This window comes from Enhydra lutris, unplaced genomic scaffold, assembly GCF_002288905.1.
Source record: "Enhydra lutris kenyoni isolate GAN:26980312 unplaced genomic scaffold, ASM228890v2 scaffoldscaffold2, whole genome shotgun sequence".
NCBI classification, from domain to species: Eukaryota; Metazoa; Chordata; class Mammalia; order Carnivora; family Mustelidae; genus Enhydra; species Enhydra lutris.
The window spans coordinates 93,872,703-93,944,791 of record NW_019154086.1 but is presented as its reverse complement, the minus strand read 5'-3'; the positions used below and the strand labels follow the sequence as shown (position 1 = coordinate 93,944,791).

At 35.1% G+C, this 72,089-nt stretch overlaps 1 pseudogene; it reads left to right on the top strand.

Annotated features, from left to right (window-relative positions):
* Positions 1-26,099: 26,099 nt before the first annotated feature.
* LOC111146853 lies at positions 26,100-39,400 on the top strand (annotated as a pseudogene).
* Positions 39,401-72,089: the final 32,689 nt, after the last annotated feature.

The window sequence follows — 72,089 nt, the reverse complement described above, 5'->3', positions numbered from 1 at the left end:
TTCCCACCGAGAGTGTAGGAGGGCTCCCCATTCTCCACATCCTTGCCAACATCTGTCATTTCCTGACTTGTTAATTTTAGCAATCCTGACTGGTGTGAGGTAGTACCTCACTGAGGTTTGGATTTGTATTTCCCTGATGCCAAGTGATATTGAGCACTTTTTCATGTGTCTGTTGGCCATTTAGATGTCTTCTTTGCAGAAATGTCTGTTCATGTCCTCTTCCCATTTCTTGATTAGATTATTAGTTCTTTGGGTGTTGAGTTTGATAAGTTCTTTATAGATTTTGGATACTAGCCCTTTATCTGATATGTCATTTGCAAATATCTTCTCCCATTCTGTCAGTTGTCTTTTGGTTTTGTCTACTGTTTCCTTTGCTGTGCAAAAGTTTTTGATCTTGATGAAGTCCCAATAGCTCTTTTTTCCCCTTGCTTCCCTTGCCTTTGGTGATGTGTCTAGGAAGAAGTTGCTGTGGCTGAGATCGAAGAGGTTGCTGCCTATGTTCTCCCCAAGGATTTTGATGGATTCCTGTTTCACATTGAGGTCTTTCATCCATTTTGAGTCTATTTTTTTGTGTGGTATAAGGAAATGGTCCAGTTTCATTCTTCTGCATGTGGCTGTCCTATTTTCCCAACACTATTTGTTGAAGAGCCAGTCTTTTTTTCCATTGGACATTCTTTCCTGCTTTGTCAAAGATTAATTGACCAAAAAATTGAGGGTCCATTTCTGGGCTCTCTATTCTGTTCCTTTCATCTATATGTCTGTTCTTGTGCCAGTACCATACTGCCTTGATGATTGCAGCTTTGTAACACATCTTGAAGCCCAGAATTGTGATGCTGCCAGCTTTGCTTTTCTTTTTCAACATTCTTCTGGCTATTCAGTGTCTTTTCTGGTTCCATACAAATTTTAGGATTATTTGTTCCATTTCTGTGAAACAAGTTGATGGTATTTTCATAGGGATTGCATTAAATGTGTAGATTGCTCTAGACATTGCTCATGGATATTTTCACAATATTGTTCTTCCAATCTATGAGCATGAAATATTTTTCCATTTCTTGTGTCTTCCTCAGTTTCTTTGATGAGTATTCTATGGTTTTCTGAATACAGATTCTTTGCCTCTTTGGTTAGATTTGTTCCTAGGTATCATATGGTTTTGGGTGCAATTACAAATGGAATTGACTGCTTAATTTCTTTTTCTTCTGTCTTATTGTTTGTGTATAGAAATGTAACTGATTTATGTGCATTGATTTTATATCCTGACACTTTACTGAATTCCTGTATGAGTTCTAGAAGTTTTGGGGTGGAGTCTTTTGGGTTTTCCACATAAAGTATCATATAATCGTGAAGAGTGAGAGTTTGACTTCTTTGCCAATTCAGATGCCTTTATTTATTTTTGTTGTCTGATTGCTGAGACTAGGACTTCTAGTATAATGTTGAATAACAGTGGTGATAGTGGACATCCCCTGCTGTGTTCCTGACCTTAGGGGAAAAGCTCTCAGTATTTCCCCATTGAGAATGATATTTGCGGTGGGTTTTTTATAGATGGCTTTGATGATATTGAGGTATGTACCCTCTATCCCTACACTTTGCAGAGTTTCGATCAGGAAAGGATGCTGTACTTTGTCAAATGCTTTTTCAGCATCTATTGAGAGTATCATATCGTTCTTGTTCTTTCTTTTATTAATGCATTCTATCACATTAATTGATTTGCAGATGCTGAACCAACCTTGCACCACAGTAATAAATCCCACTTGGTCACGGTGAATAATTCTTTTAATGTACTGTTGGATCCTATTGGCTAGTATTTTGGTGAGAATTTTTGCATCCATGTTCATTAGGGATATTGGTCTATAATTCTTACTTTTGATAGGGTCTTTTTCTGGTTTCAGGATCCAGGTAATGCTGGCCTCATAAAATTGGTTTGGAAGTTTTCCTTCCATTTCTATTTTTTGGAGAAGTTTCAGAAGTTTAGGTACTAATCCTTCTTTAAATGTTTGATAAAATTTCCCTGGGAAGCAATCTGGCCCTGAGCTCTTGTTTGTTGGGAGAATTTTGATTACTTCTTCATTTTCTTTACTGGTTATGGGTCTGTTCATGTTTTCTATTTCTTCCTGGTTCAGTTTTGGTAGTTTATACATATCTAGGAATGCATCAGTTTCTTCCAATTTGTCTAATTTGCAGGAGAAAAATTGCTCATAATATGTTCTTATAATTGTTTGCATTTCTTTGGTGTTAGTTGTGATCTCTCCTCTTTCCCCTATGATTTTATTTATTTGGGTCCTTTCTCTTTTCTTTTTTATAAGTCTGGCCAGGGGTTTATCAATCATTAATTCTTTCAAAGTACTGGCTCCTAGTTTCATTGATCTGCCCTACTGTTCTTTTGGTTTCTATTTCATTGATTTCTGCTCTGATCTTTATTGTTTCTCTTCTCCTGCTGGGTTTAGGTTTTCTTCGTTGCTCTTTCTCCAGCTCCTTTAGCTGTAGGATTAGGTTGTATACTTGAGATCTTTCTTGTTTCTTGAGAAACGCTTGTATTGCTTTGTACTTTCCTCTCAGGACTGCCTTTGCTGCATCTCAAAGATTTTGAACAGTTGTGTTTACATTTTCATTTATTTCCATAATTTTTTTCAATTCTTCTTTAATTTCCTGGTTGACCCATTCATTCTTTAGTAGGATGCTTTTAACCTCCATGTATTTGGGTTCTTTCCAAATTTCCTCTTGTGATTGAGTTCTAGTTTCAAAACACTGTGGTCTGAAAATATGCAGGGAATGATCCCAATCTTTCAGTACCAGTTGAAAGCTGATTTGTGACCTAGGATGTAATCTATTCTGGAGAATGTTCCATGTGCACTAGAGAAGAATGTGTATTCTGTTGCTTTGGGATGGAATGTTCTGAATATATCTGTAATGCCCATTTGGTCCAGTGTGTTATTTAAAGCCTTTATTTCCTTGTTGACTTTTGCTTGGATGATTTCTCCATTTCAGCGAGAAGAAAGTTAAAGTCCCCTACTATTATTGCATTATTATCAATGTGTTTCTTTAACCTTGTTTTTGATTGGCTTATATAGTTGGCTGGTCCCATATTAGGAGCATAAGTATTTAAAATTGTTAGATCTTGTTGTTGGATAGACACTTTAAGTATGATATAGTGTCCTTCCTCCTGTCTTTGGTTTAAAATCTAATTTGTCTGATATAAGAATTGCCACCCCGGCTTTCTTTTAATGTTGATTAGCAGGGTAAGTAGATTTTGACCCCCCTCACTTTAAACCTAGAGGTTTCTAAAATCTGGAAGGGTCTGGAGACTAAAAAGAGTCTCTTGCTAACAGCATATGGATAGGACTTGTGTTTTTTTTTTTTTTTTTTAAACTAATCTGATACACTGTGTCTTTTGATTGTGGCATTTAGCCCATTTACATTCATGGTAACTATTGAAAGTTATAAATTTAGTGTCATTGTATTGCCTGTAAGGTGACTGTTATTGTGTATTGTTCTGTTCTCTTTCTGGTCTAGGTTACTTTTAGGCTCTCTCTTTACTTAGAGGACCTCTTTCAATATTTCTTGTGGGGCTGGTTTGGTGATCACAAATTCTTTTAGTTTTTATTTGTCCTGTAAGCTTTTTTTTAATCTCTCCTTCTATTTTCAATGACAGCCTAGCTGGATATAGTATTCTTAGCTATATATTTTTCTTATTTAGTGCTCTGAATATATCATGTCAGACCTGGCCTGCCAGATCTCTGTGGATTGGTCTGCTGCCAATCTAATGTTTCTACCATTGTAGGTTACAAACCTCTTGCTCCAAGCTCTTTCAGGATTTTTTCTTTGTCTCTGAGTTTTGTAAGTTTTACCATTAGCTGTCAGGGTATTGACCAAATTTAATTGATTTTGAGGGGGGGGTTCTCTGTGCCTTCTGGATTTTTATGGCTGTTTACTTCCCCAAATTAGGGAAGTTCTCAACTATAATTTTCTCCAACATACCTTCTGCCCCTCTCTCTTTCTTCTTCTTCTGGGATCCCAATTATTCTAATATTGTTTCACCTTATGGTATCACTTATCTCTCAAATTCTTCCCTCATGATCTAGTAGTTATCTATCTCTCTTTTTCTCAGCTTCTTTATTCTCCATCGTTTGGTCTTCTATATCACTAATTCTCTCTTCTGCCTCACTTATTCTAGCAGCTAGAGCCTCCATTTTTTATTGCACTTCATTAAAAGCCTTTTGACTTTGAGTTGGTTAGATTTTATTTCTCCAGAAAAGGATTCTTTAGTATCTTCTATGCTTTTTTCAAACCCAACTAGTATCTTTATAATTATCATTTTTTACTCTAGTTCTGACATCTTACTATTGTCCATATGGACTAGGTTCCTGGCAGCTGGCACTGCCATTTGCTTTTTTTTGAGGTGAGTTTTTCTGTCTTGTCATTTTTTTCTAGAGAACAATAGATGAATGAAAGGACAAAATGCTAAAAGTGTAACAACAACCCCAGAGTAATATACTGTAATCAGAAGGGACCTGAAACCAGTGGGAAAAGAAAAAAAAAAAAAAAAGAAGAAGAAAATGATCAGGCTGGTGAATAGAACAGAGCCACACACTAGATTTTGGGTGTATTTTGGTGTGTTAGAAGAAACTGCTTCCCCAAATTTTAGAGAAAGAAAAACATAAATATACCAAAATAAGGGTAAATATGATGAAAGGATGGAATGTGACTCTAAAAATGAAAATTAAAAAAAGATTTTCAAAAAAGAATTGATAAGAAGTTGGTTGAAAAAAGAAAGAAGAAAAATTAAAAGAGAGAGAGAGAGAATGTGATCAGATGGGAGAATAGAACAAAGCCATACACTGATATAAGAAACTGTATCTCAAAATTTTAAAGAAAGAAAGAAGGAAAGGTATATATGTGTGTGTGTGTGTGTGTGTGTGTGTGTGTGTGTGTGTGTATATATATATACAGATAGATAGATATAGGTAGATATAGGTATAGATGTAGATGATATAGATATAGATGTAGATAAAGTTAAATACAATGAAGGGATAGAATATGACTGTAAAGATGAAAATTAAAAAATATATTTTTAAAAAGGAATTGATAAGATGTTGGTTGAAAAAGGAAGGAAGAATGGATGTTCTTAGTGATCTTCTCGGGAAGGGGCCCATTGCAGTGATTCTCAAATGTCTTTGCCTGAGGAAGAATTGTACCACCCTTGCCAGGGTCCAGACTAAGCAATCTGCTTTGGTTTGCTCTCTGTAACTTTTGTTTCCTGAAGGCTTTCCATACAGCTTTAGAGGATGAGAATGAAAATGGTGGCCTCCTAATCTCTGGCCCTGGAAGATAAGAGACCTCAAGGCCCCACTCCCCTCATGTAAAGCAGTCAATCACTCCTGTCTCCCTGGTCTCTGGCTGCATTCTGTTCTCACTCGGCCTGTGAGATAGCATTTCTATCTCTGGCATAGGCCCTGTTTGGAGTTTCTAAATTCAGCAGATTCCTGCAGTGTGCTACCATGCCACTCCTCCCAAGGGAGGAAGAACAGTGTCCCCGTATCTGCCACTTGCTTGGTCTCTGCTTAAAGAGTAGTGGCCTGACTGTCCCTAGGATCATGGTTTATGGTAACCACAATCTGAGAGCCAACTCCTTGGTTCAGGTTTTGCAACCAGCTTCCCTGCTCCAAAACCTGGGAGCTCTGTCACACTCAGGAATCCCCGGTCTTTCTGTGACCCAGAGGATCCTGAGACCGCAGTGTTCCAGTGAAGGTTCCTTCCCCTGCTTAGCCACTGGAGCGACGTTTCTCAGCAGAGCGGATGTCTAAAATTTCTGATTTTGTGCTCCATGGCTCTATCACTTCCTCATAGCTGGCTGATGGAGGCTCTTGCCCCTGTGGTCTATGTTCCTAAATATCACCTTGGATTCACTTCTCTGCATGCCCCACCTTCCAGAAAGTATGTGCTTTTCTGTTCATAGATTTGCTGCTAATTTTTTTTAATTGCCTGTTGAGTTCATACGTGTTCAGAGTGGTTTGATAATTTTCCTCTGCTATCCCCTCTCCCTCTCAACCCCACTCACATGCATGTGGGGTCTCTCTGGATCTCAATATCTCTCTAAAAGAAAGAAGGAAGGAAGGAAGGAAGGAAGGAAGGAAGGAAGGAAAAAAAGGAGGAAAGAAGGAGAACATTGGTAACTGATGCTTGGGAAAAATTAAGAGCTCCATGGAAAACAAATGTAATTAAAATAGTACTACTTATTTATCATATAATAATATTTACATAGTCATGAGAGGTTTCTAATTGAAATATAATTTTATCACAGATGATAGCGACATATTAAAAGAACTTTGAGAGAAAATTGAGGGTGAATGAATGGAAATGTAAGTATAAATAGTAAGTATATTGCATAGAAAATTAATAGATAGTAACAGTAAGTAAAATAAAAAAAATACATGGAAAGCATGCTACAAAGAAAGTAGAGGGAAATACAACTAAAAATGTTGAAAAGTGGGCTCAACAGAGTAGTAAGTGCATAAAGAAATTATGTGCAGGAGATAGCAAATTTTTGTTTTAATTCTAGGGTTTGCAGACCTTATTATTTTATATCATGTGCAATTATCATTTTGATAAGGGAATTTTTAGAGAATCCAATCTTTTCAGTTAATAGATTACATGTAGTTTTCAACATTCTGAATTACTTGAATAAAGAATATCCTAACCAGCTGCAATTGGTGCAAAAAATAATAAAGATAATTAGCTACAAATAAATAAGAGACAGCTACATAGAAATTCTGAGAGTAAGGTAGGTTCATGATAAATTTTCTTCTTGTTAAGGGCAGAAATACTTAAGCCAGAGGAGGAGAAATGTTAAAAGTAGAGAAGAGAAGCAAAGTAGTTTCTTGAATAATCGTTATGGGATCTAGACTACACCTCAAAGTGAATATATGTAATCAAATTTTTATAGGCAGAAGATGACCATTAATGTCAAAAATTGTGTGATATTAACTTGAGTGATATTAACTTCATAGATCAGGCTGAAGATCAAGAGAAGGAAGAGGGAATGAAGACAGGCATTGTTTAGTGTCAGTGAGAAGAGGAAGGATGTTTTATATACCTACTATAGAATGGAAGACAATTTCTGCCACAGAACAAAGAACATTTATCTGGATATATTTAATAATCAGTAGATTTCAGAAAGTAAAATCAGTTCATCTTAAAATAGAACTTTCTTAGCAGTAAAGATCTTTCAGTGCCAAAAATCACTTATTCATTCAATCTTGGTCCAAGATCAGGTGCTCTAATATTATAGGTTTTTAAGATAAACCAGTGGTGGTAGTGGGAAGATAATTTGGAAGCTCAAGTAAACTAGAACACTTATTTATTTTTTTAATTTAATTTCTGCATGTTTATGCTCCTCCCTAGGCCCTCTCTCAAACATGGCAGCCCAGGGTACTATGTATAGAGCACAATAATGCCCAATCTTCTTGAATGATAGGTCCCTTGTCACCACTACTATGTTATATTGGCCAAAGCAGCACTGATTTAATGTCGTGGAGGGTTAGACTCCACCTCTTGGTAGGCAGTATGCCACTTTTAGAAAGAAGAGAAGAATTTATAGAGAATCATCTTTTTAGATAAATCAATGTTGCCTTGTTGGACTTTTTTTTTTTTAAGAGCTGTTTTAAATTACTAATAATCTTACAAATAATTGATTTAAGATTCATATTTTTTAATGAACTTTGAAAATTTCATGAGTGGTGATTGAGAATAGTCTGCAAACTATAATATGGTTCAAATTATAGAATTTTTTAATAAAATAATTTTAAAAAGGACATACAGAGAGGGATATTTGAACAGGGACATTACAAGTAGAAAAATGGCCAAAAGTAAAGTGAGACTATTTTTTATCAGTTCCTAAAATAGAAAGTGAGAAAATAACCCAAAGGTGAAAATGTAAATGTGTAAAAACTGGCTGCCTGGGGAAGAAAAATAGCATCTTGATTTGTAGAATTCACATATTTCTATGTATGTATCATAGTCCACCCATGATAGACTTCAAGCTAGTAACTTATTTATGAAATTTTGCAAAAATTGAGCTATGGGATTTCACAAGATATCATGAGCTAGCACTAGCGTACAGCTATAGTGACACCCACAGTCGGTATTAAGCTTGTGGTATAAATGGTTGATGTGTAATAAAATAACTTCTATTAATATCTATAAGCATGTAAATATGTTTCATCTTTCAGTACATTATATTTCAGTACATTTAATCATCAAAAATTATATCTACACCTTTCATGAGTACCTAGGAGAATATTCTAAGAAATTTTATATGGAGTGCTATGGACTGTGTAAATACAATAAAAATAATGCTCATCTGACCAGTGAGTTTACACTTAACATAGGGAGTTTTAAACATTTGCAATAATTCCCATGGATCAATTTGTTTTAAATATTAAGAGAAATGTGTTAAGTTGTTAGTTATTCAGAAATGTGTTAAGTTGTTAGTTATTCAATATGTTATTGCATTGATTTGTGGAACATTTCTTCCATGTAACTGAAAAAAATGCAAAATCCATGGAAAGCATTGACTAATTAATTGAAATTCAAATATATGCAATCATATGTATTTGAGTGACATAATATTTAATTGGTGAGAAAAGGCTAAATGCCAGTCCTGCAGTTTTCCAGAGTACAGAAAATTACTTTGATTAATCCAAAGTCCTACTTTTGAAGACCTTACAACAAGGGGAAATTTTCATTAACCCCTAGTGGCTAAAATAAATTAATATCTATTATATCATTGAAAGTATTTTTTTTTCCTAAGCACCTATAACATACATATTTATGTTAAGGAGCTGTATGTCCATCTTGAATACAACACAATTAACACTGACAAAATAATATATGTTCATATATCTCTCCATGTAATACCTTGCAAACATTTGGTAACTTCCTCAAATTACCTTTTGAATTTTAGTGGTACCTCTTTCAATTGACAAACTATGCCCTTTTTAATTGAGATTCTTTTAATCACATGTGTCCCTGATGTTCAGGTTATCCAGAGCAATTCTAATTTTTTTAAAGGTTTTATTTATTTGACACAGTGAAAGAGAGTACAAGCAGGGGGGAGCTGCAGGGAGAGGGAGAAGCAGACTCCAGCTGAGCAGAGAGCCCAATGGGGGGGGGTTCATCCCAGGACTCTGGGATCATGACTTGAACTGAAAACAGATGCTTAACCGACTGAGGCACCCAAGCACCCCCAGAGCAATTCTTCTTCTCCATTTTCTTCATCTTTATATATATATATACATATATATATATATATAATTTTTTTAAGTGGCAGTTTGTGGGGGAGAAATAGGAAGAGAGAACATCTTAAGCAAGCTTCATGTCCAGCACAGAGCCCAACATAGGGCTCAATTTTACAACCCTGAATGACCTGAGCTGAAATCAAGAGTCAGATGTTTAACCAATGGAGACACCCAGGCATCCTTATCCAGAGCAATTCTTAGATAAAAGTGAAGAAAAATGTCTTTATCCCAGGCTGAGGAAATGGACATAAATAAAATGTAATACAGTTTTGTTATAACTAAAGTAAAATAGTGTACTAAAAATTTTGTATTTAGTTGTTACAATAAGGCAAACTTGCATAAAACTACAATGGAATTGCTTGTGCAATTAAAAATTGTCAGAATTTCTTATTTACTCATTTCAAACTGAAAAGCCAGTATAAAAGGAATCACACTTGGTTTCCTCTTCTCTGTTATAATAAGCCTTTTGGAAAAATTAAGAAGTTCCCAGTTCTACTAAATGTTTTCAATGTGTGTGTGAATGTAAATCTTATAGTCTGCTTGTGTGTCCCAGGATATGAAAACAAAGTTACCATGTACAAGGAATAAGAAAGAGAAGTCATTTATGCATATGGTTATCATTCATTGACAGGTATAATGACATTGCTCTTTGTTCTTTCATCCTTCAAACCACTCTTTTATGAACATCCATTGATATAATACCCAGTAGAATTGCAGTAGTTTTCAAAAAATAGATGCCATTTTATTGGAAAAAGGATCATTGCATTTAGAGCCTTTGAAAGCTAAGCCTGCCTTAAGTATAGCTATTAACATACCTAGGGCAGAGCCTACAGATTATTAAATGTATGATTATGAAAGAAAGAGTCTTTTCATAGATCAAGTATGAATATTGCATTGCAATAAAAATGTAAATCAAGTACAAGGGAGAATTCAACATAGACTTATTTTAGACTTAATATTTCCATTCAGTGAACCAAGATTCTATTAATGAACTGTTTTGCTGACTACATCTCTCAGACAGTAAACAAAAACAGTTTAAAATATCCATCCCTCCACTAAATAATCCACCCACTCACCAACCTTTCATAAATATTATTAATGAATATTTATTTAGACCCAATAATTGCAAAGATATGTCATGAAGCCAGGGGATCACACAGATAAAAAATGCCAATTTTGAGAGATGGCAGGTAGTTATACAACAGGATTTTTTAATATAAGGATCCTACATCAGTGGGTTTGCATTCTAATAATAGTTCTTGACAAATTCAAAAATTGAATTCATTAGGTAGTTCTGAGGCACTCCAAAAGACATTCTATATTTTATTAATATAATAGTTGTTTTCCTAAGAATATATCTGATATCAATTTAAAGAGCCAGCCTCCTTCAGCTCATAGCATAAAACTTCGTTAATTCAGTGGTATAAGTATGATTAGACTGCATGTAAAATAAATCCCCCTATTAGCTTTAAAAAGTGAGCTTTGTGATTTCACAGAACGAAAGTCCAGGGAGGAAGCTGCTGATATTTGTTTCAAGACTCTGTAATACTAAGGCAAACAATTCTGTAATTCTGTCAGCTTTTTCTCTTCATGGTTCTTGTCTTATTGTGGCACCACGGCTCCCAAATATTCAAGCATTATGTTCAAGTTCCAGGTGTGAGGGATTTTACTCTGATGAGCCTTTATGTATTTATTCTGGTACAGAAGCTTCTACTGCAGAAATTCTTCATTGACATTCCTGAGTTTTCAGGAAGCCTGAGAAGTACATTTTCTCCCCAAGGTAAGTGAGAAGAAAGTGACTGAGAATAGATAATAAATGAAGCAACCAACAGACTCAGCCATGTTAGGCATTCATGTGTGTACAGTCACCTCCAGCTTAATGCCAGGAACATGTTGGTTGAAACTGGACATATTGTGGAGAAGCAATTTCACAATTTTTATAAATTCATTGTAATTCATTAACTATTTACTCATCCTCCTCCACTGTGTATGGATAGATGGATACATAGATAAGCATTTACTGTGTACTATGTACTATTTACTATTTTTAGTATCATGTTAGGATATAAAATGCTGGAAATATTGTGCACTCATATTTGCACAATATTCAGTAACATAATCTCACTTAGTACTAGTAATAACCCATATACACATCCCCTTTGTAGAAGATTAGCCCCTTAAAATGATTCTGATGTTCTTCCAATTGCATTAGAGTTTTTTCCTCTCTTATTTTTTAAGATTTCATTTATTTATTTGAGACAGAGAGAGAGAGAGAATGGGTGGTGGGGAGGGGCATAGGGAGAGAGAGAGAAGCAGAATCTCTGCTGAGCAGGAAGCCCCATGTGGGGCTCCATGCAGGGCTCAATCCCAGGACCCAGAGATCATGACCTGAGCTAAAGGCCCATGCTTAACCAACTGAGCCACCCAGGTGCCCCATATTTTTTTCTCTTATACATCATTTGATTAAAATGTTTAAAACTAAAAGGTTTAATATGTGAATATTTCTGCAATAAAAATTTAGCAAAAACTAAAGTTTTCAGCAACATATATAGATCTTATCTATATCCATATCTATACCTACTGTATAATTTATATTTAGTGTATATACTTAGATGTATATGATATATATTTATAAATAAAGAATTCTACTAAGAAAACATTCATCTGTGAGAGTTTGCTAGTATTCTTTAAAATATATTTATAAAAATATCTAATTGATATACCAATATGAACAATATAGCCTCAATTATTATAAAATAATTAAAAATAATTACTAATAATTATGTTAACTGGCTTGAGTTATTAAAATTGAGTAAGAAATTAACATAAAATTCCCAAAATATATAAAACTCAGAACATTTTTAAAATTAAAATATCCCAAGGAAGTAGAATATAGGAAATTATACTCATCTTAACACCCTATATCTTTCAGATAGTTAGTGTGTTATGGTTGTAGATGTTTTTCAGCATTCAGACTCAGAATGAAATCAGTTTGCAGTCTTCTGGAAAGGAAGGGCAAAGAAAGAGCAAAGACATACTTTAAAGAACATGTGTATTAAGCATTCAAGTAAAAATGATGTTTGCCACAATAAGAATAGAAGTAACCCTGATATTTATCAAAACTTATTACTCATGACACTGAGTCAAATTGAAATATTTATCAACATAGCAAATTAAGTTTGCCTAAATTTTCATATCCATTATTTAAAAATCAATGAAATAGAAATTAAATGGCATTTATGTTAAGATATAGTGCTCTTGAGAAAAAGAAATGATAATTTTCAACGTTTCCTACATTTCTATAGAATCAAACTTTAATTTTATTCCTATACTAGGCAGAAATACAATTTTCTTTGACATGAGACTTTTTCTTGTTATGATGATACTCCAAAATGAGATTTCTTTGCATAAACAAATTTTAATTCCTCAGAAGATTAACTGTGACATTATTGGCAAGTGGAAGACAGACATATGACCCACATAAATATAATCAGACATGTTTTATCACATTTTCTCTTCCTTAAAATTAATTGGTGTCATGATTATTCTATTTTTATGAAATATTTATAATAATTCTATAAAATATGTCTTAAATTGGGATATATAATATTAAATGAAAATGTAGGTGAGAAACCATTAAAGAAAAAGCTTCAGAAATCCACAAAATGCTAAAAATATTCACGTGGTGAATGAACTACTAAAACTCTTTCTATTTTTGTTCCAACACAACAAGAAGATAGAAGCTCTGGGAACCAGGAACTGCGGATATATTTATTAATATGTGTGAAGCCTCATCATTTGAAAAAAACAGATTTTCCATTATATATATATATACGTGTGTGTGTGTATATATATATATTCTCAAATCTTCTTTATCCATTCATCAGTCTTTCCACAATTTAGCTATTGTTGATAGTGCTGGTATAAACATTGGGGAGCATGTGCCCCTTTGAATCATATTTTTGTAGGCTTTGGATAAATACCTAGTAGAGCAGTATTACTCAGTCATCAAGAGGAATGAAATATTGCCATTTGCAATGATGTAGATGAAGTTAGAGTGTATTATGCTAAGCAAAATAAGTCAAAGACAAATACCATGTGATCTCACTCATATGTGGAATTTAAGAAAAAAAAAAAAAGTGAGTTGGGGGAAATTGGAGAGGGAGACAAACCATGAGAGACTGTGGACTCTGAGAAACAAACTGGGGATTTTGGAGGGGAGGGGAGTACGAGGTTGGGTGAGTCTGGTGGTGGGTATTATGGAGGACATGTATTGCATGGAGCACTGGGTGTAGTACATAAACAATAAATTCTGGAATACTGAAAAGAAATTAAAAGAAAAGAAAAAAGGAAAACAAATGAACGTGGGGGAAAGAAAGAGAGGGAAACAAGCCATAAGAGACTCTTAACTATAGAGAACAAACTGAGGGTTGCTGGAGAGGAGGTGTGTGGGGAGATGGGCTAAATGGGTAATGGTTGTTAAGGAAAGCACTTGTGATTAGCATTGGGTGTTGTATGTAAGTGATGAATCACTAAATTTTACACCTGAAACCAATATTACACTGTATATTAACTAACTGGAATTTAAATAAGAACAGAACAAAACAAATAAACAAGTAAATAAATAAACATTTATAATTGAAAGAAGATAGATTTAAAATAATGACAAATGTAAGAGAGCAGATGACCTCCTAAAACACTGGTAAAATCTACTACATTCTAAGGACTGTACATAGAATGGAGGATCTGATATAAAAATTCTGGGAACTTCTCTTTTGGATAAAATTCAGAGACCTTGATTCTCATCAACATTTTTAAAAATTGTCTTTGATTTGGGTCACTTCTCTATTTTTAAGCACTGCACTTTCTATCAGTTTATCGTGAAGTAAGTATCAACATTTGGAGCTGGGCAGTTGACATTAAGTATATCCTTGATGAGAAACGGGGTAAATATTTCTGACATTTTTATCTTTGGCATATTTTTTTCCTAAGATAATTTTCCAGCTCAAGGAATATTGACTTTTCTAAGGTTCATTTTTGAAATTTTATTCTCTGATTAAAAATCAATGCATATCAATTTTAGAAACTTTGGGAAATTCAGAAAAGTAGTATTACCTGTAAATTCAGCAAACACTAATCTCATGATTATCTGTGGTATTTTAATACTTCTGGTTGATTAAGCAATCTCTTACAATACAAAATCTAATAAAAATATAAATTTTACTCTTTTTTGACTAAGTAAAAAACCCATGAGAAATTTTGCGAGAGAAACATGACTTTAAAGATGAGGGTTGTTTCTGTTTCCACACCAAAATGAATAGAAAAGTCAAGTGTCCAGATGCCTAAAGAAGGTAGAAATTTCCAAAACAAGGGGAAAGAAAACAGAAAGAGAAATAAGACAGAAAGTATAATTGATGAACAAAAGTGAAAGATTTAGGCGGGTAGAAGAAATGTGAAGCTTCCTGGAACTATGGCATGTGAACAATAGGAACAGCAAGTTTTTTGAATAAGTCAGTGCATCTATTTTATTTGAAAATTGTTTATAATTTTTGAAAAATACAAACATTAACTTTCCAATGTGCTCTGTGCCTCATTAAATCAGATACTTTCTTGTCTCTCAATTGCATGGGGACACAGGACTGGAAAGAAGGTAGTGGTGATTTTAATGAGGGTTATTTTTAGTGGAGAGATTAGTGTTCTTTATTTTTAAACATTTCTAATTTCCAAATCTCTAAGTTATCTGTGGAGTTTTTAAAGTTTGCTTAAAAATATAAACATATTTGGAAATTCATAGATTCTGTGGGGAGTTTTATACCATAAAGGCACATTTGTAATAATCATGATTGTACTGAGGAGGCCTTTGATTTAGAAAAGATACATGCATGCCTAACATGCATACATCCCATCAGATCCTACAAAACTCCTCTAAGTCTGATCGTAAATATACTTATGGAATGAAAGAATTTGGCAAGCTTGTGATTTTGTGCATATCATTTTTTTTCTTTCTCTCTCACTGTTTCCCTCTCTCTCATCTATATTTCTTTTATATCTATATCTACCTATATTTATGTAGTGAAAAGTGGTGCACATTATTTCAAACAGGTTGGGTCTCATTTACCATTATCACTGTGATACTTAAAGGACATTACACATTAAAAGTAAACAAAGTAATTTTTGCTATGCTGAAAGCTTTTAGAGAAAATAAAGCATGAAAACAATGCATTCTTTCTGATGCAGTAATTCTTAATTTTTAATAAGAAACTACACATCAAATAAGCATCTATTTCTGGGCATAATTAGCATTAATCTGACTGTTAAGCAGTGTGACAAATTTTACTTTAATTGACATTGATAGTGGAGTTTTATTGGGAAGTTCTAGCAAGCTCATTCCAAATAACCTTCAGTATAAAGGAGAGGTTCTGGAAATATGATGAGAATTTATTATAGTCTTCAACATTTACTCAGAGAGATATACTGAGCAATGAAACAAAAAGAAATAAGACCATCCATCACCTCCCTACAAAAGGACCTAAGCTCCTATGTCCATTAATACTGTTATGTTCTGTCACCAGTCAATGAGAAGACATTAGAGAAAAATTCTTGCAAAAGTGTTAAATTATAAACATGTCCATAGCAAAGCCATTTCCTGGGTTCTGGTTGAACTTAGTTCAATACTATTCTATGTTTTACTGAAGAATTCAACTTCAGTGTTGGTGATTATTGCTGTCTAGTCATTTAACTGTATTCTACTGTAAGATGAAAAAGGAATTAATGACCTATTTTTACACACTTAATGAAGTGGAGATTCTTTGACTCTTAATTTTGAGAATCTGAAATAACAATTCCAAGTGTCTTCCCATATCATGTTGAAGGGAGAAGAGACTGTTTGAAATGAGTGATAACAGTGACATAATGAAAAGCACATTTCCCAGGAAATATTGTATTATCATGGCATTATCAGTGTTTTTTATAATTGCTTGCATGAATAAACACCGCCTTATACAAATCAAACTTTGTCCTTTCAGCTTTATGGAAAGCCACAAAACATATCAAAAACACCCAAATCTCTGGACAGTTTTCTACCATAATCCTTAAAGTTATAGTAGAGTGAGTCTGAATCCTAAGTACAGACTGTTGAATAATTAAAAAAAAAAAAATGTTCTGGTTCCATATGACAAGATTCTAATTTTCCCCTCTGGAAATGGAAGGAGGCAGTGTCCAGTCCATGTCCTTGAACCCCGTTTAACACAGCTAATTCTCTATTTTAAGGTTTACCACTTGCAAAATCCTCTTCTATCAAAATCTATATTACTTTTTTCTCTTTGCGTTGCAAACAATGTATACGTAATTCGAACTGCAAAGCAAATTAGATAAATCTCTGCTAAATTTACATTTGTAAATGAAAGAAAAAAATTCCATGTGTCTGCCCCTTTGCCTCACCCCCCAGAGCCATGGAAATGTAAGTAGGCCTCTTTCTCATCATTGGTCTCTAATGTTAACTCTGCCATTCCTTGCCTCACTTTACCTTGTATTCCACTACTACCCAATGCTGATGCAAGATGTGAACAAAGCTAGTACTGGATTTTGTGCATATCATATTCTTATGTAGCACTATCAGAGAAAAGATTTTATTTTTGGTAGATTCAGGGGTGAGACTAATGAAGATTCTAATTTTCTAACAGTTCCCATAAAGGATTTATTTGCCCAAATTGTGGAATAGAAGAAACTAGCTTCACCCAGTGCATATGAAATGGTGTGATATTTGGGTTTGTAGTATCTCTTTACATATTTGTGCCCATTTATATAAATTATGGGCATTGTGGAATACTTTAAAATTCATAATTTTTCTCATATCACGAAGACTACAGTGTGATTGCACCAAACCCATTTCAGAAACAGTGGCCACCTTCTCTCCTTACCACAGAAGACAAAAAGCAGGAGGATCACCTCAGGCTTTCCAAGTAGAAAAATAATCATAGTTTAAATATAAATAATTATTATTTTATAAGGTAAAACACATTAACTTTCTTAAGTAATCTCTACACCCAATGTGGGACTTGAATTCACGATCTGAGATAAAGAGGCACATGCTCTTCTAAGTGAGCCAGCTAGGAGCCCTTAGAATAGATAGAAATATTAACTGAAATTGGTTTTATTATATATTTTTCCTAAATGCCTGCTTAAGGTAAGACCATTGCCAGAGAAGAACCAGCTAGCTTAATTATGTAAAGCTTTAGTTATCTAAAGCATACTGAATTATTTTTATTGATCATACTTGTAGGGAAAAAAAAAAAGAAGAAGTCATAATCATTATTGCAACTTCCATGTAAATAAAGATAGGGAGAAATTCTGCTGAAATTTAAAAATTTTGCTCAATGACAATATATAACTTGCATCCATCATAAGAAAAAACAGCTATACTTGTGTCTGTGCTTTCATAAATTATTTGGCCTAGTTTTCGATTTATTTCAGCATTTCAGTATATACTCAGCACTTTATATTTGCCTTTATTTCATTAAAAAAACTGATTTTAGAAGGAATAAAATAAATGGAGCCTCAGACCAGTGTGTTCTAATATGTTTTCTCTATATTTCAAAACATTAAAGTGCATTCAGATCAATGAAAAATAGATTGGGATGTATATACTTCTTTTTTTTTTAATTAAATTTTATTTTTTATAAACATATAATGTATTTTTATCCCCAGGGGTACAGGTCTGTGAATCACCAGGTTTACACACTTCACAGCACTCACCATAGCACATACCCTCCCCAATGTCCATAACCCCACCCCCCTCTCCAAACCCCCCTCCCCCCATCAACCCTCAGTTTGTTTTGTGAGATTAAGAGTCACTTATGGTTTGTCTCCCTCCCAATCCCATCTTGTTTCATTTACTCTTCTCCTACCCCCTTAACCCCCCATGTTGCATCTCCTCTCCCTCATATCAGGGAGATCATATGATAGTTGTCTTTCTCCGATTGACTTATTTCGCTAAGCATGATACCCTCTAGTTCCATCCACGTCGTCGCAAACGGCAAGATTTCATTTCTTTTGATGGCTGCATAGTATTCCATTGTGTATATATACCACATCTTCTTTATCCATTCGTCTGTTGATGGACATCTAGGTTCTTTCCATAGTTTGGCTATTGTAGACATTGCTGCTATAAACATTCGGGTGCACGTGCCCCTTCGGATCACTACGTTTGTATCTTTTTTTTTTTTTTAAGATTTTATTTATTTATTTGTCAGAAAGAGAGAGAGGGAGAGAGAGCAAGCACAGGCAGACAGAATGGCAGGCAGAGGCAGAGGGAGAAGCAGGCTCCCTGATGAGCAAGGAGCCCGATGTGGGACTCGATCCCAGGACACTGGGATCATGACCTGAGCCGAAGGCAGCTGCTTAACCAACTGAGCCACCCAGGCGTCCCACTACGTTTGTATCTTTAGGGTAAATACCCAGTAGTGCAATTGCTGGGTCATAGGGTAGTTCTATTTTCAGCATTTTGAGGAACCTCCATGCTGTTTTCCAGAGTGGTTGCACCAGCTTGCATTCCCACCAACAGTGTAGGAGGGTTCCCCTTTCTCCACATCCTCGCCAGCATCTGTCATTTCCTGACTTGTTCATTTTAGCCATTCTGACTGGTGTGAGGTGGTATCTCATTGTGGTTTTGATTTGTATTTCCCTGATGCCGAGTGATGTGGAGCACTTTTTCATGTGTCTGTTGGCCATCTGGATGTCTTCTTTGCAGAAATGTCTGTTCATGTCCTCTGCCCATTTCTTGATTGGATTATTTGTTCTTTGGGTGTAGAGTTTGCTAAGTTCTTTATAGATTTTGGACACTAGCCCTTTATCCGATATGTCATTTGCAAATATCTTCTCCCATTCTGTCAGTTGTCTTTTGGTTTTGTTAACTATTTCCTTTGCTGTGCAAAAGCTTTTGATCTTGATAAAATCCCAAGAGTTCATTTTTGCCCTTGCTTCCCTTGCCTTTGGCGATGTTCCTAGGAAGATGTTGCTGAGGCTGAGGTCGAAGAGGTTGCTGCCTGTGTTCTCCTCAAGGATTTTGATGGATTCCTTTCTCACATTGAGGTCCTTCATCCATTTTGAGTCTATTTTCGTGTGTGGTGTAAGGAAATGATCCAATTTCATTTTTCTGCATGTGGCTGTCCAATTTTCCCAACACCATTTGTTGAACAGAATGTCTTTTTTCCATTGGACATTCTTTCCTGCTTTGTCGAAGATTAGTTGACCATAGAGTTGAGGGTCTATTTCTGGGCTCTCTATTCTGTTCCATTGATCTATGTGTCTATTTTTGTGCCAGTACCATGCTGTCTTGATGATAACAGCTTTGTAATAGAGCTTGAAGTCCGGAATTGTGATGCCACCAACTTTGGCTTTCTTTTTCAATATTGCTTTGGCTATTCGAGGTCTTTTCTGGTTCCATATAAATTTTAGGATTATTTGTTCCATTTCTTTGAAAAAAATGGGTGGTACTTTGATAGGAATTGCATTAAATGTGTAGACTGCTTTAGGTAGCATAGACATTTTCACAATATTTATTCTTCCAATCCAGGAGCATGGAACATTTTTCCATTTCTTTGTGTCTTCCTCAATTTCTTTCATGGGGATGTATATAGTTCTAAAGAAACACTGAGTAAATCCTGGCTCAAAGTAGCTTAAATGAGATAAACCAAGCTCAAAACTATTTGTAAGTTTGGTGAATATCTTTCATGGTATAAAGACATAATGAGGTTAAATGACTAATATTTTCACCCACTCTGGAATTTTGAGAATTTCAGGTGACTATATATTCAGGTAAGAATGGTTTTAGAGGTATGATCATTTAAACAGTAGGTTTCAGCTGAAAAAGTTTATTACATACCAAAGGGTAATAGGACACAGCATTGAGGTTACAGTTAATGGCATTTGACAAGATGTTTTTCTCACTCAGGTTATTAATGTGAGAGGAGAAACCATTGCATTACCAGACATTATATTTAAAGGCAGGTCATTGCCTCTTGGAAAGGATATATATTTTGACTCAAGCCATGAGCTAAAGGAGAAAACATAGTGATATGTATGATGGGTGGTTGTAATAAATAAAACACATTTCTGTAGGAGATTTTGATTATTGGCCTGCTGGGACTATTGGTGTGGACAAATCAAATATGTAGGACAATGGGACAAAAGATGAGGCTAGTCATGCTCTTGGACTATCATTCCTTTTATATTATTTTAAATTGCAAAATACTTAATATTTAAAATATTAATAAAAATTAATAAAAAGTAGGATCACATTTTAAGACTATAATATGAATAGTTTAATTTTTAAATTTTAATTCCTGTATAGTTGACATATAGTGTTGTATTAGTTTTAGCTTTACACTATAGTGACTCAACAATTCCATGCATTCTCCAGTGCTCATCATGTAAGTATATTCTTAATCTACATCACTTATTTCATCCATCTCTCCACTCACCTGCTCTCTGGCAACTGTCAATGTGTTCTCTGTAGTTAAGAATCTATTTTTCAGCTTGTCTCTTTTCTTTTGTCCATTTCTTTTGTTTCTTAAATTCCACACATGAGCAAAATCACATGATATTTGTCTTTCTCTGACTTAACTTAGTTTAGGATTATAAACTCTAGACCCCTCTATGTTGTGGCAAATGGTAAGATTTCATTCTTTTTATGGCTGAGTAATATTCCATATATCTATATCCCTGTTCTTACTTATCCATTCATCTATCAATGGACACTTGGGCTGCTTCCATAGTTTGGTTATTGTAAATAGTACTACCATAAGCATAAGGATGCATATATCTTTTTGATTTAGTGTTTTTAGAGTCTTTGGGTAAATACGTAGTATTTAGCATTCAACATAGCACATACCCTCCCCAATGTCCATAAACCAGACACCCTATCCTTCCTCCCACCACCCAGCAACTCTCAGGTTGTTTTCTGAGATTAAGAGTCTATTATGGTTTCTCTCTCTCCCCAGTCCCATCTTGTTTCATTTTTTCCTCCCTTCCCCCCACAACTCCCCACACTGCCTCTCAAATTCCTCATATCAGAGAGATCATATGATAATTGTCTTTCTCTGATTGACTTATTTAGCTTAGCATAAACCCTCTAGTTCCATCAGTGTCATTGGAAATAGCAAGATTTTGTTTTTTGATGGCTGTATAGTATTCTATTGCATATATATATCTCAATATATATATATATCTCACATCTTTTTTTTAAAGATCTTATTTATTTATTTGATAGACAGAGATCACAAGTAGGCAGAAAGGCAGGCAGAGAGAGAGAGGGAGGCAGGCTCCCCGCTGAGCAGAGAGCCCAATGTGGGGCTCAATCCCAGGACCCTGAGATCATGACCTGAGCTGAAGGCAGAGGCTTTAACCCACTGAACCACCCAGGCGCCCCACCACATCTTCTTTAACCATTCATCTGTTGATGGACATTTAAGTTCTTTCCATAGTTTGGCTATTGTGGACATTGCTGCTATAAACATTTTGGTGCATGTGCCCCTTCAGACCACTACATTTGTATTTTTAGGGTAAATACCCAGTAGTGCAATTGCCGGGTCATAGGACAGCTCTATTTTTAACTTTTTGAGGAACCTCAATGCTGTTTTCCAGAGTGTTTGTACCAGCTTGCATTCCCACAACAGTGTAGGAGGGTTCCCCTTTCTCCACATCCTCGTCAGCATCTGTCATTTCCTGACTTGTTAATTTTAGCCATTCTGACTGGTGTGAGTGGTATCTCACTGTGGTTTTGATTTGTATTTCCCTGATGGCAAGTGATGTTAAGCAATTTTTCATATGTTTTTTGGCCGTTTGGATGTCTTCTTTGCAGAAATATCTGTTCATATCTTCTGCCCATTTCTTGATTGGAGTATTTGTTTTTTGGGTGTTGAGTATGATATCTATAAAGAACTTACCAAACAGAAATCTCTCTCTCTTTTTTTTTTAATTTTTTCCTCCTTCCACTCCTCTGTCTTTCTTTCCCTCTAAGCTCACACACACACACACACACACACACACACTAAAAAGCAAAACGTTGGGACACCTGGTTGGCTCAGTGGCGTAAAGCCTCTCCCTTTGGCTCAGGTCATGATCTCAGGGTCCTGGGATCGAGCCCCGCATCGGGCTCTCTGCTCAACTGGGAGGCTGCTTCCTCCTCTCTCTCTCTCTCTGCCTGCCTTTCCGCCTACTTGTGATCTCTGTCAAATAAATAAATAAATAAATAAATCTTTAAAAAGCAAAATGTCTAATCTAGAGAGGTATATTCTTACAATTATTGTGTTATATATAAGATAACAGAGTTACTTTTTTTTCTTTTTTTTTTTTAAGTAGACCCCCCAGTGTGGAGCCCAACACAGGGCATGAATTCAGGGCCATGAGATCAAGACTGAAACTTAGATCAAGAGTCAGCTGCTTAAATCTCCCAGGCACCACTAACTGAGTTACATTTGATAAAGGGAGTATCCAATTTAAATTGAGATAAATGCTGAGGCTTAGTGCCAAACACTGATATATTAAAAAAAAAAAAAAAAAAAAAAGCTTCCTTTTCAGATACCCTTGACACATTGGCACTTTATTGTCTCTCAGTTCTTCATTGTCCCAGAGTCCTTTCTAATTTTCTTTGTTTTATTTATGGTGTTCTTGTGTATGAACTACTGCAATTGCCCATCAGCAAGCATAATTCCTTGATTTGTTTAATTTTTTATTATTTTTTTATCATTTTAAAGATTTTATTTATTTATTTGAGAGAGAGAGAGAGAGATAGCAAGAAAGAACATGAATGGTGGAGAGGGGAGAGGGAAGGGAGAAGAAGACTCCCTGATAAACAGGAAGCCTGATGCACGTGGGGCTCTGCCCAGGATCCCAGGATCATGACCTGAAACAAAGGCAATGCTTCACCAAATGAGGCACCCAGGTACCCCTATTTTTTTTTATTTTAATAAAAGTAATATAATCTAACCTGCTGTATTTTTGTAAAGATAAAATAAATTTGTGAGGTCAAAATATGAATCAAATATCCGATGTTTAGAAGACATCTAAAATGTTAAACTGCAAGGTGCCATGATCCCATGGTCCTGGATGGAACCCCACATTAGGCTTCCTGTTCAGAAGGGGGAGCCCACTTCTCCCTCTCCCTCTGCATGCAGCCCTCCTTGCCTGTGCTCTCTCACTCTCTAACAAGTAAATAAAATCTTTAAAAAAAAGTTAAACTGTATTTAAAAAATTAGGTATGTTTGTGAGCTATTATTTACCAATCTGTTATTTGTTAGAAAGTATAGAAAAGGAAATCCATCACTGGATTCTACTTTTTTTTTAATTTAAAGTATCACATGAAAATAATGTAAATCATTTCATTTGTGGAAATAAGAGCAGCTTAAAATTCAGTGGCTAAAGACTAGGTGAGCCTGATGAAAATAAATAAAGATGAAGAACTTGTCTTATCAAATATTAGCATGCATTATAAAGCTCTTGATACAGTACAATATTGGCACCAGGATAGACAAACTGACAAATGGAGTGTTCAAAAATAGATCTATATAGATATGACCACATGATTTGTGAAAATGATAAAGAAGTCCCATGGAAAAATGTTGTCCTTTGCAATGATAGGTGGTGGGTCAATTGGAAATCCATGAGGAAAAAAAGTTCAGCAGTTTCACTTAACTGCACACAGCTGTGCACATGCATACACTTGTGTATACACACACACACACAAACTCATGATTTCAGAAAAATTATATATCTAAATGTTTAAAGTAAAACAATAAATCTTTTAGTGAGAACTATAGAACAACTTCCTGACTTTAGTCAAACATTTCTTACAAGAAGTAAGAATTATCAGTCATAAAAAGACCATAATTAATTAATTGTATTAAAAATCATAGCTTGCATGCATTGAAGCATAAGAATGAGAGAGTAAAAGATAATTGAAAGATTGGGGAAGACATATAGCTGTAGATAGATGATAGCTCATGATGATAGATGATAGATACATAGATACAGATAGATACAGATAAAATTTTTGTATGTATCATATCATAAAACAAATTCATATCCTTTATAGGGAATGCTAACCAATCAATTAGAAAATGACACATATATGGGCACAAATCTTGAATAGTTCCTCACCAAGAAAAAAAGTACTCTAATTACCAATTAGTATTTAAAATTTGTAAAACATCATTAGTCATCAGGAATTTAATCAAATGAAGTGGATGCTGAAATAAGCATACACTCTTTCTGGTTTTGTTTAAATCATAAGATCCCTACTTGAGTAAAATTATGAAAAGATAACATAAAATGTATTATGGCAGGGAAGCAAACGTAGTTTAAGGTATATCTGCAATAGTTTCTAGGAAAAATCTAAACAGAAGTTTAACTATAGAAGACAGATTACACTAGAGACAAAGGGCAAGTTAAAAATTTTGATGGAGTTGAAATTGGTCTGTGTGTTTGAAAATTTCCATGCTTGAGTAGTTCTTCCTACCTAATGTGATTATAGCAAAGTAGATAATAATGCATATAAATGAATCTCTAGGTCCTTTTATTTTTTAATGTATTGACCTCTCAGCCTAGAAGCTACATTTATCATAGACACATATGTACAGGGAAAATATACTATACATAATGTTCTTCAATACTATCTGCGGTTTCAGGCATTCACTGGGGGTCTTGGAACATATCCCATTTGAAAAAGTCAAACTACTGTACACTAATAACCTCAATGTTACCAGTTAGAAAGATCCTTATATTCTATGGCAGCTAGAAAAATATTGTTGGAAATCAAACCCTGAAATTAATTGTTACAGTGGCAAAAGCAAACGGGAGACTTAATTCATAACTGTGAGACATTTCCTATTATGAAGCATCTCCTAGTCTAGAGTCAATACACTGATGTGGAAAGAGTGGAAACCAAATGGAATGCAAAATCTGTATGGATGCCTTGAACGATCTTATAGTCCCCAACCCCCAACTCTGAAACTTCTGGTCCAGCAAAACAATTCTGTCCTTCTTATAAGATGAAGTAGCCTCTACTTGCCCAGAGACAGGACAGAACCTCTACTTGCCCAGAGACAGGACAGAACCTCCCTGGGGTGGGTGCCTCTAGATAACAGTTGCACTTCTCAAGATCTTCCTCAGCTTATTTTCATTGTATCTAGACCAATAACTATGGTCAGGTCTCAGTATGAGAGAAGTATATTCTGCTCCAGGAGAAAATAACTTACACCTGAAATATTCGTAGACCAAGTAAAATATGTACTGATAAGAACAATGAAAAGTATGTCAGAACGTATATTAAGTATGCTGAGGCAGAGGAAACAGACGCTAAAGCTACACAAGGAAAAACTGAACTGGCATGTGGTCATGGAGCTATTTCCTTATGTTTCAGTATTTAATATTTCATCAATGATACATACAGCCAGTTTTCAGATACACTTTTGGGATACTCCCTTGAAAGTTTCACTACATAATGACAAAATGTCACAAAACGGAGATGAAAGAACTTGTTCATATAAAGATTCAGGAGGCTCAGAGAATCGTGCATGTTATGTTTACCAGAAAAGCACAGAGGATACACATTTCACCAAGAAAATAAAAAAAAAAAGAACCTGCACCATTGGGCAAGCACATGGTGTGTCCTCTTTATGTCAGGTTTGATGGTGAGAGATATCTCCATAGACTAGGCTCTGTAGAGTGGAGTGATAATATGATGCAATTTTTGAACAGCAGAAATTCAGTGTTGACCCATAACCATTAGAGGCACTGTACATAAACATCAGAATGGGCAGCAAAGCTACGGTAGGAACTCAGAAACAAGTCCATGGCATTGGTTAATAAAATGTGTGTTTTTTTTTCTTTCCAAATGGGTTTTAAATGTGATTTATTAAATACACCTTGTAAGAAAAGTTGAAAAAAATATATATATACATACACATATGCATCACAGAATACGTACACATTCCAATCCCTGAAATTACAAGGTAGTCGATGTGTTTTTCAAGTGGCTTCATTGATACATATTATAAGATGCATTCTTTTGGGGCACCTGGGTGGCTCAGCCAGTTAAGTGCCTGACTTTTGATTTTGGCTCAGGTCATGGCCTCATGGATGATGAGATGGAGTCCCATGTTGGGCTCTGGGCTCAGTAGGGAGTCTGCTCAGGAATCTCTCCCTCTGCTCCTTCCCCCACATGACCTTTCTCTCTCCCAAATAAATAAATCTTCAATTTTTTTAAATGAATTTTTTGGATAGTCGATACACAAAGTTATATTGTGATTCAATGCTTTTGCACAGTGAAGGAAACTTTGAACAAAACAAAAGGCAATCAGCCAAATGGGAGAAGATATTCACAAATGATATATCCAATAATGGGTTAATATCCATAATATATAAAGAAATTCTAGAACTCAACACCAAGGGGAAGGGGAGAGAAAAATAAGCCAGAGGACCTGAATAGACATTATTCCAAAGAAGACACAGATGGCTAACAGAAATGTGAAAAAATATGCTCAGCATCACTCATCATCAGAGAAATGCAAATCAAAACTACAATAAGATATCACATCACACCTGTCAGAATGGCTATCCTCAAAAAGACAAGAAAAAAAAAATAAGTGAGGATATAGAGAAACGGGAATCCTGTACACCATTGTTGTGAATGTAAATTGGTGCAGAAAACAATGTGGATGTTCCTCAAAAAATAAAAAATAGAAATATCATATGATCTGGAAATTACACTGATGGATATTTAGCCAAAGAAAATGAAAATACCAATTTGAAAAGATATGAGCACTCTTAACCATGAGATCTTAACCATGAAAAATGAGCAGGCAACTAGGCAATGGTCTTACTTTTACAAACCAAGATAGAAGAGTTGGTGAGAAACAGACTGACTTTAGATACGACAATGGGAAATTATAAGTCCTCGCCCATTTCCAGGTCTGAGCCTATCTTAAGGTCTAGAGCCCATAAAATGAAAGCAAGACATAGTTTCCTTGTAAAAACACCCAGAAATCCCACTATGCCACTATTCTATAAATATTCTCCCACTCTTTTCTCAAAGATATCTGCAACCAGTTATCTGAGCAACTGTATACTGGAGAAAAATGAATACTTAAGGCATTTGATGGCTATTAGTCCTGATAGTAAGGAACCTGAAAGTTGTCATGGCCCCGTAGTTAGAGTGAGGGTCTTATGGATGCAAAACATGAATATAATCCTAGCCCAAGAGTCTCTTACAGTTTGTCCAATATTTCTGTGTCTAAGTGCTGTTCATTTTCTCAGGTCTTACATGGTCAATTGATGCAGTTATATTGAGCCACAAATAGAACCTTCATATGTGTTTCCTGATGTGAGGAAGTATCACCAGGAAAATAAATCATAATTCATCATATTCTAAGGTCACTCTCAATGACAGAAAGGATGGAGGGATGGTGACCCCAACAAACCTCAATCAAAACCAGGTAGATGAAGCTGAAGGATATGGACTACCCTAAGTGCAACAAATAGTTAGGCCTCAAACTCCGTTTTCTTCCAGTTATGAGGTTTTTATGAGCACTAACCAACAGAGCAGCTGGCACTCAATGTGCTACAACTGGTCTGGCAAATGTATTATTTTTTTTTTTTCTGTACTCATCAGTAAAAAGGATCAAACACATGAAGGAAAAGCAGGACACTTCACTCTCTTCCCCAGGGCTATGCTCATTTTCCTTCTGTCTGTTACTATATAGTCCACTGGGACTCTTCTCATCCAGACCAGGGGTTGGCAAACTATAGCTCAAGAGCCAAATCTAGCCTGCATTTTTATGTTTATGAGCTAAGAATGATTTTTTTGTTTTGTTTTTTGTTTTATTTCTTTGTTTGTTACATTTTAAAGGAACATAAAAAAAGACAAAGTAAACAAAATATGACAGAGATATTTGTGACCTGCAAAACCTAAATATGTACTGTCTGGTCCCTGCAGACAAAGTTTGTCAAATTCCAACCTGAACACTCGTATAATATCTTTCTTTGCTGCTTTATTTAATAATAAACATACATACAGTTTCTCTGTATTAGTCAGTGGTGCTTTTTAAAAAAATCTTTAAAAATATTAACCCAAGGGGCGCCTGGGTGGCTCAGTGGGTTGAGCCGCTGCCTTCGGCTCAGGTCATGATCTCAGGGTCCTGGGATCGAGCCCCGCATCGGGCTCTCTGCTCAGCAAGGAGCCTGCTTCCTCCTCTCTCTCTGCCTGCCTCTCTGCCTGCTTGTGATCTCTGTCTGTCAAATAAATGAATAAAATCTTAAAAAAAAAATTAACCCAATTTCCACAACAATCTATGAAGATGAGTCCTGTTAATATCTTTATTTTACAGATAATAGAGTTCATAAGGCTCAGAAGGATTGTGTGACTTGTCAACTCATATAGCTAGTAAGGGCTGGAGTCAGGATTAAAACCTAGGTTTATGGCTTCAAATTTTCATTCTTTAATGCTCATTCCATAATTGAAAACATGTACTAGGTTCTTAACATTCTTATGATCAAGTTGAGAATTTGAGAGCAAATAAAATAAAAAAAAAAAAAAACTTAATGGAAAATGATTCAAACAAGTAAATGGATACATGAAGCTTTCAAATGAACTTCTGTCAGGTTAGTATTTCTAATATGAAAACAAGCATTAGAATTCATGAAACATAGTATGGGAATAGATGAGAGGATGGAATTCTTATTACTCACCCAGCATTACCATAATCTGTTGTTTTATTTGGTGAGATGAATTGAATGATGAATTGGGTTAATCTCTGTAGTGACATCTCTCTTTGTTACTTATCTGTAGATTAAGAACATATAGGGGCACCTGGCTGGCTCAGTTCGTGGAGCGTCAGACTCTTGGTCTCGGGATTGTCAATTCAAGCCACATGTTGGGTGAAGAGAACACTTAAAAATAAAATCTTTAAAACAAAAAAAGATGTCAGATGTCCAGATCATATGTACATTAATATTACTCTATTTTGGTAATGGGGAAAAGGAGGATTTTAGCAACAGAAGTTTGGACTTCTTGGGTTCACAGGTGTAATCTGTATTGGAAAGCCAACAATTTATTAAAATATCTAATAGCATTGCTAACTGGAAATTCCTGTCATCTCATAAGTGGGAAAATAATGTCTAGGGCTCTCTTATTTCTCAATTTCCCACAATTTTTAAAATCATAATTTTTTTTTTTTCTATTAGGAACTATAGAATGGCAAAATTCCCATTCAAAGTAACATAGAGTGTCTTCCCTTTGGTTTTTATAACCAATTTGTCCTCTTGAGGGGAGAATGTTTTAAAGCATAACCCTTCTATTCAATTCTGAGTGTAATCTCATAAGTGACTTTGGAAGCTTTGTGGAAAGAAACACATAATAGACCCTGGCATAACAAGCATACCAACATAGAAACTGAGTTCTAAATCAAAAGAAAATGAAAAGACTGTATGTGAAATATATTTTTATGAGTACTAGATAGAACTATTGATATAAACTGCCTTATTTAGAGTTGTCTAATAAATATGTAACTTCAGGCAGTGCTGAAACCTGACAAACACTTGTTCATTAAAATCATGATGATGCTTTATTGGAGGTTAAGGCATCTCCATTTTGCATTGGTGCCATGAAAGCAAATCAGCTTGTTGCCCCTCAATTCCTCAATCTCTTTCATATAAGGGTTTTTACCCATCTCATGGTTGTCAGATTACATATATGGCAAATAATTCTTAAAATATGACACTGAGTCTATTTTATTATTCCTCTTAAAGTAGGTCTTTTTTTTAAGATTTTATTTATTTAATTTAATTAATTTATAAATTATTTTTTAAAGATTTTATTTATTTAATTTAATTTATTTAATTTATTTATAAATCACAAGGAGGCAGAGAGGCAGGCAGAGAGAGAGGAGAAAGCAGGCTCCCCGTTGAGCAGAGAACCTGATACGGGGCTGGATCTCAGGACCCTGAGATCATGACCTGAGCCAAACGCAAAGGCTTAACCCACTGACCCACTGGCCCAGCCAGGTGCCCCAAAGTAGTTATTTCTCTAACCCCCCAAAGATGTTTTAAGATACAGTATTTTCCTTCACATTATCATTTTTTAAAGATTTTATTTATTTATTTGAGAGAGAGAGAACATAGGGGGGTAGGGTCAGAGGGAGAGAGAGAGAAGCAGATTCCCTGCTGAGCAGGGAGCCCTACATGTAGCTCGATGTCAGGCCCTGAGATCATGATCTGAATCAAAGGCAGACACTTAATTGACTGAACCACCTAGGCACTCAAAGTCATATCATTTTCAAGAACAGAAAGACTCAGTATCATTAAGATGTAACTTGTTCCCAAACTGATCAACAGATTCAATACAATTCCAGTAAAAACAAAAACAAAAACAAAAAACTAAAAAGGGCTTTTTTACACTAAAATTTTATTTTTTAAAATTTTAAATGTATTTTATTTAAGTCAATGTAGCTAAATATTATCATCCATCATGTAACCAAAGTAAATATATTGAGATATTTTACATTATTTTTTCTCTTTTATAACCTTCAATTAGCCAACTTACAGTACATCATTAGTTTCTGATGTAGTGTGTAACTATTAGTTGCATATAACACCTAGTGCTCATCACCACATGTGCCCTCCCTAATACCCGTCACCTGGTTACCCCATCCCCCCACTTCCTCCTTCTGTAACCCTCAGTTTGGTTCCTGAAGTCCAGAGTATTTCATATTGTATCTCCCTCTCTGATTCCTTCCCATTCAGTTTTCCCTCCCTTCTCCATGCTATTCCTTATGTTCCACATTTGAGTGAAACCATACAATAATTATCTTCTGCTTGACTTGTTTCACTTAGCATAATCCCCTCCAGTTCCACTCATGTTGATGCAATTGGTGTGTATTCATTCTTTTTGATGGCTGAGTAATATTTTATTTTATATATGAACCACATCTTCTTTATCCATGCATCTGTTGAAGGGCATCTCATCTCCTTTCACAGTTGGGCTACTGTAGGCACTGCTGCTGTGAACATTGGAGTGCATGTTCCTCTTCTCTTCACTACATCTGTATCTTTGGGATAGATACCAAGTAGTACAATTGCTGGATCATAGCGTAGCTCTATTTTTAGTGCCTTTAGGAACCTCCATACTATTTTCCAGAAAGAGAAATTAAGAGATTGATTCCAGTTACAATAGTACCAAAAGCCATAAGATACCTGGGAATAAACCTAACCAAAGAGGTAAACGATCTATACTCTAGAAACTATAGAGCACTTATGAAAGAAATTGAGGAATACACAAAAGATGGAAAAACATTCCATGCCCATGGACTGGAAGAATAAAGATTATGAAAATGTCTATGCTGCCCAGAGCAATCTACACTTTCAATGCAATCCTTATCAAAATGTCATTGACATTTTTCACATTATCATTTTTATTTATATTTGCCTTAGAAAATATTATTCCTCAACTATCTTTTATAACAGCTAAGACTCATCAGAGAGTTTATTCTAAGACATAACTAAGAAAAGCCAATAAAATATGATTATAGTTGAGGAGAAATTTTTTTCATGAGCCATTGAGGAGAATTCTAATGGGTCTTTCCAATTCCAAAGAGACACTATTTTCCTTAAAGGCAAGAATGTTCAAGAAAAAAAAAAAGTGCTTAGGGAAGATCAAGATTGACTATGTAGGTGCCCAGCCCTAGAAAGCTTTCTCTGTTGCAAGTGTGGAATTATGAGAAGACTCAACAAAGTTCAAACCAAGAGTTATTTAAAAAAAAAAAAAAAGTGATTAACAGAATATTTAGATGACAGAAAACCAGTGAGTTTTCACACATTAGAAAATCTTGAGACATGCTCCTAATTCTAGGATGAGAAAGCAGAAACTCAGAGTCAAGTGTTATCTAACCTAGATTATCAAATAAAACTAACTCAAAAGAATTAGGTTGCATGCTTATTGGACTATGCTTATTTTACTTTACCCACAAATGAATGCCTATTTTTCACCTAAAATTTCTCTACACAATTGATTGGTGTCAGTGTTCTCTGTCTCTCTCTGGTGTCTGAAATACACCTGCACAATTAAACAATGTGTCTAGCATTCAACACATTTGTAGCTATTATTATTAAATTATTTTTACATTAAGTGTTTCTGTGAACAGTTCAGAATTTAAAACAAAACAAAACAAAAGCATGAAATTGATTGTGCTTTTCCTATAGACTTACAGTTGCATAAACTTGGGAACATCTTATTAAAAGCAGGCCAATAAGTGAGAATTACTGACCTACATTTTTCTGGCATTGCAGAAAACAGGATCAGGTACTAACAATGTAGCAACTTAAGTGCTATGTGCCAATTATAATGTAAATCTTCAGTTGTTACTTTTTATTTTATTGAAAATCCATTGTATGTGATAATCATACAAAATTTTGTTCATGAGGAAACAATTTAGTTCTCATCTTCTATTTTTTCTCATGTTTTTTCTCTTTTTGTTATTGCAATTCTTATGCTCAACTGTTTTGAATGTGTTTTCCCTCCTGCCTGAAATCCTGAAGTCAATTCACTGACCTACAAACCTTATTAAATTGCATATATCTTTTCATCATAAACCTAACAATTTTGCTGACACACTATCTTCTCAAGGGCATAAATTATTCCTAGATGGCTTCAAAAAAAAAATAGCTTTCACTAAAGTGTTTGCTTTTGCATTTTTTTAATGCAAAACATAGATGGCTGATGAGTGTCACAACAGAACCCAGCATCATCAACATAAGCTTTTAATGCTCTTTTTCAAAAAAGCCAAAGGAGAGAGCAAGGAGAAATATCCTAGTTCTACTTCTCTTTTGCTGTTAAATTACTTATGTTCAAATAAGCAACTCATGTTGTTTTAAGTATTTGACACCTGCCATTATAAACATTGGAGATATCATCCAAATTCTAATATTCAACTCTCTTCTGGGAGTTTAGAGGAGTTTCAAAGGATTTCTTGAGGATTCACATTAAGGCAGTGTCACCCAAAGATGAAAATTGAGTAGTCCAATTTTTGAAATGCCAAAACCCTGCAGCATGGTAAAGTGACAGCGATTTCTCACTCTGAGGTTGGTGCCAACACACAGCGTCTGCTGTTGTTTGAACTTCTGATTTAACTAAACAGTGTTCAACCCCATTTCTCATTATGGTCTCGTATCTATTTCTCTAGCATATGCATGAAGTCTAAGTGTACATGAAGTTGATTGTTCAAGGAGTGAATAAGCATTCTATAAACTATTCCTACCCTTTCTCGTTTTTCATTGCTCACCTTGTTGTGGGGGGAAAAAAAAGAAAAGAAAAGAAAACAACAACAAAACATTGTTGTATCCATTAACAGATGAGTAGGAATTTAAGGGAGAAGGTTACTAGGTAGATTTTCCCTATATAGTAGTTCTGACAGGAGATTTGGAGGCTCAAAACACTGACTAAAATGAACTGAGTAGGCTTTACTTCCATATGTGCTAGGGGTATTGAACACTATCACAAGCTATGCTAACTCTGAAAGTTTACAGAAGTGGGATTAAATATTTATGTGCTGACTATATTACATTAGGGGCATTAATTCTAAGCTGTTAAATATTTAAGTACCTGGAGTCTTTAGCATGAGGACACTTAATTATGTTTTTCATTACGTTTTAGTAATAACAGATATTCTTTGAAAAACTGAGAAAGCTTTGAGAAAATTCCATGTGAGTGTGCAAAGTACTTTGCACATATAAATATAGTGTTAATCTCTTTTTTCTACATATTATGATATTTGAATTATAAAATCTTGGTGTGCTTATAGCATGTACAAATTTTCTAAATTGGGGTAAAACTACCACTTCTAGGCCGTAGAAAGAAATACAATATGCATACCTAGCCCAGTGCTCACTTACCCACACCCCATATGTACACAGGGACATGCACACATATACCATTTGTGTGGAGTTCCTCTTTGAGTCCCATTCTAGAACAGTTTCAGTGTATTTCTTGATATGTCCATGGACTTACATCCAGGAAATCAGGTTGTTATGTTAACCGGGACTCTTTCTTCCTCAGTGTTTGAATCACATTGGAAAAGAACTGCTTTGGTGTTATCTAGGTTTCTTTTTTAATCCTTCTCTGTCAGATTTGGGAAAAATTCCTGAACTATTCTGATTCTTAATTCTGTTATCTGAAAATTACAATAACAATAGCGCTCTCAAAATTAGAGATAAATGCCCTCATCTGTAGATCCACTGCTGACTCTGGTGACAAATACCAGTTCCCACTTCTGTCTTTAAAACCAGTTACCAGAGGTAAAGTGGGTAGGGAATAGGGAAAACAAGTGATGGAGATTAGGAGTGCACCTGTTAAGATGAGCACCAGGTATTGTATGGAATTGTGGAATCACTATATTCTACACCTGAAACTAATATTACACTGTATGTTAACTAACTGGAATTTAAATAAAAACTTTTTAAAGAGTTATAAATAATATATCTTATAAATTAAGGACAGGAGAAAAATGTGTTTCCCAATATATTTCTCAATACTTTAATACTGTTTATGTATAATAATAATGTGAGATTAAATGCAGAGTGTTTTTGTCCTACCCTGACTGCTTCTTAAAACACTGCTACACCAGCCCTGCCAACCAAGCAGCAACCAGAAAGGTTTTGTTAAACAGACTAACTGATGAAATCTTATTAGTTAAAACCTGTCCAGAAACTTTAATATTCAATGTGGGCCATTCTTCTCAATATATCCTTTAAGGAATATCCAAGACTATCAGTGTGGTCCTGCTCATTTACTCTCAGGATGGCATCCTCTTTTAATACAACTGTTTTGTATTATTTTCATGAATACTGTTATAGTCATGGTATCTTCTCTATGGATACATTAAAAGTGTGAACACTTTAGGTTTTGGGGTTTTTTTTCCTTAATTATTAAAAAGTTGAATTGTAATGAGCAATACTACCTCTTTCTACTAACAAATGTTGACAGCTCTGTTAATATCATATCAAATTTTGTTCAAGTAAGAGTAGAAAAAAATAGGAGGAAATTAAATCTAATTACATATTTACCTTATAAATGTAACTGAATAATGCTTATTTTATTAAAAAATGATAATATGGTGCTACAAAATAGAAATACATAAATTTAGAAAATAGATAGAAATATACTTATGAATGAAACATATTCTGAAAAATAAATATGCCAATTAATGTACACATTTTAGATTAAAATTAAATAGGGAGGCCATAAATACATTCAGTGATTTAAACTACTTTAGAGGACCTAAGACAGCAGTGGAGTAGGAGGACCCTAAGCTCCTCTCATTCCACAAACACAAGTAGATAACTATCACATCATTCTGAATACCCCAGAAATCAACGTGAAGATTGACAGAACAAACTTCACAACTAAAGATAGAGAAGAAAGCACATTGAAGAAAGTAGGAAGTACAGAGACATGATTTGGGAAGAAGCTAATCACATCACTTGTGCTGCTGAAGGGAGGGAGAACTGGTCACAGAGAAAAAAAGCATGTGCACAAGCACCAGAGAGAGCAGCCCACAGAGAAATGCACAAGGCAAACACTTCCCCAAAGCAATTAGCTGGGAAAATGAGAGAGACTGATTTTTGTGAGTCCTTGCAATCAGCAGAGCTTAAAGATAGGAGTTTTGAATATCAGCAGTCCTAGCTGGGATAGAGCCGTGGGGACACTGCCCCTCCTGGAGAGAAGGAAGGCAAACAACTTGGAGGCAGACAGCATGGAAACAGTGATATGAAAAATGCTTGGGACCCACAAGGCAGATTAGTTGCTCTTCTTGGAGTGCCTCCAGGGAGGTGGTGTGCGTGTGTGGAGGGGTCCTTTCTGGGACAAAGGAGCTGGATGAGCCATTTCCCTACCCTGCCCCTCAACATAAATGTAGTCACCTGTGGTAAGCCACACACTGCTAACACTGAATGTGTAACTTTTTAAAACCAATCCCATAACCCTGTGCTCTCACAGAACGGCTCTTCTTGGTCGACCTTGTCTCAGTCCTAGCATGGTGGGCCCCTTCCCCAGAAGACCAGCAGAAACCCTAACCCACACCACATCTCCTGACCAGAGATTTCTGCAGGGGTTCAATTGTGGTGGTAGTATCAGGTCCCAATTGACAAGTAGACCAGAGCACATCTAGTTAAAACTTGCTACATTCTGGGGGCACCTGGGTGGCTCAGTGGGTTAAAGCCTCTGCCTTCTGCTCGGATCATGATCCCAGGGTCCTGGGATCGAGCCCCGCATTGGGCTCTTTGCTTAGCAGGGAGCCTGCTTCCCTTCCTCTCTCTCTCTGCCCATCTTTCTGCCTACTTGTGATCTCTGCCTGTCAAATAAATAAATAAATAAATAAATAAATAAAAACTTGCTACATTCCGGCCAAGGATCAAATACTGCCCACTGTAGGCAAGGAAAGCCTCTACAGATGACTGGCCTGATGACAGAGCAACCTAAACCCAATAGTAGAGTACACACAGGACACACCAGAGACAATGTATAATCTCTTCTTCATAAAGCTATTACTCTCAGGAGTAAGAAACATAATGGGCTTTTCTCCCTCTGCAGAGAAGAGGGTAGAGACTTGGACAGAATTCCAAAAGGGAGGAATTCTTCCCAAATGAAAGAACAATATAAGATCATGGCTAGAGATCTAAGTGCAACAGATGCAAGTAACATTCATGATAGAGAATTTAAAGCAACAATCATACGAATACTCACTAGCCTGAGGAAAGAATGGAATACTTCAGAGATAAAAGAGTTAAAAAGCAATTAGAAATGAAAAATACAATAACTGAGATTCAAAACAGATTTGTGTAATGAGCACAAGGGTGGAAGAGGTAGAGGAATGACTAAGGGATATAGGAGATAAAATAATGGAAAATAATGAAGCTGAACAAAAGAGAGAATTATGGAACATGAGAATAGATTTAGGGAATTCAGTGACTCCACCAAACATAGTAACATCTGTATTATAGGAGTCCCAGAAGAAGAAGAGAGAGAAAAGGCAGCAGAAAATTTACCTAAGGAAATGATAGCTGAGAACTTCCCTAATCTGGGAAAGAAATCAGACATCCAAATCCAGGAGGCACAGAGAACTTCCATCAAAATCAATAAAAGCAGGCCAACACCAAGACACAGAGATAAAGAAAAAATCCTAAAACCAGCAAGACAAGGAAGTCCCTAACTTCCAAGAGATCCATTAGGCTAGCTGCAAACCTCTCAAAAGAAACTTGGCAAGCCAGAAGAGACTGACATGATATATTCAAAATGCTGAAAGGGAAAATCTGCAGCCAGGAATACTCTATCCAGCAAGGCTAGCATTCAGAATAAAAGGAAAGCTAAAGCATTTCCCAGACAAACAAAAACTAAAGGGGAGTTCATGACCACTAAACCATCCCTGTATGAAATATAAAGGGGATTCTGAGTGGAAAGGAAAGACCAAAAGTGACAAAGACAAGAAGGGGACAGAGAAAATCTCCAAAAACACTTAGCTTAATATCCTCTAGGTCCATACATGTTGTTTCAGATAGCAAGATTCCATTTTTTTTATGGCTGAGTAATATATATGAAATATACACCACATTGTTTTTATCCTTTCATTTGTGAATGGACAAGGATTTCACTTAGATGTAGAATTCAAGATACGAAACAAACAAAAATAAAGAAGGGGCGCGAAAACACACTCAAATAACAGAGAACAAACTGGTGGTTGCCAGAGAAGAGCTGTTTGGGAGGGATGGATGAAATAGACAAAGGTGATTAGGAGTACACATATCATGATAAACACCAAAAAAAAAGAAGTATAGATGTGTTGAGTCATTATATTCTATACCTGAAACTGATAAAGCACTGTATAAAACATTACTTAAAAAAAAATCACACAAATTGAAATTCTTTGAGCAGACAAAACTAATTTAGTTATACAAGTAAAACTTAGTTTATTTTCTAAGACAAGTGAGGCTAATCTGATCTGATTACTTCTTGCTTATGTCTCAAAACATCATAAGTGAAACTTAAATTATTTCCCCAAATCAATATGAAGTAATCACTAACCAACTCCATTAAATTTAAGAAAACACAAATATTGCAACCAATCACAGTGAAGAGTAAGCAGTCACAGCCTCTATACTCTATAAGCTGCTTTATAACAATATAACTCTGGGGCTCCCTGAACATGGCATTGGCAAGAACAAGCACCTAGGAAAGGAGGCAAAAAGGGAATCAAGAAGAATATGGTTGATCCATTCTCTAAGAAAGATTGGTATGATGTGGAAGCACCAGTTTTGTTCGATATAAGAGATATTGGGGGAAAAACAGAAATATTGGAAAAACACTAGTCACAAGAACGCAAGGAACCCAAATCACATCTGATGGGTTCAAGGGTCCTGTTTTTGACGTAAGCCTTGCTAATCTGCAGAAAGATGAAAAAGCATTTAGAAATTAAAGTTAATTACTGAGGACATTTGGGGTAAAAACTACCTAATTTCCATGGCATGGATCTTACCTGGACCAAAATATGCTCCATTGTCAAAAAAAGGCAGCCCGTGACCAAAGCTCATGTTGATGCCAAGATTATTGATGGTGATTTGCTTTGTTTACTTTGCGTTGATTTTACTAAAATAAATAAATATATAATACATACATGCATACATGCATACATACATGCATATGAAATAATCAGAGTCAGAAGGCCTCTCAGCATCAACAAGTCTGCCAATTTTGGAAAAAGATGCCAGAAATCATGACTCTAGAGGTGTAGATAAATTACTTGGAAAAAAAAAAAAGAAAGAAAAGTGGTTAAAAAATTGATTCCAGCAAACATGAAGAAAAGACATAGAAAAGGATTGCTAGTCTATTTCCACTTCACAATACCTTTGTTAGAAGAGTAGAAATGCTGAAGGAGCCTGAGTTTGAATAGGGAAAGCTCATGAGGCTTCACGGTGAAGCTAGTAGTTCTGAAAATATGTGGCAGGTGAGACACATGTTGAAGTTCAATGAGCAGATATCAGGATATGAGCCATCAGTTCAAGAATCTAATTAAATTCAGACCTTTAATGGTGACAAATAAAAAATCTTATTTGTGATGCTTAAAATATATCTACAACTCTCAACCTAATTCCATGTTTTGGTTTGAGTGCTCCCGGTTTGCAACTGTCTTTTTGGCATGTACACAATAAACTTTTTCTAATTACTACTTCAATAATTTGTTGGTTTTATTTCTCCATTTTGTTTCCCTCCAAACTTTTGACAGTCATACAGACAGAGACTTCATGGATAGGATAAGTTCCCTTATAAATATCAGGACAGCTCCCCTGCCCTTTCTGCCATGTGAGGTGACAGCAAAAAGACAACTGTCTAGGAAGCAGTTTCTCACCAGACAACCGAATTCTAGGCAATATGATCCTGGTCTTCCCAGAATCCAGAACACCTTGCCTCTAAACTACATTGCCTGCCCTACCTGATACAGACTGCTGGGTCAGACACATTCCCTCACAGTTTTAATGCCCCCAAAGAAGCTATAAGAGGGATGCCTGGGCGGCTTAGTTGGTTAAGTGCCTGAGACTCCATTTTGGTTCAGGTCATGATCTCAGTGTCCTGAGATCAGCACCCGTCAGGCTCCATACTCAGCGTGGAGTCTGCTTGAGATTCTCTCTCACCTCTGCCCCTGCCCCTTCCCCTGCTCACGCTATCTCTCCCTAAAATAAATAAATAAAATCTTTTTTTTTAAAGCTCTCAGAAGACATGTTACAGTCCTGTTGAGTCTGATTTGCATAAAGAAGTCTTTAACCCGTTAAAGAGAATTTTGGTGGTATTTATGCTTTCATTGATTTAACATGCTTCATCTGCTCTATGCCAATAATTTGAATAAATTTGCATGCATGTTTAAGTCCTTAAAGAAATAGAATAAATTAGGTATCCATATCATCTCTATATACATTTAGGTAGAGGGACTTAGATAAAATTATTTTCTAAGATCATAAGTAGTGACCCTACAGCATTTGTTCTTTATAGTATAACACACATCTCTCTGTCCTACTCCATTAGATTATTAAATTATTTAATTAAAAGGAGTGATGGTTTAATTTGCAGGATTTCTGAAAAATATATTTATAAACTGGAATGTTTTTATGGGTTATAAGGGCTTTGAGTACAGGATGCTCCACCAATGTATAAGTATTTTCTAGAAATACTGAATAACACAATTATCTGAAAGTAGTAGATGTATTCTTGAACTGTACAAATTGAGTAATCATCTACTTAGGACTTTTCCCACCAAAGCAATTTTCTGGGAGGAATAAATGGAAAACATGCCCCACCACCTTTTCAGTGCATCTCACATCTTGGTAGTCATTACTTTTTCATAAGCAATTTAAGTAACTGCCTAGGACATTTCTCTCAAATATTCATAGATGATTTTAAGTGTATTTTATTTATTTTTTCCAAGTTTTTACTTAAATTCTAGTTAGTTAACATACAATGCAATATTAGTTTCAGGTGTAGAATTCAGTGATTCATCACTTACAACACCCAATGCTCATCACAACAAATTTAATTTTAAATAAAGATAACCTGAAATTATCACTTAAAAGGAGGTAGTAATTGTTACTAGATATGTGTCAAAAAAGTTAATAGGCTTCTCATATTAAAAAAAAGCAATGCTTCATAAATACATTTTACATATTCATTTATATATTATTTATTTACTTTATATATATTATACTTTATATATGTGTGTGTGTATATGTGTATATATATATATATATATTCAGAGACATATTTAAATATTTTCAACCCCAGTGCTTGTTTTTGAATTTTTAAAAGATACATAAAATGCATTGAAGATAATAAAGATCACCTCAAAATCCAACACTTTGAATGTAAACATGTTAACTTTTTTAACTGTTTATTATAGATCTTGTTATATACATAAGTGGGATAATATAACCATGTGTGGTATTTTTATTATTTCATTAATTAATTTATTTATTTAATAATTTCATTTTATTAATTTATTATTTTATTGATTTATTGATATACCATATTATATATATATCGCATTTCTTGCCCTTAACTTTTTCTTCCACCCATTATAATCACTATCTACAATCATCCATGTTAATAAGTGGTATGAGTCTTTTCATAAAATCTTCTAAATGTGTATATACATATACATATATACACTCATATCTATAATTTTATCCTAGAGATTTTTATTCTTATAAAGCAGGATACTAGTATCACATCTTTCTGCATCTTACTTTTCCCATTTGACAATATTTTATTAAAAATCTTTCCAAATGATTAAATGTTCTTCTTTTTTTTTTTTTTTGATTAAATGTTCTTCTAATGTTTCTTTTTTAGTAAGTATACTACTTAACACTTTTATCCTAACGTTTTCCTACTAATGGGCATTTGTATTGTTTCTTGTTCTTGACCACTATGAAAATACTTTAAAAAGTATTTTTGGACATATTTGTACATTGTGTCTATGTAGAAAAGATTCCAAAGCTCAAACAATGCATTTATTGATGTTAATATATGTTGCCAGATTGCCTGCATTAAACTCAATTAATATTTTATGCCAGCGATGTAAGAAAACACAGGTTCCCTAAATACCTGCCAGAAATAAATTGTAACTTTTATGTTTTGCTTGTCTTTTAACTCTAGGGTGACATATTTATCACATTAACATCCTTTTTCTGACAACCAAATATTTGAACATATTTCATTTGCTTTTTGGCCATTTCTACTCATTTCCTTTAACCATTTTTGTTTTGAAGTGCTTATATTTTCTTTCCAATTTAAAAATGTACATATTACAGAAATTTGTTACACATTCTTTTCTCAGAATTAGTATTTATCTAATAACTTTCATGTTATTTTTCCTAGAAAAAAGTTTTATTCTTTTTTTCCTAACTTTATTAATTTCTCTTTAGGAGCTTTTCTCTAGCCCCCTTAACACCTGCAATGGAATGCAATGTCTAAATATTTGTAATATTTTTACTCTGTATTTTTATATATAAATAAAGCATTTGGAAAGTATTTTAATACAGATATCCATATTGTATTTTTTGTTTTTCTCCAAATAAACAATTAATTAATCTACCCTTTTAGACCTTGATGGAATTATCAACTATATATATATATATATATATATATATATATATATAATTACATCTGATATATACTTAATCTAGTTCTAGATTCTCTATGCTTTTTTATCTTTCCATGGTTGTTCCTAATATCCTATTAATTTTATTAGGATATTCAGCTATTCTAGTGATGCTTTTCTAATACTATATACAAATTTTATATACATATACATATGTAAATTGATCTATACTTTCTTTTTATGGACTACTTTTATTTGATTTTTGTATTAAATTTTCATATACTGATAAAACCACATCAAAAATATTTCTGTATTAAAACCTCTCATGCAAGAGATGCCATGCCAGAAACCACATCATTGAGCAAATGAATAAACAAACAAACAAAAAAAATATGGATACCCATTACACTGTTCTTTCTATATATGTATCTATAGGCTTAAAAATATTTTAGTGGGGGATGTGAAATGGGTAAAGTGATTGAAAGTTATAAACTAAGGCATGGAAATATGGTGTATACATTGTAACTAGTTAATAATAATGTATTGCATATTTGAAAGTTGCTAGGAGAATATATCTTGATTTTCCATCACAAGAAAAAAAAAAAAACTTCTATAACTGTGTGGTGATTAATATTTACTAGATGTATTGCAGTGATCATTTTATAAATATCAAATTTCTACATTGCACACCTAAGATTAATATATGTCAACTATACCTCAAATTTTAAATAAAAGAATGAATAAATAAGTAAAACTTTTGAAAAAATTCCATGATTTTCAATATCCAGAAATGTAAAGATCATTTATCATGTTTTATTAAGATAAGGTAAAACTCAGCTGTGTAGTTCATTTTCAGTGATCTAAACATATTTCCACTTTTGCAGTAATTAGTCTATTCAAGTTTTCCATTTTTTCTCTTAAGTTCAATTTTGATAGTTTTAAATTACCCATATGTAATTCTTTCCTCAAGATATTTTTTCAAGATATTTGAATAATGCTGCCAAGAGTTGCTAGTATTAATATTTTATTATTCTATTTACCTGTACGTGTGATTGTTTCCTTTAACATTTTTTCTATTTTTACTCTTTTCATTTTCCTTGACCAAGAAAATCTACTCTACAGACATTCATACACATTCACTTCATACAATTTTTATTTTTTTATTTCTGTCTCCTAATTTCTAATGTTGTAATAAATGTCTTCTTACTTTATATTGATATCCTCCTAAATTCTTAAATACTTTCTTTAAAAAGGTCCTCATTAACAAACTGATGGTTACCAAGCTGGAGGTGGGTGGGGGTGGGTGAAAGAGGTAATGGGGATTAAGAAGGGCACATGTGGCGAGAGGGTACATGTGATGAGCACCAGGTGTTGTATGAAAATGCCGAATCACTTTACTGTACACCTGAAACTGATATTGCACTGTATGTTAACTACCTGGAATTTGAATAAAGTCTTTAAAAAGAAGTTCTCATTGCTTTGAATAACTTCGGAATGCTATAAGGCAGGGACATCATGAATTTTAAACTTACACAGAAATACAAGTTTTGTCGTCCCCTATAAGTAAAAAGTATTATTATAAAGTATTCTTTTTCTCATTATTTAACAAGATATTTTATTGCCATGCTGAAACCATAATTACATCATTAACACTTAAGATTACATAAAGTTATCCTTTGTTTAATTTCTTTAATCTTTCAACCAATTTAATCTACTCTTAATGTTTGCACTCCTTTTATAATTTCTGGTAATGAATGTATGTCTCACTCCCTACTTTTCAGACTTAGGCATTTTGTTTTCAATTTATTTATTTTTAAATTACAACCTTCTCCATTTTAAGCTGATTTTATAACTTTCCTTTTAATATATCCAGTCATTTGACATTAAATGCAATAACTGTTAACATTCAATTTTTTTTTCCTTTGTATTATTATACACCTCCTATTTGAGTTCCCCCCCATCCCTAAAGTGACCAAATTTTAAGAGTCTTGGTAACCTCACCAAATGGGCATTTACTTCAATTTTCCTTGGATGATTTGAAGAGTTTGTTCCATTTCTCCTTCTTTCATTAGTCATATTTCCTGATACACATAGGTTTATACTGTCTTAATAATACACACAGGTTTATACTATCTTATTTTTTTAATTGAAGACTCTATTTTATAAAGTTTTTATTTAAATTCCAGTTAGTTAACATACAGTATTATATTAGTGTCAGATGTACGATACAGTGACTCAACAGTTCCATACAAGACCCAGTGCTCATCACAAATGCCCCCTTTATTCCCCATCACCTATTTCACCCTCCTACCTCACCCACCTCCCCTCTGTTAATCATCAGTTTTTCTCTAATAAGAGATGTGTCTTGGTTTGCCTCCCTTTCCTTTTCTTCACCTTTGCTCATTTGTTTTGTTACTTAAATCCCACATATGAGTGAAATCATATAGTATTTTTCTTTCTCTGACTGACTTATTTCACTTAGCGTAATACTCTCTAGCTCCATCATATCACTGCAAATGATAAGATTTCATTCTTTTTTATGGCTGAGTAATATTCCATTAAATTTATTTATATAGACACACACACGCACACACACAGACACACACACATACATCATCATCATGTATGATGATGTATATATTAGATATATATACTATATATATACCACTTCTCTTCTGCTGTACCTAATAATATATATATATATGATGATGTGTATATATTATACCTATTTATCTATCTATATGTCATGTATATTTTTGATGTTCTGTGAGGTGCACCCAAATTAAGAATTATTATGTCTCCTCAGATAATTGACTCCTTTATTATTATGTAATGTCTTTCTTTATCCCTGGTAATCTTTGATAATTCCAATCTCCGTTATGTCTGGTTCTGATGCTTGCTCTGTCTCCTCCAGTTGTGTGTGTGTGTGTGTGTGTTTGTGTGTGTTTCCTTCTGATATGCCTTGTAATTTTTTTTTTCCTTAATAGAGAAACATAATTTATTGGCTGATATAGATTGCTGCAATGGGTCCTTGGTAATGTGTTGGTAAACTATGGGGTGAGTGAAAGCATTCTGTGGTCCTAAGATCAGGTCTAGGTGTTTTGGTGAGCCTATTTCTATTTCTCTGGGAGATGAACTTCATAGGTTCTCAGCTCTGTTTTTGTTTTTGTTTTTCTTCCCCTTGATTTGGATAGGATGGCTCAAGTGTGTTGCATTTGGGCATTTTGTTCCTCTAGATTAGTCTGTGATAAAACCCCAGCAGGTTGAGTTCTGGCTAAACAGTTTCTCCCGAAGGCAGGTCTTGTTAAGAAAAATAGAGTGCTCTGGTTTATTTCAAAATGGTTCTTTTTCCCTATCTCCTGCTAGAAACAGGAGATATTTCTCTGATATTTACTTTGGGAATCTGGTTAAAATCCTAAGGCAAATTGCACAGGAAAGTGGAAGTCCTCCTATCCCATAATTGGGTTCTCCTGAAGTTTTTAACTCTTAGAACTGTCCACACTGGGGCGCCTGGGTGGCTCAGTGGTTTAAAGCCTCTGCTTTCGGCTCAGGTCATGATCCCAGGGTTCTGGCATGGAGCCCCGCATCGGGCTCTCTGCTCAGCGGGGAGCCTGCCTCCTCCTCTCTCTCTCTGCCTGCTTCTCTGCCTACTTGTGATCTCTATCTGTCAAATAAATAAATGAAATCTTAAAAAAAAAAAAGAACTGTCCACACTGAGCCTCCAGCAATTTATCAATTCCAGTTCAGGGCTTCCTACTCACCACTGGTTCCACAGAAGTTTCTGGTCCTGAACGTCAGCTCTGGTAAGTTCTTATTTCCTATATTTGCCTTTCTGTCTCTCCAATTCTGAACACAGTAGTTTGTCTAGTTTGTCATATGTCCTCCCTTCTCTTAAGGATCCAAGAACAATTGTTAATTTTTTTCAGTTTGTTCAACTTTTTACTTGTCAGCGTGGAATGGCAAATTGCAAGCTATTTAGATGCAGAACCAGAAACCAACTCTAATTAATGTAATTTTATATTTCAAAGTAATTTTGTTAAGAACCAAACAAAAATTTAATTTTGTGTTCCATTCAACTCTCTAATCTTTTAATAATTCTATTCCTCTAGCACTCCTACTTTATGATTCTCTCGAAAGTCAGCTGGAGCCCTTCAGATTAAGACCTATTAAAAAAAAAAAAGCTGTTCTGATAATTAAAACTCTTGTTGGGTGTTTGAAAACATCCTTTGTATCTGGGATCTCAAAATGATAAACAGCAAACATGCTTTGTCCTGTCTGTGATTCAAATACAGCCATCAACCCCCTTCTAGAAATTTGGGAAGACAATTCTTTCATGTTCTATCCCATTTTCCCTGGCTGAGTGTGGATTAGATTATCAAATAAATACTCAACTTTTTCTTAACCATTTGAGGGTCAAAAAGACCTAGCTCAGTAACTGCAAGGTCATTATGGTTGTTTTCTCCCAAAGTCCAGAGGCTTTGTGTGTGTGTGAGGAGGAAGAGAATTTTCTTTGGCAAGTTTTGCTTTTGGATTCAGAATCCGTTCTTCATTTGAGTATCTCTCCTATAAAAAAAACAAAAAACAAAAAACAAACAAACAAAAAAACAAAACAAAACAAACAAACAAACAAACAAAAAAAAACAGTGAATACCTGAACTTTAAAAGAGTTTAATTCCTCACATGCAGGCAGTTGTCTTGGCTCAAATAAGCTTAAAGCTTAAGAACAAAAGGGAAAAAAAGCCGTTATCTTTTTCTAACTTTTTTTTTACCTCTAGAAAACAGCTTTTTGTGAGGAGTGCTAAATAAATGATTAATGGGTGATAACATTTAGCCTAAGCAGGGGGTGAAGGAAGAAGAGCAATCCATAAGACTACTTTTAGAAGAATCAAAGGTGTTAGCTTCAAAAACAGGAGAAGTCATGCATACTTGGCTTAATTAATTTTAGTGACATAATTTTTCTTCAGTTCTTCAAACTTTCACGAAGATGATAAAGAGGACAGTATAAAAAAAGGAAAATTACCTTAAATCTATGTTCTACAAAGACAGGGCTAAGTTATTATACACAGTATAGTATAAGGTTGGTCTTTACATATGTATGCTGGATATTCTTCCATCAACAAGCAAAGTTATTTTGTATATAATATTTGAAGCTAGCTTATGCAAAAACCCAGATATTAATCTTATGAGGGTCTAAAATTTTGATCTATTTATGCATCTCTCCCATAGTCTGAGTCTCAATAGGAAAATTATTTAGTCCAATTGGATAAGAGCATAATTTCTTCTGGACATCCTCTATGACTATTCATTTCACAGCCAATTTTTAACACGAGTTGGGTTATATTGACTGAAGTTTATATTTTACGAAACTAACAAAGACTGAAATATTATAGGGTAGCATATTAAAGTGGTGGAAGTTTCACTAATCATTTGTCCAGCAGGAAGTTCAGCTGGTGTTGCTTAATGAACATTGCAGCATTTAACCAGGCTAATCATACTATGGAACCACAAAAGCAGACTAAGAAAGAACTTATCAATACATCATTTTTTTTTAATCCTTCAATTTCTATTTCTTTTTCTTTCTCTTTGGATTTAACATAGCTCTCTAGCATCCAGGTAGGAAATACTATTTCCTATTGTTTTAGGATTTTTCTTTTCTTTCCTTCTTTCTTTCTTTCTTTTTTTTTTTTTTTTAAATATTTTGTTTATTTATTTGACAGAGAGAGAACACAGCAGGGGGAACAGCAAGCACAGGAAGAGGGAGAAGCAGATTCCCCACTGAGCAGGGAACCCAATTCAAGACTGGATCTCAGGAAGCTGGGATCATGACCTGAGCTGAAGGCAGACATTTAATGACTGAGTCGCCCAGGCACCCCTAGGACTTTTCTTCATATAAATTTTCAATGAATCCTCATTTGTTGCATAGCAAATGAGGCATGAGGACATAGCAGCAAGGCAATGTTAAAAGACATACTATGGAATTGTAGAAAAAAAAATAACTGTCAAGACATTATTCTTTTAAAAGGTGGTCCTGCTGGAAAGGAGTTAATGGGTTTCTTGGTAGAGACAGTAAAGTTGGTAAAGTTCAAAGAAATGATAGTTAATAAAGTATGGTTTGTGCAGCTTCAAGAAACAATGGTATTTTTTTAAAGATTGCATTTCTTTATTTGGCAGAGGGAGATCACAAGTAGGCAGAGAGGCAGACAGAGAGAGGGGGAGCAGGCTCCATGGTGAGCAGAGAGCCCAATGCGGGGCTCAATCCCAGGACCCTGAGATCGTGACCTGAGCCGAAGACAGAGGCTTAATCCACTGAGCCACCCAGGCACCCCCAGTGTTTTTTTTTTTTTTTTTAATAATTTATGTAGAAGCCACTTTTAGACACACAGGCTTTAGCGATGGAATGTAAAAAGGGTCCACAGGGGCCACCTGGCTGAGTACAGACAGTCCCATTAGGCAACTCAGCTCAAGATATCCACGGGCCCTAACTAAACAATGGTCTACTTACAACCAGGTATGGTTACCAAAAAAGGGAACATTCCATATGTTACCATAAGTCTTCACATTCCCCCTTTAAAAAAAGGCCCCACCCACTATGTTGCAGACAGCTTCCCTTTTGGCGTCCTGCCTGCCACTCCCTTGCAGTGTATTTAATAAACTTCTATCTCCTTTGTTCTGTCTCAGATGAATTCTTTTCATGGCCCTGGCCATTGGCTTCTTCCACCTTATCATTCCCCCACATTTGGGGGCCCCCGTTTGATCAAGAGAGATGCCACACTGAGACTCCACAATTAATATTGGTGTTATATTCTAAAGGAAAAAAAAATAGATTGAAGGATAGAACATGTTTTAGTGTCATTATATAAACTATAACACTTAAATAATGATAACTAATTCCACAATCTGGACGCAGAGTGCAATCCTCTTTGCAGTCATGCTTGATAGTCAGTTGAATTAAATGTCAACCTTGTACAGAGACAAGCATCCTCCAGGATTGCTACCATTCATCCTCAAGTCAATTAATACAATTGCCACAGAGAAAGAAACGTTAACTTGCATTGTACTTAAAGGGAATCTGAACACATCTTGTAATTAAAACCAAATCACCCATACACATACATATTCTCAAGCTTAGCTCCTTCTATCTAATCTCTAATTCTTACTAATAATGATGATGTTCTTTCTCCATGTGGAGCTGGAATTATAAATTTTTCCTATTAAAGTGGTAAGACTTCAGTTTATACACAGCTTCATTGTCTGATCAGCAGAAATATACCTGCATTTTTCTGCACAAAGACTTGTATATATCCCTCTATGATCTTAGAACCCTGCAATTATTAACTATATCTTGTTAATATGTTTTCATCAGACCAGGGTAAACATAAATTTGAAGGAGATGAGTTTATCTTCAGCATCTTCCTAATCCTTAAGTCTTCTTCCAATTCAAATCTCTTATTTATGGGGGCAAACTTTGACAAGGACCCTTGCAATATGAATGGAAAGTAAATGGCATGGGATAGAAAGGAAATGGAAAACAATGGAGAGAAAGAAAGATAGAATTAATGAGGCTAAAATATTACTGAGCATCAGATTCTTAAAATATATATTATAATATTCTTCAAAAAAGAAATTTAGTTCACATGTACTACTGTGCTCAATAAATAAATTTTAAGGTAATATAAAATCATAATTTTCTAGTTAATATTATTCTAACCTAAAAACTGATACTTATGATTTAATTTCTCTTTTCAACAAACATATAGTTCATTCTCTCTCTCTGCCTTTCTACACATTCTCATTATGCTGAAATTTCAGTTAAGAGTTGTAGCCTCTATTGTAGAAAACAGACATAATGACAATTATACTGTGTTATAAAAAATGCCTTAGAAGTAATAAAGGAAGTCATAACAAATCCATCCTGAGAAACTGGGAAATAATATTTGAGCTAGCTCCTTCAAGACTATAATGATGGGTTGTATTTTATTAGAGAAATAAGAAACAGCATGAAAGATAACGCCCAGATACTCGTAACATAATCTCTTATTTGGAATAAAGAGATACCTTTAAAGGGCCTATTAACATGTTCATGGTATGGGATAGTAACAACCTGATAAAAGTCACTGGAAGTACGAAGTAAGAAAAAGAATAATCAAGTGGCAGGCGCTTGGATGGCTCAGTGGGTTAAAGCCTCTGCCTTCGGCTCAGGTCATGATCCCAGTGTCCTGGGATCGAGCCCTGCATCGGGCTCTCTGCTCAGTGGGGAGCCTGCTTCCCCCTCTCTCTGCCTGCCTCTCTGCCTACTTGTGATCTCTCTCTCTCTTTCTCTCTGTCAAATAAATAAATAAAATCTTAAAAAAAAAAAAGAATAATCAAGTGGTACTTGCTAGAAATTTTGGACTGAACATGGTGCTTTATTCCATTAGATCAATGTTCTGACAGTTAATAAGAAGCAAATGTACACAAAAGTATAGCATACTAAAATATTACTAGTATGTGGAATTCACAAACCTATTTCATAAAATTCAAGTGAATTTTTAGGTATCTTTTCTTGAATCTATCTCAAATAATATATCATTTTATTATTATAATAGCACTATAAAGCAAGCAATATTACCCATCTGAGAGATGGGTAATTAAAGTTGTTCAAGGTCACATCTTAGATTGGAGATTTAAACCTGCTTAGCTGTTGCCACAGAGTCCAAGTCTTTTTGATTCAATGCAACAGTTCAACATCACTTCAAATATTTATATGTGTTTCCTATATGATAAGTGATTGGCAAGAATACAGAGGTAGTGAAGTAATGAGATGGCTGAGAGAAAAGAGGAGAATATTGGTGTCAGATAACAAATTCTGAATATGGGTAAAGATAAACATATTTGGCTTTAAAAGAATAATGCAAATGGACTTCATATATCCATACCCAATGTTGTGCATAAATATTTATACTTTTGTCATATATAAAACATTATCCCAGAACATTTACAAAGAGAAAAAAAGGTGATTATATAAATGCTTACTTTTACTTGTCATTTTAAGATCATAGGAAATACTGTGAAGTAAGAAAAACCTTCTTGTGTCACCTGATACCACTCACAACATCTAGAATGCTAGCATTATTGTTTAAGCTCATTAGATCTGAAGGACAGTCATGAATGCAAAATCAGTGACATAAAAAATAAAACTATGCATATGTCTTAGAATATATTTATCATGCCTTTAATTACTGATATAAAGAAATATGTTTTGCTTCCAACATGTACCTACCAATTGCACTTGGTGAAGGAGTAAACCATAAATGGAATCACAGACATGTCAGAATTAACAAGTTTCTAAAAGGCATTTATTCATGCTTCTTCCTAATTCATTTAAGAAATGAAAACCTGGAAACATAAGTGGCCTATCCTAATTAAACTTTTAATGATATCCAGGGTTAAAATGTAGGATTAAATGTCAGATTTCTGGTGTTATAATCTTGTTATAATATCTTAAGATATTATTACTATTCAGTAAAATAATCACTTGGTCTTTTGGAAAGATGATGAAATAAATAAGCAAAATTAAGCTGATATCCTAAAGAAAACAAATTTATATATTTAAAGAGATGCTGGAACTGATGTAACATCATGTGTTGACTATACTAAAAAAAATTCAATTAATTAATTAATGCATGTTAAAATTTTCATTTTTCCTTTTTTTTTTAAAGATTTTATTTATTTGACAGAGAGAGAGAGCAGAAGTAGGGGATGAGCAGAGAGAGGGAGAAACAGGCTACCTGCTCAGCAGGGAGCCTGATACTGGGCTGGATCCCAGGACCCCAGGATCATGATCTGAGCGTAAGGCAGGCATTTAACTGGCTTAGCCACCCAGGCACTCCCCATTTTTTTTTTTTTTTTTAATAAAGAGCTTTAGCATTAACCATGATGGAGACAGGAAAGTACATTTATCTTCATTTATCTCTCCCTCTTATAAGTTTATTTTCTCCAAATATCAAAAAATGGCAGCAAAGAATTAAGTGAGAAATTTATTGAAGTCAATGTATATAACACAGTCAGAACATAACATGTAATTCAAAGGCAATTGACAAATGCATTTTCATAATTATCTCCACTTGTTCTTTATGGACAGTAGGGAGGATTGGGCATTTTCACTTGCTTTCTCGAGCAGAATCTCAGCTAGATTGTAGACTGTAATTAGAATACTCCTGCACAAAAAGATCATTGCACTCCCAGGATCCTGAGATAGCACTCAATATGCAGCAGGTGGACAAGAAACACTACAACATGCCAGCAAGTGACTACAGGAGTATACAGAAAGTCAGTGAAAAAAGACAAGTACAGTAAGAGCCTGGGCAGAGCAGTTTCCATCCTGTTCATTAGACTATATTCACGCTTCAGTGATGCAACAATTACACTGCTCCTTCCTCCTTTAGCCTGCTGTTCAACTGCTACCATGATGTTCCAGGTAGATATAAAATGTGGCGTGATACGTGCACCGACCCAGATATCACTTACTGTCCACTTGATGATAAAACTTTTAAATGTTATATTTATTTGCCTTCAGATAAAAATGTGCTGGTAAAATTATTAATCTTTCAAAGTTTAACTTAGTGATTTTTACATTATTTCTGTTACTGAGGCTCATGGACCTGAAATCATCTAGCAATAATGTTTTATTTTCCTTTTATTAAAAGTGCAGAATTTCGGAACACTGAAAAGAAATAAAATAAAATAAAATTGAGGGGAAAAAAGCACAGAATTTCTAACTACAGTGACACTTTTGACTTTGATCCTGGTTTCTTCTATATTGGTGGTGATTCAAATGAATTTATCCCCAAGGAATCATAATATTCTTTACGTTACCCAAAAGGAAGATAATATAACAAATGTATCAAAGTTAGCTAGTATATTTCATATTGTGCACACACGTAATTCCTGATCTTTTATTTACTCCTTCAACGTGGTGATGAGCATTTGGTTTAATGTCTCTGTGTGTATAGATATACACAAATAAGCATGCGATAGATCTGTTCATCTGCACCAGTATAAAACACAGCTTATATATCAGCTACATTGCATTGTTTTTAGGCATCTAAAAAGTACTCTGTATTGCTATTGAACTAATCAAACAAAAATTTAAACAAAAACAGAATTAAAATCATGCCATGCTATTTTAAATCCAAGCCAAGCCGAGCTTCTTGTTTGATGTTTGATTTTCCTTACTATTATCATTAATAACAGTTCATCCACAACAAAAGGTGTGCTATTAGTCACCTCCGAAAATTGGACACTTGTGCAGTCTGATATTTTTACAGAATTGTGAAGGCACATTAGTTTCTTCCTGCCCTTGATTAAGCTAAGCATTTTCTCAAATCTAAATGCCCACCATTTAGCCAAAACAACAGTAGCTAAGAGCATAGCATTTGCATGTTTCACTTTCACTTGGAATTAAAGGTTTTAAATTAGTGCTTTTGATTATTTATGGGGTTGTTTGGTTTGGTTTGGTTTGGTTTTGCTCTTTTTCTCGCTTGCTTTCCCTAAGAGCCCAGAATGAATGATCAATGTATCTCTTGTTTGGGAGATGAAACAGCCTCTTTCCCCTTCTTCTATGATCTCAAAAAACTCTCTTGGGCTGAATGGGCAGTGACAGTCCATGATTTTTCATACTTCAGTCAGGGAGTATGTTGATTAAACACACTGCACAAAATTTTACTACAACCTATTTTTCTCCTCTCCTAGCACAAGGCTCGGGGACAGACTCAGAAGTTGATTAGGTATAAAGGGACTGAGCTTTCCGAGTGTTTCCATGTTATAACGTGATTAGCTTAGATCCCAAGCTCCTAATTTATCTGGTCTTGTAAAGGAATATAGCCAACGTCTTAGAATAAAAAACTGTAGTCATATATGTACATGGAAGTGCTCAGACTCCACACTTCCATAGTGTTCTAGAAAATGGCATAGGATTGTGCAGGTAAAATACAGTGAGCAGAAAAGAGACAATTGATTTTCTTTTCTGATCCTAGTCAGAGTCACTTTGACATGAAGGGGGAACTATTAGCTTGAGGACTTCTGTGATCCTAGAATGTTCTTAGAATGTGAAACTAAATTGAAGATTTACTACATGAGGATCTGTTTTAGTTTGCTTTGAGTTACAGATCTTCCAAACTTTGGGAAGACCAAAAGTATTTGAAACCTTCCCATGAAATTTAAAAACAAATAAAAATTACCAGACATCAATAGAATATAAAATGCATTTTGTTTGTCTTTTGTTTGTTTTGGACCATAAAGGAGTAGTTTTCCATTTAGAAGTTGAGGACACTTATAACATGGTACTGCTCTTTCAATACAAAGTAGGGGAAAAAATAAAACACACTCATCATTCACAGCAGTAAGAGTAAATTTGAAATCAGTGTCCTTTCCTCTATCTGAAAAGTTGTTGCAACTTTTGCATCAATGTGGCAGAGCGTCACAAAGAATGTGTAAGATGTTGCATTGTCTACAAATGCAACACTTGTTTAGCATGAATCTATGCAGATCTGTGAATAATTTATCTTAGGAACAATTTGAAATGCTAAAAATCACTTGTGACAGCAATAGTATCCTTCCATATGTCCATTACTGTATTGATGTGGCACAGATGAGGTGAAGAAGTTGAATATAAATAGCAGACAGTTTCATTATTCATTTATGCATATTATTGATATCTTTTAAAGGAATACACAGTTGGGAAATAAAAGTTATAGAATTAAAAAAAATAATTTGAACCACAGACTTAAGAATAAGATATATGTGTATATGTATATATGTATATGTTAACAGAAAAAAATTGTAGATAAAGGACAACACTCAATACCTGGGATATAAAGAACACTTAAAAATTGATGTTTAGCAGAAACTAGTTTAATATTTTTTTCTTGAATAAATTTGATATGTAATATTAAATAAGTTTAAGGTATACAGTGTGTCACTTTATATACTTATATATTATGATTGCAATTGCAGTGATATTTATCACATTACATAACTATAGTGAAATATTATTGTCTGTATTTATTGCACTGTGCAGTAAGTCCCTAAGGCTTATTTACAACTCATTACAAGCTTATACACTTAAACACCATCTATAATCCCCCCACCCCACACCCATCCTCTGGTAACTACCATTTTACTCTTTGTTTTGACAGTTTTAACTGTTTTAGATTCTACATAGAAGTGATACAACAATTGTTATTCTACTTACTTTGTTTACTATAATGTCCTCAAGGTCCAGCCATGTTGTTCTAAATGGGAGGCTATCTTTCTTTCTCGTGGCTAAATACTATTCCACTGTGTAATATGCCACACCTTTTTTATCCATTCATCTGTGATACGCATTTGGGCTAATTCCATATCTTGGCTATTTTGATTATTGCCATGATAGATATGGGAGTGTAGATACCTTGCTGAAATCCTGTTTTCGTTTCCTTTGGGTATTATTTATCCAGAGGTGGATTTGCTGGATCATATGTAAATCTACTTCTAATTTTTTAAGGAACCTCTGTTGTTTTCCATACTGGTTGGATGAATTTACGTTCCCACAAAAATTGTATAAAGGTTTTCTTTTCATTATATCCTCACTAGGACCTACTGTCTCTTGTTTTCTTAATGATAGCCATTCTAACAGTTGTGAGGTGGTCTCTCATTGTGGTTTTGATTTTCATTTCCCTGATGTCTGTTGGCCAATTTGATGTCCTTTTTGGAGAAATGTCTATTTATATCTTCTACCCATTTTAAATTGAATTTTTTGTTTTTGTTGTTGTTGCTATTAAGTTGACTGAGTTTTTTTAATATATTTTGTGTTTAACCCTTTATCCAATATATGGTTTACAAAATTTTTCTCCCATTCTGTAGGTTGTCTTTTCATTTTATTGTTTCTTTTGCTATACAGAAGCTTTTGAGTTTGATGTAGTTCCATCTGTTGATTTTGCTTTCATTGTTTGTGTTTTTGGCATCATGTCCAAAAAATCACTGCCAAGATCAATATTATTAAGCTTCTTTGCTACATTTTCTTCTAGGAGTTTTATGGTGTCAAGAATTATGTTTAAAACTGGCTTTCTAAATGAGTTTGGAAGTGTTCCCTTCTCCATTACACTTTGGTAGGCTTTAAGGAAGGTTGATGCTAATTCTTTAAATGCTTGGTAAAATTTTGTAGGGAAGTCTTCTGGTCCTAGAGTTTTCCATGTTGGGAGTTTTGTGGTTATCAATTCAGTCTCTTTACTTACAATTTGTTCAGATATTCTTTTTTTTTTTTAAGATTTTATTTATTTATTTATTTGACAGAGATCACAAGTAGGCAGAAAGGCAGACAGAGAGAGAGAGAGGAGGAAGCAGGCTCCCTGCCAAGCAGAAAGCCCGATGTGGCACTCGATCCCAGGACCCTGAGATCATGACCTGAGCTGAAGGCAGAGGCTTAACCCACTGAGCCACCCAGGCGCCCAGTTCAGATTTTCTATGCCGTCCTGATTCAGTCTTGATAGGCTGTATGTTTCTAGAAATGTATCCATCCCTTCTAGATTATGTAATGTGTTGGCATCTGAATGTTCATAGTGTTCTCAAGCATCTATGTACTTCTGTAGTATCAGTTGTAATGTTTTCTCTTTAATTTTGAGTCCTCCTCTTTTTTTCTTAGCCTAAAGGTTTTTCAATTTTGTTTATAATTTTGAAGAAACAGCTTTTAGTTTCATTGATCCTTTCTATTGTTTTTCTAGTCTCTAACTTATTTCCATTCTGATTTTTATTATTTCTTCCCTTCTACTAAATTGGGGCTCAATTTGTTCTTTTTCTAGTTCCTTGAGTTGTAAAGTTAAGTCATTTACTTAATATCTTTGCAATTTCTTAATATGTGCATTTTTTGCTATAAACATTCTCTGAGAACTGCTTTTGCTGAAATCCATATTTGATGTGTTACATTTCTATTTTCATTTGCTTTGAGATTTTTAAAAAAGTTTTCATTTTGGTTTGTTCTTTGACCCAATGGTTGTTTAGAAATATGTCATTTGGTTTTCACATATTTGTAGATCTTCTCACTTTCTTCTTGTTATTGATACCCAGTTTCATATTATTGTGGTCAGAGAAGATGGAGTGATTTTAATCTTAAATACGCTAAGACTGGTTTTGTGAGCTATCATATATGATCTGTCTTGGAGAGTGTTCCATGTGCACTTGATGTTGTTGGAGGGAATGTTCTGTATATGTCTATTATATCTATTTGTTTTAAAGTTTAAAGTTTAATTTGTTCAGTTCCAATGTTTTCTTGTTGATTTTCTGTCTGGACAATTTATCCACTGATAACAAGGGGGTATTAAAATCCTTTATAATTATTGTGTTGTTATTTCTCCCTAAATATCTGTTATCATTTCCTTAATATGTTTTGGTGCTCAGGTATTGGAAGTGCATATATTTATAATTGTTATATCTTCTTGATATACAGATTGCTTTTGTTATATAATAACCTTTTTTGCCTCTCATTAACTTTTTTGACTTGATGTCTATTTTGTCCAATGTAAGTATGGCCATACCCACCATCTTTTGGTTTCTATTTGCTTGAAATATCATTTTCCATCTTTTCACTTTGAGCCTATATATGTCTTCAGAGCTGAAAGGAGTTTCCTTTAAGCAGCATGTAGTTGGGTCTTGTTTTTTTTTGTTGTTTTTTTTTTTTTTTTTTAATACATCCAGGCACTCTGTGCCTTTAGATTGTTGAGTTCAATCTTTTACATTTAGGGTGATTATTGATATGTAAGGATTTACTACTATCATGTTATCTTTTGCCTTATGGTTATTTTCTTTCTCTATTGTTTCTTTTTCCTTCTGTTTTTGTCTTTGTAAGCTGGTGGTTTTCCATGGTGATTTTTTTTCAGTTTCCTCTTTTCATGTTTGTGTCTGGATTTTTACTTTGTGGTTACCCTGAGGTTTACAAAAAACATTTTTCAGTGGGGGGCTGATAGCAATTTATTTTCATTTGCCTATGAAGTTTCCATCCTTTTACTCTTCTCCTTTTATATTTTTGATGTCACAAATTATCTTTTTATGCTTTGATTTTTTTATCAAGTTGGAGTAGCTATACTATTTTTAATGTTCTTTTCCCTTAGCCTTTATGATATAATTAGGAGTTTAATATACTATTCTAAAAATCAATCACAGTTTTCTAATTCTGAATGCTTATCACATTAGTCATAGTTTTTTGTACTTCCATTTTTTTTTTTTTTTTAATCTTGAAGAGCTCCTTTTCAATGCCTCTTATAAGGCAGGTCTAGTGATAGTGAACTCCCTCAGGTTTTGTGTTTATCTGCACAAAATTTCTCCTTCATATCTGAAGGATAACTTTACCAAATGGAATATTCTTAGTTGGCAGTTCTTTTTTTTTTTTTTTTAAGATTTTATTTATTTATTTGACAGATAGAGATCACAAGTAGGCAGACAGGCAGGCAGAGAGAGAAGAAGGGAAGCAGGCTCCCTGCTGAGCAGAGAGCCCAATGCGGGGCTTGATCCCAGAACCCTGAGATCACCACCTGAGCCGAAGGCAGAGGCTTAACCCACTGAGCCACCCAGGTGCCCCTGGTTGGCAGTTCTTATTCAATATTTAGACTATATCATTCTACTCTTTCCTGGCCACAGAGTTTCCACTGAGAAATGGCTATAGGTTACTTTTTTTTTTTTTTTTTTAACAGTTCTAATAAAAAGGTCTTGGAGATCTTTTTGTGTTGGGACAATAAGGTGATCTTAAACTTCACAGAATTTTATATCCAGTTCCTTCCATGGGTTTGGGAAGTTTCAATATCACTTCTTAAATGAACCCTCTGTCCCCTTTCTCTCTCCTCTCCCAGAATCCCAGTTAATCTTAGGATGATTCTCCTAAGGGAATCTAATGTTTCCTCTAGGGCTTCTTCACTTTTTAAAATCCTAGCTCTCTCTCCTCTTCCACCTGAATCATTTCTATATTCTCATCTTTGAATTAATTTATCTTCTTTCCCATCTGATCTGCTCTATTTCCAATGCTTCTTAATGCATTTGTCATCTCATTTATTGGCTTCTTCCGCTCTAGAATTTGTTTGGTTCATTTTTAAGAATCTCAATATCTTTGGTAAAGTACTCCTTCTGTTCATATTTTATTCCTGAGATCCTTGTATTACCATTCTGAGTTTGCTTGTACTTGTTGAATCTCTTCATTAAAGTTATTTTGAATTCTTTTTAGGTTTGATCACAATACTCCATGCATCTAGGTTTGGTTGCTGGAAAACTGTCATTTTTTGTTTTTATACTTCATTACCATGATCTTTAAAAAAATATTTATTTATTTATTTATTTGAGAGAGTGAGAGAGAGAGAGAATGTGAGCAGGCAAAAGGGCAGAGGGCAAGGAAGAGAACCCTCAAGTACATTCTCCACTGAGCAAAAAGCAGAAAGGTGGGGGTGTCAGTCTCATGATTCTGAGATGGTGATCTGAGCCTAAATGGAGAGTCCAATAATTAATGGACTGAGCCACCCAGGCAACCCTCATTACCATGCCTTTTAATAGTGTCTAATGAACTCTGCCTGCTGCATTTGAAGTAGCAAACACATTTCCTAGTGGACCCAAGTTTTGTTTACTTTGATACTAACTGTTCAATAGTTTGGTAATTAAGAACTTTTCTTTTGTTTTTCAGAAGGTGGCACTATAGCACAAGTTTTTGGTTACTCTTAGGGAGCCAACTCCCTGGCAAGGCAGGGAACCTAAAATAAAATGAAACTAACAGAGGGGGGGAAATGAATGGGGGAGGTCGTGGGGGAGGATATGGGGGTATTGGGGGGGCATCAGAGTTTGGAAAGGTGAGTGGTTAGCACTGGGTTTTGGGTGTGCCCACTATAATGATCCTCTCATTTGGGGGTTTCAGAGGTCCCTGGGTTGTTTTGCCAGAATCCCAGAGCAGACAACAGGAAGTGCTTTCCTTCATTTTAAAAAAAATTTTAGCCCCCTACTTTATATTATTTGCCCTCCCTCCAACCACTGCAGTTTCAGTAAGAGCAAGGGTCCCCCTCTAGCTGTAGCACTTGCAGCTGGGCAGAAATGCACTCACTGCCTTCACCCTTCACCTCTGCTGTCAGAAGGGTCCTGCTGGTCCACTGTCAAACCTGCTGCCACCATTCTCTGCCACGACAGCCTCCAGCTCTTTCTTCTCCCCTCTCCCTCTGAGTTCCAAACCACTCATTTTCCAGTGCACAGATGGACAGATTTCTTGGGTGTGCTAGTATGCTATGCAGAGGCTTGATTCTGGAATTCACTGCACAAATGATATCATGACTATTTCCATTCTTTGTGCAAATCTCTTTCTTATGTCTCCCCTTCCATATCAGACTGCAACATCATTGTACACAACAAGAATCTAAGTGGCGGTCAAGGAGAAGATATTTATGGGCTTGTAGATGTGGTTGCAGTGAAGTCTAAGTGAATTAAATGTTTGGGTCCTCATTGACGGAACTAATTTACCTTATACTAATAATGAGTACATCATTCTACTACTAATCCTTCGGCCTTTGTGATTTGTTGCGGTTAACAGCAAATTCGTCAGTCCTTCTCTGACACTGTGTAAGGCTATCTCCCCTGCTACTCCCTTTCCAGAGACATAACAAGGGATATCAAGTCAACATAAACTATTGTGGAATTTAAGACTGTGTCCTGTTGAAATTAAGAGTTATGTAAATACAACCACCTTGATTCTGCAAACTCCCACCCATTCCGGCTGAGATCAGAGAGTCCATTTCATTTACAATAACTTTAACTTGGTTTTCCTGGTTTAAAGTGACTTCTAAGGATAAAAAGGATTGAGACACAAGGAAGAATGTGTGTGATACGAGAAGAATAGAACTTAGAAGAATATTACCACTGTCTTACCAACCAGGAAAAGGGAGAGAAATTGGGCACCCATAACCAGAAAATGATGATTATACAATTCATGTAAAATCTGTCAGAGGAGGAGTCAAGATGGTGGAGAAATAGCAGGCTAAGATGACATCAAGTAGCAGGAGATCAGCTCAATAGCTTATCAAACCATTCCAAACACAAATCCAACAGGAGATTGAAGAGAAGAAGAGCAGCAATTCTAGAAATGGAAAATCAACCACTTTCTGAAAGGTAGGAATGGTGGAGAAGAGAATCCAAAGAGATGGGAAGATAAACCACAGGGGGAGGGGCTGGCTCCCAGCAAGTGGTGGAACAATGGAGCACAAAATCAGAACTTTTAAAAATCTGCTCCTCTGAGGGACATCACTCCAGAGGCTAAGCTGGGGTGAAGTCCACAGGGGGATGGCGTGGTCTCAGGTCCCACAGGGTCACAGAATGATTGGGGGTGTCTTAGTGTCACAGAGCTCACAGGTAGTAGAGCAGGGAAGCTGGCTACAGAGACAGAGCTGAGGAGTGAGCTCTCAACTTGGGGTTACCTTAAATTGTGATCTGTGGCACAGACCACTGCTCTGTGAGGAGAGACCCCACAAGTTCCGGGGAGACCCCCCCCCGCCCGGAAGAGCACAGGGATCTGCAGGGTTTGGAGACTCCAGGCAGGACTGTGTGCCAGAGACAGAGATGCTTGGTCACAGGCAGGGTGAGCTTGAAGCACAGCTGGAGGCCAGGGAGATGGGAGTGATTGAGCACTTTTCTCTGAGGGTACACTGAAGAGTGGGGCTCCAAGTTCTTGGCTCCTCTGGGACAGAGATTGGGAGGCTACCATTTTCATTCCTGTCATCCTGAACTCTACAGAAAGTGTTCAGGGAACAAAAGCTCCTGAAAGCATTAGCCTGAGCCCTGGTAAGGGTGGTGCAATTCCGCCTCTGGCAAACACACTTAAGAATCACTACAACAGGCCCCTCCCCAGAACATCAGCAACAAATCCAGCCAAGACCAACTTCACTTACCAAGGAGAACAGCGGAATTCCAGAGGAGGAGAAAGCAAAACATGGAATTCATGGCTTTTTCCCCATGATTCTTTAGTCTTGCAAAGTTAATTAATTTGTTTTTAATTTTATTTTTTTCGAATGCTAATTTTTTTAAACTTTTACCCTTTCCTCTTTTAACATTTTTAACTAGTTTATCTTAACAATACCTTTCATTAAAAAAATAATTTGAACATTCATTATTAGTCATATTTTATCCTTCATTGTATCAAACCGTATTTTTTGTATACACATAGAGTTTTTTCTTCTAAAAAAATTGGGATGCAACTTTTTTCTTAAAAGATCAAAATAGACCCTAAATCCAGCACAGGGCTTTGTTCTAGTCTCCAGCCTGAGCAAATTCTCCACTTTCTTTCTCTTTATTCTCCCAAACAACTTATCTTATCAACTCCTTTTTTAGAAAAAATTTTTTTTCAATTTATGGTCATATTCTATCCCTTCATGGTGTTTATCTTTATATATGTTTTTCATTCTTTAAAATTTTGGGAGGCAGTTTCTTCTAAGAAATACTCCCAAATTAAGTGGGTGACTGTGTTCTATTCAACATTCTAATATATATATTTTTTTTTTTTCTTTTTTATATTTTTCCTTTATTTTTATTTATTTATTTCCCTGAACTTCTTTTTACCCCCTTTCTTCCCCTTCTGATTTGGGGTCTCTTCTGTTATGGTTAAAACACATTTTCCTGGGGTCTTTGCTACCCTTTTAGTATTTTATTCACTCCTTTGTATATTCTTATCTGGACAAAAAGATAAGGTGGAAAAATGCACCACAAAAAAAAAAAAAAAGAACAAGAAGCAGTACAAAAGGTTAGGGACCTATCAATATGGACATTGGAAATATGTTAGATCCAGAGTTCAGAATGATGATTCTCAAGGTTCTAGCCGGGCTCAAAAAAGGCATGGAAGATATTAGAGAAACCCTCTCCAGAGAAATAAAAGCCCTTTCTGGAGAAATAAAAGAACTAAAATCTAACCAAGTTGAAATAAAAATAGCTATTAATGAGGTGCAATAAAAAATGGAGGCTCTTACTGCTAGGATAAATGAGGCAGAAGAAAGAATTAGTGATATAGAAGACCAAATGACAGAGAATAAAGAAGCTGAGCAAAAGAGAGATAACTACTGAACCATGGGAGGAGAATTCGAGAGATAAGTGATACCATAAGATGAAACAACATTAGGATAATTGGGATTCCGGAAGAAGAAGAAAGAGAGAGGGGAGCAGAAGGTATATTGGAGAGAATTATTGTAAAGGATTTCCCTAATATGGCAAAGGGAAAAAACATCAAAATCCAGGAGGTGCAAAGAACCCCTCTCAAAATCAATAAGAATAGGTCTACACCCCGTCATCTAATAGTAAAATTTACAAGTCTTAGCGACAAAGAGAAAATCCTGAAAGCAGCCCAGGAAAATAAGTCTGTAACATACAATGGTAAAAAGGTTAGATTGGCAGCAGACTTATCCACAGAGACCTGGCAGGCCAGAAAGAACTGGCAAGATATATTCAGAGCACTAAATGAGAAAAACATGCAGCCAAGAATATATGCAGCTAGGCTATCATTGAAAATAGAAGGAGAGATAAAAAGCTTCCAAGACAAACAAAAACTAAAATAATTTGCAAACACCAAATCAGCTCTATAGGAAATATTGAAAGGGGTCCTCTAAGCAAAGAGAGAGCCTAAAAGTAGTAGACCAGAAAGGAACAGAGACAATATATAGTAATAGTAACCTTACAGGCAATACAATGTCACTAAATTCATATCTCTCCATAGTTACCCTGAATATAAATGGGTTAAATGCCCCAATCAAAAGACACAGGTTATCAGAATGGATTAAAAAAAAAAATCAATATGCTGTCTATAGTAAACTTATTTGAGACCCAAAGACACCTCCAGATTTAAAGTGACAGGATGTAAAACAATGTACCATGCTAATGGAAATCAAAAGAAAGCCAAGGTGGCAATCCTTATAACAGATCAATTAGATTTTAAGCCAAAGACTATAATAAGAGATGAGGAAGGACACTATATCATACTCAAAGGGTCTGTACAACAAGAAGATCTAGCAATTTTCAATATCTATGCCCCTAACATGGGAGCAGCCAAATATATAATCCAATTAGTAACAAAATCAAAGAAACACATTGACAATAATACAGTAATAGTCAGGGACTTCAACACTCCCCTCACTGAAATGGGCAGATCATCCAAGCAAAAGATCAACAAGGAAATCAAGGCCTTAAATGACACACTGGACCAGATGGACATCACAGATATATACAGAACATTCCATCCCAAAGCAACAGAATACACATTCTTCTCTAGTGCACATGGAACATTCTGCAGAATAGATCACATCCTGGGTCGTAAATTAGGTCTCAACCAATATCAAAACATTGGGATCATTCCCTGCATATTTTCAGACCACAATGCTCTGAAGCTAGAACTCAATCACAAGAGGAAATTTGGAAAGAATCCAAATACATGTAGACTGTAGAGCATCCTTCTAAGAATGAATGGGTCAACCAGGAAATTAAAGAAGAATTGAAAAAATTCATAGAAACAAATGATAATGAAAGCACAATGGTTCAAAATCTGTGGGACACAGCAAAGGCAATCCTGAGAGGAAAATATTTAGTGATACAAATCTTTCTCAAGAAACAAGAAAGGTCTCAAATAGACAACCTAACCTACACCTAAAGGAGCTGGAGAAAGAACAAGAAAGAAAGCCTAAACCCAGCAGGAGAAGAGAAATCATAAAGATCAGAGAAGAAATCAATGAAATGAAAGAAAGAAAGAAAGAAAGAAAGAGAACAAAACAAGGAAAGTAGGAGCTGGTTCTTTGAAAGAATTAATAAGATTGATAAACCCCTGGCCAGACTTATCAAAAAGAAAAGAGAAAAGACCCAAATAAATAAAATCATGAATGAAAGAGGAGAAATCACAACCAACACCAAAGAAATACAAACAATTGTAAGAATATATTATGAGCAACTCTACACCAGCAAATTTGACAATCTGGAAGAAATGGATGCATTCCTAGAGACATATAAACTATCACAACAGAACCAGGAAGAAAGAGAAAACCTGAACAGACCCATAACCAGTAAGGAGATTTAAATAGTCATCAAAAATCTCCCAACAAACAAGAGCCCAGGGCCAGACAACTTCCCAGGGGAATTCTACCAAACATTTAAAGAATAATTAATTCCTATTCTCCTGAAACTGTCCCAAAAAATAGAAATGGAAGGAAAACTTCCAAACTCATTTTATGAGGCCAGCATCACCTTGATCCCAAAACCAGACAAGGATCCCATCAAAAAAGAGAACTACAGACCAATATCCTTGATGAACACAGATGCAAAAATTCTCGCCAAAATACTAGCCAATAGGATTCAACAGTACATTAAAAGGATCATTCACCACGACCAAGTGGGATTTATTCCAGGGCTGCAAGGTTGGTTTAACATCCGCAAATCAATCAATGTGATACAACACATTAATAAAAGAAAGAACAAGAACCATATGATACTCTCCATAGATGCTGAAAAAGCATTTGACAAAGTACAGCATCCCTTCCTGATCAAAACTCTTCAAAGTGTAGGGATAGAGGGCACATACCTCAATATTATCAAAGCCATCTATGAAAAACCCACCGCAAATATCATTCTCAATGGAGAAAAACTGAAAGCTTTTCCGCTAAGGTCAGGAACACAGCAGGGATGTCCATTATCACCACTGCTATTCAACATAGTACTAGAAGTCCTAGCCTCAGCAATCAGACAACAAAAGGAAATTAAAGGCATCCAAATCGGCAAAGAAGAAGTCAAACTCTCACTCTTCGCAGATGATATGATACTATATGTGGAAAACCCAAAAGACTCCACTCCAAAACTGCTAGAACTTGTACAGGAATTCAGTAAAGTGTCAGGATATAAAATCAATGCACAGAAATCAGTTGCATTTCTCTACACCAACAACAAGACAGAAGAAAGAGAAATTAAGGAGTCCATCCCATTTACAATTGCACCCAAAGCTATAAGATACCTAGGAATAAATCTAACCAAAGAGACTAAGAATCTGTACACAGAAAACTATAAAGTACTCATGAAAGAAATTGAGGAAGACACAAAGAAATGGAAAAATGTTCCATGCTCCTGGATTGGAAGAATAAATATTGTGAAAATGTCTATGCTACCTAAAGCAATCTACACATTTAATGCAATTCCTATCAAAGTACCATCCATTTTTTTCAAAGAAATGGAACAAATAATCCTCAAATTTATATGGAACCAGAAAAGACCTCGAATAGCCAAAGCAATATTGAAAAAGAAAGCCAAAGTTGGTGGCATCACAATTCCAGACTTCAAGCTCTATTACAAAGCTGTCATCATCAAGACAGCATGGTACTGGCACAAAAACAGACACATAGATCAATGGAACAGAATAGAGAGCCCAGAAATAGACCCTCAACTCTATGGTCCAACTAATCTTCGACAAAGCAGGAAAGAATATCCAATGGAAAAAAGACAGCCTCTTCAACAAATGGTGTTGGGAAAATTGGACAGCCACATGCAGAAAAATGAAATTGGATCATTTCCTTACACCACACACGAAAATAGACTCAAAATGGATGAAGGATCTCAATGTGAGAAAGGAATCCATCAAAATCCTTGAGGAGAACACAGGCAGCAACCTCTTCGACCTCAGCCACAGCAACATCTTCCTAGGAACATCGCCAAAGGCAAGGGAAGCAAGGGCAAAAATGAACTATTGGGATTTCATCAAGATCAAAAGCTTTTGCACAGCAAAGAAAACAGTTAACAAAACCAAAAGACAACTGACAGAATGGGAGAAGATATTTGCAAATGACATATCGGATAAAGGGCTAGTGTCCAAAATCTATAAAGAACTTAGCAAACTCAACACCCAAAGAACGAATAATCCAATCAAGAAATGGGCAGAGGACATGAACAGACATTTCTGCAAAGAAGACATCCAGATGGCCAACAGACACATGAAAAAGTGCTCCACATCACTCGGTATCAGGGAAATACAAATCAAAACCACAATGAGATACCACCTCACACCAGTCAGAATGGCTAAAATTAACAAGTCAGTAAATGACAGATGCTGGCGAGGATGTGGAGAAAGGGGAACCCTTTACACTGTTGGTGGGAATGCAAGCTGGTGCAACCACTCTGGAAAACAGCATGGAGGTTCCTCAAAATGTTGGAAATAGAACTACCCTATGACCCAGCAACTGCACTGCTGGGTATTTACCCTAAAGATACAAACGTAGTGATCCGAAGGGGCACGTGCACCCGAATGTTTATAGCAGCAATGTCTACAATAGCCAAACTATGGAACCTAGATGTCCATCAACAGACGAATGGATAAAGAAGATGTGGTATATATACACAATGGAATACTATGCAGCCATCAAAAGAAATGAAATCTTGCCATTTGTGACGACGTGGATGGAAGTAGAGGGTATCATGCTTAGCGAAATAAGTCAATCAGAGAAAGACAACTATCATATGATCTCCCTGATTTGAGGGAGAGGAGATGCAACATGGGGGGTTAAGGGGGTAGGAGAAGAGTAAATGAAACAAGATGTGATTGGGAGGGAGACAAACCATAAGTGACTCTTAATCTCACAAAACAAACTGAAGGTTGATGGGGGGAGCAGACTTGGGAGAAGGGAGTGGGGTTATGGACATTGGGGAGGGTATGTGCTACGGTGAGTGCTGTGAAGTATGTAAACCTGGAGATTCACAGACCTGTACCCCTGGGGATAAAAATATATTATATGGTTATAAAAAAAAAAAAAGACATGAGATTAAGGGGTGCCTTGGTGGCTCAGTTGGTTGAGCGACTGTCTTTGGCTCAGGTTCTGGAATGGAGGCCCACATCAGGATCCCTGGTTGGTGGGGGAGCCTGCTTCTTCCTCTCCCTTTGCCTGCTGCTCCTCCTACTTGTGCTCGGTCTCTGTGTCAAATAAATAAAATCTTAAAAAAAATGAAATTAAAAGATAAGGAGATAGAAAAAAATTAAAAGTAAATATTAACATATTCAAAGTAGCAGCATAACATTTTAATGTTTGATGGCTTAAAATAGAACAATGGTAAATGTCCCCTTTCACTAATAACTGTCAAGTATTTGCATGCATAAGACAAAATAGCATCACAATAGTTTAAAAAAGACAGATGAGGGGTGCCTGGGTGGCTCAGTGGGTTAAGCCTCTGCCTTTGGCTCGGGTCATGATCTCAGGGTCCTGGGATCGAGTCCCACATCAGGCTCTCTGCTCAGCAGGAAGCCTGCTTCCCTCTCTCTGTCTCTCTGCCTGCCTCTCTGTCTACTTGTGATCTCTCTCTGTCAAATAAATAAATAAAATATTTTTTAAAAAAAGACAGATGAATCAGAAAAAAAAGGAAAATCTAAAAAAAAAGCTGGCAGCATACCTATCTCAAGAATAATCTTTTAGAAAAGAATGTTCTAAAATAAATACATACGTATAAGTCATACAAGACATTTGCTGGTTATCGTGTTTGGCCATATAATGATTTCTTTAACTAAGCTGCTATGGACTTAGCTTAGTTCTGACTGGAAGAATACTGTGTTAATAGATTTGAGAGCACCAGCTGGAGAGGTTGAGAGTTCTAAGGGAATATTGCCTTTTAAATGTGTACAGTATTAGTATCTGAGGAAAAATCACTCTGATAAATTACAGAGTCCAAGGTTTAGGTAAGGAAAGATGCAATCATGTTCTGATTACAATTTGAGGAATGTATGATTAAGATGCTGCTCTAAAATTTTTAGAGCAGTTGTAATATTGTTCTGTAATAAGAATTTTAGAATGATTTAAAGAGAACACAATAGGTAGTCATTCAAAATGTAGCAAGGGTTGGCATTTTGAAGAACACACAGGATAGTTATTTTGCTTTCAGTACAATCAATACCCAAACACTGACTTAAGAATTGCCATCATTCAGCAGAAGAAAAATTTGTGGCTTTGGTATTTTGTAGAGTTTATTATGAAGAATTAAATAAAAACAATTATCATTTCCTTTTATAGCATTATGGAAAGACTATAAATTGACTTCTTTTTGTAAATACCTGAGCATTTAGAAAGACACCTGAGAAGTAAGAGGATGTTAAGTGGTAACACTTTTCAAGTGTTGCTTGAAAGAAAATTAATTATGCAGGCTGGAGGAGAGAAAATCATCACTGGGTTTAGTTTGTAGCATAGAAGGATCAATAGAGATTCATAAGACATTGTAGAAAGAGTCCAATCTTGAAGTAAGAAGAGTGCCAGGTGAAGAAAAAATAAACACACTGTGGAATGGCTTCCTTATTTCAAAAGGATAATTCTCATTTTATAGTGACATTAATTTACTGAAATTAAGGACATCCAATACTGGTGATGTAAGCAGTAATGAAAGCGGGGAAATGATCTAAGAAGTGTTATGTGAGTAGACACACACACACACACACACACAATTGTATGAAACAGAAAAGGGTTCAGCTAATTGTTGTGAATTCAAGTAAGCTATTTTTTCTTCTCCACAAGTATAATAGGTCTTTGCTAGATCTTTGGCAATGACCAATATTTAGATATTAGTGAAGGTTGGCTATCTGTTACAATTGCTATTAAGTTAAAATAACTTCAAATATGCCATGTTTATGCATCTTTATTAAACATGGAGACCCAAAACTATCCTGCAGTCTCTTCTGTATGCTTGATGAATACCCATCTCTATCTTTTAGAATATTCTGGATAATAAAAACAAAACCCTGAGCTGTTTTACTTGAAGTGAATGTAACCACACTGATTGTAGGAATAAGGTTTGATTTACTGTCTTTTAGAAATCTGACTATATAAGGACAAAACTGAAAGTACCACATCTTAAGGCTAACCATGGAAGCTCTCCCAGGTCATTACCCTCTTCACATAAGGACACTAAATGTACCAAAAATATTTATTTCAGTCACTTCACCTATCTTTGTCACCACCAATTCCACTGATGAAAACCTCTATCTAAATTTCATTTTACAAATTTGCAAAGCAATGAAGTTAATCATAGAAAAAAAAAAGATAGATGAAGTTATCCTGTAGCCACCTCCCAGAAAGTGACTTTTTTTAAAAAGATTTTATTTATTCATTTGAGAGAGAGAGAGAGAGACACTACAAGCAGGAAGAGAAGCATAGGAAGAGGGAGAAGCAGATTCCCCACTGAACAGGGAGCTTGACAGGACCCGGGGATCATGACCTGAGCATAAGGCAGATGCTCAACCAACTGAGCCACCCAGGCACCCCAAAAGTGACTTTATAATTAAATGCTAGCTGATTCCCCATTGGAGTATGAATTCTGGAATAAGGCAAGTCATGTGCATCTAGATAATAGATCAGATTAACAAACAGTGCCACAGTGTCTGAGCTGAAGAAGTCTAACTTACATCCTACCATTGAGCCTGTGGACTCTGGAGTGCTACTGGCTACTACTGACTTGTTTCTCCTATTGACCATTCAAATTAATACCTGTAATAAATCATGACATGTCTTATTCACACATTTTTTTTTTTTTTCTTTTCAAGTGTACCTGCATAATGTGCTGCTTAAAAAAAGCTTCAATATTCAGGAAACCTGTATTAGAAAAAAAAATGAATGTTTGTTCACCAAGTGCTCTGTTTAATCTCCCATGCAATCCAGATGACCTGAATCTTAGGGTGCTCCCCCTCCTCTTACCATCACTCCAGGTGGTTAGGCCTATAAATAATGCAATTCAAAAATTTACTCTTGAATATCACATAGAATGTGATAACAACTACAATTACAACAACCGTCTTTTCAAGCCCTTTCCTTTCTGTGATTCACTATTAGTCATAAAGTTCTCTGCTTATGATTAGTTCCAAAATTTAAACTATGTATTTAAGACTTCTTGTTTTTCAGTTCTGAAGGCTACATACTTAATATATAATATATTTTCTTTGATCACAAAAATGTGAAATATACAGAAGATTGATTTAAAATCAGTTTCAACATTTTATTAAGATTTTACATTTTATTTACATATAGTTGTCATTAAATTTACTCCGCCAAAAGTATTTATACTTTCCTGTGTTCTGTCTATAGTATTTGCATGCCTTGTGATCTTGAAGCAGAATTGTCCCAATTATTAGTGGGCTTAAAGGAAATTTGATAGAAGAAGTTTGAGGATATTTATTTATTATCTGCCATTAGAGATTGAATCATATTTAAAAATTTCATCTAACTTTATTTTACTTAAAATGTTTATATGTTTATATTATATGAGTAAAATAAACATTTTTTTATATTTTATATATTTATTTATACCATATTTTTATATGGTTTTATATTTATTTATACCATATTAAAAATTTCAAAAATTATACATACATATATATGGCAAAGTAAACATGCATACACAGAAAGAATACCTGTGTCAAAAAATATAACATTTCCTGTTATGGAGCCAAAAGGCTCATGGATGTCCTTGTCAAATTGTTACTCCTTTCCTATCTATCTCTCAAAGGTAAACAAATCCTAATTTCTGTTTTTCTTAGTTTTATAATATCTTGATACTTACTTCCACTTGTTGATGAACAATTTTGGTTGTTTCTAATTTGAGCTGCCATTTC